This window comes from Bombus impatiens, unplaced genomic scaffold (genome assembly GCF_000188095.3).
Source record: "Bombus impatiens unplaced genomic scaffold, BIMP_2.2 scf_0396, whole genome shotgun sequence".
Classification (NCBI taxonomy): Eukaryota; Metazoa; Arthropoda; class Insecta; order Hymenoptera; family Apidae; genus Bombus; species Bombus impatiens.
Window position 1 is genome coordinate 478,915 of NT_176815.1, and position 72,089 is coordinate 551,003.

Sequence of the window (72,089 nt, forward strand, 5' to 3'; positions counted from 1 at the left end):
TTCATGGTTACATTTGATATAAAACATTAAAATAAGATGATACAAAAAGTAAAACACGTCTCACAACGAAATGTAAGTACGTTACTCTACGAACGGAAAATAACTCATCGCGACAGGATATTTCATACTGGAAAGCAAGAGATACTGGAAATACATCATTTTGTATACACTTCACCTATACTTATACATACTCTGTTGCACGTAAATAGCATATGTACCTACGTGTACAGACGGTTGTACTATTGAACAAACCATCAAGTCTGGACGAAAATAAAAAAGGAACAAGAAATCCTTTCAGTCGTATCGGCGCATAAAATGATAAATTAGATATGCATACGCGACTAATGCATACGCACGCAATATGCAGGCATATCTGGGCGAACCGGCATGGTATCGGCAAGGGCTAATCCCAATTTGCATCCCCGAACTTCGACTTGATCCAGAAACCTGACTGCTCCCCTGATTTTCGGCATTCAGGTGGCATATGTCGCCCCTACCAGAACTTACGGCCGAAACGTATGCCGATACGAGAACCGTGATCCGGCATAACTGCACTGATCTCATGTGGTGATACAGTGATCCTCAATCGAATTAACTGCGTTTTATCTTTCGTCGATATATTTTTTATTAAATGACGGTAACGTCAAGATACTTTCACACAAATTTGAAGAACGGGAGCAACAACAGAATGTCTAACTTTGCACTTTATTTTAATTTCAATTATCGCTTTTAATTATTTATCGAAACATGTTTAAGACGATTCTTCGCGTTTTATAAATTTTTCATCTGCTACGAATGCAATTCCGTCGCGTGTTTCCGTATAAAGTTGTTAGTTTACGAGCGTCTGACATGCACGATTCCACCCAAAGGAGAATAACGCGTAGTCAATCAAAAAGTTTGATACGGCATAAAGAAACTGCTATATTCAATTTACATAAAAAGGCGGTTCTCAGCTAAATCTACGGGATCAGGGGTTATAATTCAGCTACGGTGAACAATGCCAAGCACGAACTGCATCGCTAATGACGGAGGAACGTTCGCAGGAGCGACGATCAGATTTCGTCGTGCAAAAATCATTCCGCCTTGAATGGAGTATCATTAGGCAATCACGTAATGCCAGGATTTAAAAAATCACAGACATTTCTCTAACCGTTAATTGCTTGAAAACCACTGGCCTCGTGCGAACACGCATGTGCAGGCACTCGCCGAGATAAATGGAGGGTTGCGTGGCACCCCTGACGCACGAGCGTGCTAAACAGAGGAGGACAGACGCGGGGAAAGAAAGAAATATGAAGTGGAATAGAGAGAGCGAGAGTGAGAAAGAGAGTGAGTTGGTGGAAAAGGGGAGATAGAGCAAAAGAGTAAGGAGAATGGCGCTGGTGCGAACGCACGGGGTCGAAGACACAAAAGAATAACGTCGCATGCCACGGGGCTGAATCCACCCCTAAAATTCACTCTCCTGCGCTTCTCTCACGTGTGCAAGGTTGCCTTAACATTGCAATGCACGATTCTAGTCAGCGACTGCAAGTAGACATGCAGCGGAAAGAAAAGAAAGGAACTCGTTTACAGACAACTTATTGATTTTTCATATCGGTAAAATTGTTGGTGTGTTAGAAGTTTAAATTCCATTCGTCAAAGATACGTTCAAAATGTATTGCCTTCGAGGTGCATCGATATCATTTGAAATAGATACAATGTTTGTTACATTAGGAAAATGTTATTGAATATTGTTAACTTCATTATCAGCTTGTTAATGATATATAATTCGACTACAAAGCTAGAATTTTTCTACAAAAAGATCTATTGCGCTATGAATTACTGCATCCTAGAAATAGTGCAATTAAGAAAGAAGTGGAATCTATTAAGTTATATATTGTTTACTTTTAATTCCTATATAAATATCGCTATGTCTATCAAGTACTGAAATATTTCTTGATATTCTTCGACAAAAATATATAATACTACTATAAGTATACATTACAAATACGTATAAATGACCGCGAGAATAGTGCAACAGTCTCCAAACATTATAAAAGATTCTAATAAAAAATACCATTTTCTAGCTGGGTTTCGTCATAGCGACACTTAACTTCCATAGAAATACAAAAGTTAACCAAAATGATTGGAATGGTCAACGATATGATAATGTTTATCATCGCATCGCCGGAAATCCACGTAGTATCAGAGATGCGGCAATACCCGAAGATATATATAAAAAGCGAGACTCTACGACTCTACAAGTGGTTGTCAGCGAAGGAGAGAACCACTGTGCACGTGGCTGATGGGTGCACAGGGTGGTTGGATGAGTCTTGGGATATTTTTGGGGTGGGCAACAGGCAAGAGCACTCTACGTAGAGGGTGCCCCGGGCTTTTTCGGATCGGGTCGCTGCGCGTACGATTGAACGAAGGGAGACAGGAGGAGGGAAGCAGAGAAAGAAAGAGCGCGGCAAAGAGAAATAAGAGAGAAGGAAAGGCCAAAATCGAATGTGGCTAGGTTTGGTAGAAGGGGGGGGGGAATGGAAGAGGGCAGAAACCATCTGCCCGCATATGTTATGCTCCATGGATATTGGACGCAAACCATAAGAAAGAACCGTTCATTGGAAACCAGGAACCGACTATCTGTCCGGCTAGCAGAGGAAGTCGGAAGTCGCGAACCTCCCTCTCCCCCCTTCACGGACACTAGGAAACGGGTGTTTTCTTAATTAAGAAACGTGGTTCGAAGAAAAATTGGGGATTTTACACGCCTCCAAGGAAGGCTGGTTCCGTTTAGGTTTCAGTGATTTTTAGTTCACGCTCACTCAGATTTCACATAATACCGGAAAAAGATTATATCATTATATTGATCATAATGTGAAACAGAAGGCGTTTAAACATTAAAATTGAAAGGGAAAAGGATAGTAACTTCTAATTCTTTCTGTATTATATGAAAAAGCCGCGAACTATGTTAATTATTTTGGATTGATTCGATCATGCGCTAATAAATGCATTATATAAATCGTGTGTCAAGTAACAAAATCTGTTACGACAAGAAACGCGATTATTTAATTATTTAATTCTTTTGGCCGATTGCATTTTCGATAGAATGTCGATTCGATTGTTGCTCGGTATTGGTTAATTTCGGTGTATCCAGGTGCAAGTAGCTCTCACCTGCATCGCGCTGAGGTACCTGCAAGTCACCGGCTATGAAAGTGCACATCGCTATCGACGATGCTGCTGAGTAAACCGCCTTCAAATCAGTGCAAAATAAGTCGAACGTTAATGAGTATTGCGTAAGGTGGAACATATTTATAGCTGGCTCTTTCATTGTTTGCGTACGATGCTTTAATGCTTGTTTTTTTTTACAGGATTACATTTTTTAACTCGCACACTAATTTAAAAATGTTGCTTGTAAGTAAATTCTCTTTTGTAATTAATACATTGTTATTAGTTAAAACCCAATAATATAAAATAGAGATTTTAATGTAAGCGTGACGTAATAGTTTATTTGTTTTTCGTTTATTGCATCTAGGTACTTAAGGTAAAGAAATGTATATAAATGTAACCCTAAATTTGAAAAATATCTACAATGTATAAACATCGTTTAGTGAAGGAAAGACATATGTAGTAATATTTCTATATTAGACGTATTTTTTGTCTATGAGATTCGCAGCTATTTTATTTGGTCCAATTCAACTCCGTTCGTACAACCAATCCACATTGAATGCATGGAACTGTTGTATCATGTTCTTTAGTCATGTTCTTTAATCGTACTGCAACTTACATTTATCTCGATTATCAGTCATATCTCCTTAACGAGGGCGCATGTTTCTTCCGTGAGCTGTAACCGCAAAGTTAATTGAAGTGAACGTAATCTGTCGGTACGGTAGCAATTTCGTGAAGCGAGACGTTACACACAGCTTTCTCGCTTAAACAATTCAGAAAACAGCGTATTGTCGATCAGATGTTTCCTGAATGACCAAGACCAGCACCTTGATCTCGACATCTCGTTCCCTTTAAACTCCCGAAGAGGAGGACGATCATCGTATTGTCGTGAAGCAAACGAGATTCCGTTTGGTCGAAACAGCACGCCAAAGGGCAGCTGGTCTCACGTCAGACGTTTCAGGCACACGAACGAAGCGTGTCTGAAACGTCTGTCTCTCTTTCTCCCTTTCCCTTCTCCTTTTCCTCCGACGTCTGGTCGCGTATCCTACTCGAACATACAACACACGGCGGCCGTTCCTTGTTTCACTTTCTTGTTCAAGCGGCACGAAGCATACGCCATTGAAGGAAGAGGGATGATATGCCACGCTTCGGCCACGCGACTCCAATCGATACGGGAGTCTCTCTTTCTTGTACCGTGCGGTTATAAGTCGTCAGTGGACCCTGCGGCACTAGGCGATTCTCGATAACAGTTGACCCAAACCTTCGTGATAATAAACCGGATGAAATACCGTTCCTTTAATATACGTTAAAGTACAAATACGCGTGCGTGTGGTCAGAAGTCTGCGGACTTTATAGGTGACGTACATATTTCAGTTATCCAGTAGTGAAACAAACTTTTTCATGTACATATACTTTTCTCTTCGGGTCGAGTTGCCTTGCAATTTATATTCCGTAATATCTATTTATGCACTGTCTATTTTCATACATATATAAAGGTACAATACGTATAAAAGAAGAAACACGATTGATATGTTATATAGATATATAAGTATGTAGATGAAGTATACACACTTTGAATTTCATTTTGAAATGCGAACGATTAACCATGCACAAACAGACATTTTAAAAGTTTAATTACATTAAATAAACGAGATTTTAACTACAATTTATTTATCATATCACCTACAAAAGTTAAATAAATGGTAGTTAGCACGTAGTAACATCTCTAATTTTTATGTTATAACAGATATGAAAGCATTAATAATTACAACAATTTTCACAGAAGTTTTATATCTAAAGCAAAGAGTAAAATAAAATTTTTATGTACAAAATAACTGATCTTTATTATCATTGCTGTAATTTTTACGTTCATTTTAAACAAAAATTTTGCCTTTGTAAATATCATTTATATGAAAAAAATTGTGTGTAGAATAAATTATTAATTATATAAATTTGTAACATTCCCGCGTATGAAATTGAAAACGATCTACATTAAAAGTAGCTTGAATGATTTCCAGTGGTGCGACTTTAGACTGGAACTCTTGATTATTATCATTAGTCACGTACCCTTGCAGAATTTTGTCGCACATGCGTCATGGCTCTTCGTAGAACTCCAACTTCTGCTTCGCGGTGGTATTTTCGCTGGAGGTGTAAAAAACTCGCGTTAGATCCGTTGGTGCGGATTAAACCGTATAGCTCCGACTGCATCGAGCAAAAACGAAAATTTCTTCTGCTCCTTTTGCGGTCCAACAAATTCTGAGACGGGAAACGCCTCAGATTTTTAACTTCTGCGTGTTCAAATTGTTTGAACCAATTATTTCGTTGAAATAAAGTATCATATACTTGTGCGCGTTAAAGCCGTACCTACACATTTCATCAATTTCTGTAATACAATATTACTAAGTGTAAGGATAAAAAACAAAACTTATAATTCTGTTTTCGTCTTCATAACGTACGTGTTCATAAAAATAACTTCTTGCTGATATCATGTACTATATTGTGATATAATAAGTTCACTTATATTTTCCAAGCTAAAATATTTTAAAATTTTATTGCTTATAAGGAGATAATATATGTAATTTAGAAAGTTTATATCATGAAGAAAGTAGAATTGATTAATAAAAACATAAAAATTATGAAATATATAAATTTAAATATACATTTATTTCAGTAAAGTTTTCATAAAAGAGTTTTTTAAACAAATAATATCGTTATACAATATAGCAGTTGAATTTATTATAGGTATATATTTACTGTCTTTGAGCTACTATTATTTTTTTAATTGTATCATAATTATAATGTAAATTGACGGTGGAAACAATAATTACCTGTTATAATTACCTACAGCTGTAGCGATATGTTATAACAAAATTTAATCAAACTGAATTTCATGTAATTGTTTATAAATTTATTAGTTATATTATTTACTACTTTTACAATATATATGTAATGCATTGTCTGAAACATAGATGTTCTAGATTTTTTGAAATCCATTCTGGTGTCCATTAATCCGTCCCTGATTCGCAACGTACTTACACACAATTGCCTGCAATTCGTCCTACGTACCTACGTAGGTGGGTTCTATTCAACTAGAAAAATGTAATTCTAGTCTCCCCTTTGAACTGCGAACCCTGAATAGCTTTTACACATTGCACAAAATTATACGATCACCCTGCTCAGCTTACGTTCTTCTATCTGCGAAACTAATCCATTCCCTTTGATTTTCAGCTCAGATTTTCTATTGTAAACGATATCGTTCTATTTTTCCTTCCCGAAACAACAAAAAGGATACCTACATAGAATTTGTGAAAGGAAATTAATGGAATACTGGATCGAAAAATTTCATAAATAATTTATCATATATTTCTTTCGAACAAAATTTTGTTTCAAATTATGAAAAACATAAATGATTTATTAAAGCAAAATTGTTTAATGCGGTGGGAAAGATATAACAGAAATTTCAATTAGAAGCTTTTTATTTTATAAGATTTTTCTGACATTTGCTTTGATCTCTTAAACTTGAAGTATAATTTGAATATATTGATTTATCCGTATGTTTTAAAATATACATTCTACATTAGTACAATGAATATTTTACAAGATAAATGAAATATATTATTAATTAAATTGTAAAAATTATAATATAACTTCGAAATAATAACGGCAGATGAATATCTAAATATATTAAGATGTTTAATTGTAAATAATAGGTACTATAAATTCGATTAAATGATAAATATCATCTTCCAATTAAATGAAATTTATGCTATCATAACTAAATGATATGCTATTCGAATCATTCTTGATTAGTTAAGAATTTATTTTTAAAAAAATCGTATAATATTCGTTAATATAAAGTAAGTGTATTAATCGTCGGGTGATTAAAGGTTCTGTGATCGGACGATATCAAATGCCGGATCACGTTTGATCCAATAAAAGATTTCTTTTTCTATGCATCAAAGAATCAATTTTCTCATCAACCTTCTAGTCACGCAAACAATACGGATCAAATAAGATTCAGCTTCGTCGATGAACTGTTATACATAATCTAAAGGAAATCATTTAGTTTTCTATTTTTGGAAAAGATTAATTTTTACCTGCATGTCTTACTACTTCACTAAAATCAGTATTATTTTTTACTTCATTTTCATAGGATAACTTATCATCTTGTTATACCGAATCATTTTTGCGAAAAAGATTTTTATAGACAACCGATATCCGCTTTTCCATCCCGTGAAATACTTGTTGCTCACATACAGAAGCGAAATTTCGCAGCGGTAGCAGCGGCGATTTGGAAAATTTATGGCTTCGAAATCCGCCCCTGCATCATGGCACAGTGCGTAACAGAAGTGCGTAGGCATTGGCCGTGCACACGTGCAAGGGCACGCGTCCTAACAAAGGGCCCGCACCGGCCCACCCCCTTTCTGCCCCACTTTATCCATCCCTTTTTCCCTCTCATACGTGCCTAGGACCCTGTCGACTACTCGCGTCGGCCGCTTGACACGTTGTTAGTTGGAACTACTCGTTGCGTTATTACGGCTTTTTCATCGTTCAGCCTCCCGCGGCGCTTTCCATCGTGACCATTTTCGTAGTAAAGGAGGCGCAAATTACGCTACTGGTAAGTCGCCGTTCAATCCTTAGCAATTACACAAAATGATCTTGAAAATACTTTACCGATATTTACAGAATTATCGTTTGCGTTAAGAGATTGCCGCCTCAATGTTACATCGATAAAATTTATTTCATGCAGGTGATAAAAGACTTCATTAATTCAAAAGATTTCATTAATTTTAAGATAATCAATGATGATTCATTTTAAGTTAATTTTTCTTCTTCCAATATTTCTTAAATTTTTTATTAATTACTAATTAATTATGAAACGAACATTTAAATACTTCTATTCATGTATATTCTTGTTACTGATCTAATAGTTTCAGTAGATAATTATTTCGAAGGACATAAATCACTTTGTATCTCTCATCAATACCTAAAAAAGTTATAGAAACCTTTTGAATGTGTCAATGTTTGGAATTATGACATGAAGTTTGTTCATTTCTATTTTTGTATTGCTGCGTACTTCAGTTGCATATAATTAAGCTGTCGTGTAAAAAAGTTAAAAAAGTTATTTTTATTACAAATTTTGTACTTATCTATTACTTATGATAATTGAAAATTGCATTATAGATACACACAGTTTAAATGATAAAACATTTTTATTCTAAATAAGTTAGTATAACTGTGTGTGTGACATTTTTTTTTAAAAAAGTTCATTATTTCAGGACCATATTGGATTCATTCATGTAAAACGTTTTCCATATGGTATTTGTTAACGGAACACTTTAATGTTCGTAGTGATAGTGATTTATGAATAAACGGTCGCAACAGTCATCTTCCTACTTCCGTTTACTGTTACTTTTCTAAAAACTTTAGTTGATCCCTACATGAAGAATGTTGACTTCATTAATATTAACTAAGGGGCACACCACTCATCTATATACAACCTTGATTATAAGAAATAATCATGATACACGTTGTTCAGACAACTAAACTATTTGTTTTCATATTTTAAATACTAGTTAAATGTTAATATTAGACGGAAACAAAAACTTGTAAAAATAAATGTAATAATTTCTTACAGTTCCAACATTGTCGATTTTTAATTTCTGGTACAGGAAATTGTCTTGAAATTTTCGGTTAATCGATATTTGATAATCTATCATCAACCGATATTTCGAAGATCTACTATAATTACATTCCAGATATTATAATCTCTAATATCTTTGCCGTTATTGTTCAAGTAATTGATGCTTATGTAATCGCCTCAAAGTTTTATGCTCGTTCAATCACATCTTTGATTAGTCTGTCAAACATCCTAAACTACCCAACGATTATGGAAATTTCTTACTTAACGAATCAACAAGGAATTTGCAAATTACATGTGCTGAAGGTCGTAGTATCGCAATACTAATAAAGCTACATAATATGTTGATCCGGCGTTGTAGATCCAACAAACAAACAAACTGAAAAGTTTTTAAAGGAGAAACCGACTAATTCTTGCCACCGTAGATGTCGAACGTCTGGCAATGGAGAAAAGATTCTCAGAAGGCAACAAGCAGTCATGCAAAAAAGGGTCTTTCAATAAATTATTATCATCCGGATTTACGTATCCAAACAAACGAAATCGAGAATCCGATCGGCGTTTCACGGCTAAGATCTCGTTCACACCACGTATATATTACGGAATTTCGGTATTATACACGATACGAGTATCGATACGATTATTTGACCATTTCGAGTTTGATAACTTTATATGTTTATGCCATTCCTGGTGCAACCAAGCTTCCATGAAAGTATACGCGGAGCCCCACGAAGCTGTTGCGGTTCAGCTAACAATGCCAACTAAGGATTTTAAAATTTGTCGGTGTGCATAATCCTTGAACGATGCAACGTCGTTTCTCGTACGCTCGTTTCTCTCGAACGGAGATTAAAGATTTTCTTGTGAGGGTCTATTGGACCCGAGTCTATATATTTTGTATTATATATTCGCCGAGCTCCCCATTTTCGTCGTAGAATCTATTTAGTCTCCCTAGTTTAGATTCACAGGGCATAAGACTAGATACAGAATCTAGATCAAATCTCTGCGGAGACCTCTAAGTGCTTTGGGTGCTTTGAGAAAAGAAACTTGCTGGCTATTTTACAAAATTTGCAGGGGAGATGTATTATTGTGTAACATCCTGCAAAATGCAAAATTAGCATGGTAACATATTCTAAAAGAATGTATTGTAATGGTAGTTATAACAATCATTTGTCATTCTTTCAGATTACTTTACTATGGGAAGTTATATTTTAGAGATTCCTTAATAGAAACATGATTAACAATATGTAATTGTTGTTAATAATTTAGGTTGCAGTAAGAAAATAAATTGTTGTTTAACATTTATTTTATTTTAATAAAACATTTTATTTTACATATATATTTTAATAAAGTTAAGTATGAATGGCAATAACTATTATTTTATTTCGTTTATAAATAGAGTGTTGCATTTATGCTATAAGCGGTAGGCTACTTTGAGATTTAAGAATTAGACAGAAAATAAAGTTTTGCTCCGATTCGCCCAATTTTCTTCCTCTCTATAATATAAAGCTTGCAATTTAAATATACAATTCTAGAAAAATATACAACAGAATGAGTTTAACTGGTTGTCATTTTTCAACACATAAATAATAATTGATGGTAATAAATTCAATTTTGGTTTTAGCTGTTCAATATCTTTGTTTTACAGTATTTTGTTCATTACTCTTCAATTCGAACATTAATGTGGAGATTTTATAAAAACAAAGGAAGTTTCGTTTTTGTCATATAACTTCTTTCCTAAACATGTTTACATTATCAGAAGTGTTCTAGAAATATCCTGTATTGTGTATTATAATTTAAAAGACTCAGTTTCGCATAGGAATAATTATTTCAATTTCATCTATGGGACAAAGGATCTATTTTCAAATACACGAGCTGAATACACATAAATTCTAATGCTTAACCCAGTCGCAAATTATTATTATAATCAGAGATCCGTAAGGGATTGCACGTCGTCCGTATGTTTCACACTATAAATTGAACCGTGCCCCCCATTATACGGGGTTGGCCTGCGTTCTCAGGCCTAGGTATACAGAATATAAACTGGATCTAGGCCAAATCCCTCTGGACCTTTCGTTCCTGCGATACAATCACGAACCCATGGATGAATTGTGAGAAAATTTATTTGGAGTTTCGTTTTTTGTTCATATTACAATTTACGAGCAGGAAATGCCGTTACACTGTACTCTTGTGTAAGAGTCACTTGTGTATAATTGTTTTAATCGTTATGGTGACAGAAATTTATTATTTAACATTTATTTATTATTAATTATTTAATTTGCCTTCTAATTTATCTTCCGTGTGCTTCAACTCAAAATTTTATTAGTGAAATTTAAAACCCAATTTTTATGGTACAAATTATGGTATAATTATGGTACAATTATGGCATATGCTATGGTTATCGTTTTATTTGAACAATATTGACATTATTCTTGAATAATGTTTAAATATTAATACAGTGTTATGTAAATAATCTTGACGACATTAAACTAACAAATAATTTAAAGTGCTTTTGTATATAATTGAATATTATTATCTATTGCATTCACTATTTTACTTGTGCACACTATTTATTTTAAATTTGAAATTTATTAATTACTTAGAGATTTTTTAGATTACATTTAAAAAACTTTAACATTATTGAAATACAACATGGGATTACGATATTAATAAGCGAGTATACTATAAAGAATTATAAAATGTGAATTATAAAAACATATAATATACACATAACATACATGTATAATATTATATGTATGTTATTACATATAATAATACCATAAAATTATATAGTATAAAACTATAAACTAAGATATAACTTCTACACATATACATGTTTCTTATATACACAAAATAAATACATACGCGTAATTTAGTAGCTTTAAATATATCATACGTATGTACTTTATTAAATTCATTTCTTTACTATAACAATATAGGTTATCATTTATCGTTTGTTTAGTTATTACTATGTGTTATGTTAAATTAAAATCAAGATATCACGGAAAATTAGAACTTCCTCGAATATGGTCAAACTTTTAAACATCGTAATGGAAATTCTATTTTAAGCTTGGAACATTACCGGCCTTCGCGAGTGCACCGCCCCGAAACACGAAACTTCCGTGGCAAACCGAATGTCGTTCTTCCTGTTTTGCACCGTGCAACACTTAGCACAGGAAAATGAATTAATTCATTCAGTGGACCTTTAATTACGAAGCTTTAACAATCTGACATAAGATCGTTTGAAATATATCTAAACTCGTTTCAGTGGAAATAAAAGAATTTAATCTGTAAGCGAAGCTACAAAGATATCTTTCGGTTCGTTTTGATTGTGAAACTATCGACCATCTGCAGATGCACTGAAAAATTGTTTTCATTTCGTTATATACAACCGACGTTGATACACAAAGGGATGGAGGAAATCGGATCAGCGAAATAATCCTTTCTCTCGTCTGAAATCTTTTTGAGGACGGAAACTTGATATGTAAACTCGACTAAGTGTAGTCAGCTTCACTACTCGGAAATATAGATCACAAAATCTGCTTCCATAGCTTAAATATATTTTCGGAAGATTTACATAATCCACGATTAACAGAAAAACCAGATTACGTCAAAGCATATTTTTCAATGTGATCAGCCCAAGTGTGTAATTTTATAGATAATGATTTTTGCAAGATAAATCAGTAAATATTAGTAAGACTGCAGTTGCATCGTCTTATAATAATAAATACTATAAAGGAATTTGAAGGTGTTATTTTATACACGGTGATATTACATAGTGTGGAAATAAGGTACTAATACATGCGTATATGCACATTTGAAATGAAATAATACTAATAGGAATACATCTATGTGCATCTAATTAAACAAGCTTTCCACGTAATTGTTAGCATTATCTGTCGTGAAGACTGTTTTAAAGTAAGTACATATATAAAACGTAAGGTCAGCTCTATCTTTAAGGACGTAACTTAAATATTCATTTGTGACTAAATCTAGATATCTACTTGCTTAAAACCAACAACTGAGGAATAATATAGTTTTAATGTTAGCATCCGAATGAAGCATACTTAAAAATGAAGTTAGAATAAATAAGAATATCCCAGGCAAAGTATTTTTTTAATAGACTACTAAATAGACTACTAAAAAAAAACCACGCATGTATACAAACACAATATAAGTAATGGTTTTTATTTTTGCTTCGTAACTGATCCTATTGAAATACATTTAATTGTATGAAGTTATTGCATCATTTCATTCTTTTTCTAAAGCTAAAGTGGTTGAAAATCCTAAAAAGCGGCAATATTCTATGTTATTATTCAAAGAACATTTGATATCGTGTAAATATAGTCCAGTTTTGAATGAAGATTTCTTTTACACCAAGATTAACGTTTCCATTGTTAATCATAACATACTTTCGATATGTCTATAATTTAATGTTATCCAAAGCATAATATTCATTTAAAAGGCTCTACGAGTTCAAGACATACAATTATTTTAATGTATTTACTGTTTTATTATAGAAAATAAATTAATGGTATAATATTTTTACTGTAATCATATCTGTAACAATTTCGTTTAAATAAATTATATCATACAATAATGTCATCGAGTTAATAATATGTACATATTACCGTTAACATTGGGAAAACTCATTTACTCAAAATTCTCACGAACGACTATATAGATGGTATTAAATTCGCTATACTGATTCGTCGAACCACCCTCGCAAATTTCCGGAACATTTCTTTTACAGTAGGTGCCCTCGGATTCACTTTCGCGTAGCTCTCGAAATAACAGGGTCCATAGTAGCTGTAGTCAAGGATCAACGGACATGAATGTATGGCTCGCGCGCTTTCGTTCTCATTGCTCGCCAATAGATTCCTCGAGCGCGACGCCCGTTTACGCACAGTCTCATAGACACAGACCAATACGTGCATAAAGTACGCAACTGGCACACGCGCTCCCCCCGGCATATGGCGCGCACGGTCCCCCTTTTCAGTTCCGGGGGAGAAGAAACGAGGGGGCTGCGGCGCGTGCTCAAAATCCCCACTACCTCTTCCTCTTTGCACAACACGCGTTTCCCTCGCGTGCTTCTTGCTCGCTCTTTCGCCTTCTTTCTGTCCCTCGTAAACCCTAATTCCCCTCGCCCCCTGCACAGCGTCTCCCCAGAAACCAGCCCTCGGTCTCACTCTATGGTGCAGCAAAATGCTGAAACCTAACCCATCTATCGGATGTCCGCGTTCATTCTCAACGCAGACGCCATGCGGTGCGTAGCACGGAGGTCTGATCAGAAACGAGAACTGCCATTCGCCGGGAAGAGCTCTGTGAAAAAGTGACCGCTGACGAATGCCGAGAAATCATCGGCCACAGTGTCAACGAAATCTTGATAACCCGAAGGAATTTCGGACTGAGCTCTCGCGTGACTGTTTCTTTCGATCGGTTCGATGGGATCGAATGGTTCATGATGGGCTCATCGCGAGTGAGTTCGAACGTGAGATCGTGTTGGTAGAAATTCGCCATTCAGTGTGAGTTCAATATTTTTACAAGTTGAAGGTTGAATCGATTGACGAATTTTGTAAGTGTGAAGAAAACGGGAACGTTTGTAAAATCCTGTCGTAATTGTCGTTCGAGATTGTTAAGTTGGTTTCTTTGATTAGACCGGCATTGGCTACGGCGCGTGCTTACAAAACCCCCCACCACCTGGTCCCTTTGCTACCCCTTTTTCTCCCATGCGCGCTACCGTACATAAGTACGTCCGTGTCATTCCGTGGCGTAGTAAAATATTAGACGGGATCTAACCTCTTGTCGAAGAGGTTTCCACGCTCATTTTGTAGTTAAACGCTATGCAGTCCGCGACGCGGTTTTGTTTAAAACGATGCTACTCTGATCGGTAGCGAACGCTCGGTGACAGTTTTATCGCCTGAATGGAGTTATATTTGTGTAACGTATGTGAATTTCGACCACTTTCAAGGAAGCAGAATTGCGACTGTAACGTTCGTCTTGAAAACCGTAATCGACCAAAAGAATTGTTAATGTTGAAATTACGCCAAAGAAGAAAATTTGTATGGTGCTCGAAAAGTATTAACGACCTATATCAAAATATTGATCTCAGGATTCTTGACCATTTGAATTACTTAATGGATTTGTGCCTTAAATTTTTAGTAGCAAGTGACCTTAGTCCTACAGATAGAGGAACGAAAATTGGTTACAAGTGCCTTAATAGCCGAAATAGATAAATCGATTCGTAATAAGTGTTGAAACACGAACAATGGTTATTTGTACCGTTATAAATCATTAAGATCGTTTCAATGCTCTATTTGAAGTTATTAAAGTGCTTTCCTTTTAAATAAGAGCATTTAACTGGTGCTATACAATTCCTTCAGTCATATTGTGATAATACAATTCAAAGATCTCGATTCTAATTGAGACGTCACGCGACGTTTGAATGATATTCTACAATTTCAAAAGTTACTGTTTCGTAGCAAGAGATACGCGAATGAAGAGTTGAACGTTGACAATTGTTTTTGATATTATTAATGTTTTTAAAATGTAACGAATTCAGATTCCGAAGAATAATTTCCGAGGAGTCGACGACCGTCGTGGAGAAGAATAGACGGTGACCTCATGCTTTACTTAAGCCGTTGTGACCGACAACGAGACAATTGGATCTTGGTTCGGGTCATCAGCTTCATCATTTGGTAGAAAAAAGGCCTATCGAAAACTTTGGCAAAATCGCTCGTTTAGCAGAGATCGTAACAATAACAGCGTTTTATTAAATATCTGTTTATGCTTACCAATTTTTCAACAAGAAAGTATACGCTCTCGTACCTGTTATGTTATAAGAATCATAAATAATTTCAATCATTTTTTTGTATAAAAAGGATATATAATCTGTCGTTACTCATTGATACATAAAACGAAAGAAATGTCTTAGAAATAAATGGTACTGTTATTCTTGTAAAATAAAAAGTGCAAATTAGAAACTCTTAAAACAAAACCGAATGATACATAGGAGTATACCTTTATGCTGGAGTGATATTTTTTAGTATTAAAGAAGATATAATTCTAAAAAGAATCATTGTCAGGCAACTCAAGATTTTAGTCGTTAAAAGATATTCTGATCCAAATTTAAGTATCAAATCGAATAGTCGTCTAACCGTCTGTATCGATAAACATCTTTGTCTTCGAAGGGAGAGCGTGGTTTATTTATAAGTCTATCAATTAGACTCGTCCTCGAAAGGCATTAGAGTCGATAAGTTACTCGTTCTCTTCGCTATTCTCACAATATAAGCTCGTTCTGCAATCGCCACGATTCGAGCTTGTTATTTTTAAGAAAGAGCACTTTGTATAAAAATTACATTGAACGATTTTGCGTTCATGCACTTGAAAAAGACTGATGATAACAGACTTTACCAACGATCGTTTCGACCACGTTGTAACGTTGTATGTATTCGCCCAGTGAATGAAACTTTTTGGCTTGGCTATTAAAGCAGAAAGGTGATCAAAATGACGACTATGGGAGTTACTGTATTTTGTAATAGGGTACAAATAAATGGAAATGATCAAGAGCAACTAATGTTGCTAAGAACGTTGCAAGATAACGAAAGCAACATAATCGGCAATCAAACTCATCTGATAGTCCCCAAAAATAATAATAATACTAATGCAACCGCTTCTGCAACCGTGTTGCCGCCCTACGATCCCTCTAGATTGAAGAAACACGGAAAAAACGGACAGCCGCCGCCTGTTGCGGTTGCAAGAAGAAATGCACGCGAGAGGAATCGGGTTAAACAGGTGAACAATGGATTCGCAACTTTGAGACAACACATTCCGAGTCACATCGCTGCAGGTTATGGCGATAGAGGCAAGAAATTGTCGAAAGTAGAAACCCTGCGAATGGCCGTGGAGTACATTAGGGGACTTCAAAGGTTGCTCGCCGAAGCTGATGGGGTTGAATACGATTCGAATGTTGGTGCTACGCAGTGTATGCCTTCGCCCACCAGCAGCGTTGTTTCATCGAGTCACAACGGTTCTGGGGAGAGACTCGTCTTGGAAGACGATGTCCTTGCTGCCGAAGACGATGATGGCGAACAGCTAGATGAAGACGAAGAAATTGGAAAACAGAAAACTACATCCAAGTAATTCTTTTGTTTTATATTTTATATTCTTATGTTGATCAATATAGCAATTTATTTAAAATGGTTCAACTTAAAATTTAAAGTAAAAGTAAAGTATTTCCAGTAAAACGGATTGAAGTAATAACAATGTTTATATTAATGATTTTCAGATTGTCACCAAATCGAACTGCAGTTACATCGCCCCGTGATTACTACTCATCTTCGATAGGGGATGAAGAGAATCTCGAACCAAGGACTCTATCAAACACGCAGAATTTTTCCCGACTCTCGCCTAATTCGGTAGCATCTCCACCTTCGGAATATTATGGACAAAATGAAGAGAACCTCGAGCCTCAAATTCTATCGCCGTATAGTGGCGCCGGGGATAGCGAAGAGGGTGCAGCCACCGTTTATGCGGCAAGTCCGGAAACCTTTTCTGGAGCCCTGTATTATAAACAGGAGATCACCGAATCCGGTGAATTCATGGACGTCGTAAGCTGGTGGGAACAAGAGCAGGGTAGGCTAGTACATCAGCAACATAATCAACGCCTCACACACGTGTAGTAGGAAGGTTCGTACTTTACGTTTTTTTTATAAAATCTTTCCCATTTGCTTTACCTCCCATTTCTAATAGAGAGTTTATGAATTTCATAACTGATTATAATTATTAGATTGCGGATACTTATGTAAATTCGTATTTTTATGGACGTAATTGAAGAAATGGAATCTCAACAGAGATTTATTTTACTTCGTAAATATTATAAATACTATATTTTGTATATATTTATATATTTATATATTTTTTCAGTTTTGCAAATTGTTCTACCTTTCAATTTCCCATACATAAAAATCCGTAGTCTACTGATTACACGATTACGTATTTACTAAAGTAAAGAAATCCAAAATACATATTTTGCATTCCTTATTTGCAATGTGGAATGATTACAAATTATCGATCTTTAAATGTATATAATTATATGTTCAACAGAATATATGTACTAATAAGTGTTTGATACCTATACTATTTTAAACAAAAGATATACAAAACAAACAAACATAAACCAAGATTTAATTTTATATAAATCATTTATAAATAAAATCATATTTGGTTAAAAGAGTTACAATTATACATAACGAGGCACGACAAAATTATATTTGAAACATGTTTCTTCTTGAATCTTATGTCAAAAATTATTCAGGAGTTTAATAGACATCTTATTAGGATATAAATAATTACATCCTTGAATATCTATATTGAGCTATAACATATGTTAAAAATATCATTTCATCGTGAGAAGTATTGATGAATAACGCGCGTGAAATAAAGCTGCATCATTATCAAAATTCAGAAAAGTTACACGTGCGTTATGGTCGTGCATCAACGAACCGGATGAGCGACAATAGAGAGCCGCGTAATATTGTTTTACGTTCGTAAAACTCGCATGGTTCGAGTAGAAGAGTGCTCATTGAAGTACTTTAAGTGGCTTGAACCGACAGGGCTGTTGATCGGCGCCGCGCACGTGACAATTACTCCGAGGAAGCGTCGCCAAGTGGAAACTCGTGTACGGCGTTTCCTTTCGAACACGTGCTCGAGCGTCGACGCTCCCAAAAATAAACTTTACACGTTATAACCACTTTGCGAAGTATGTGACGACGTGACATTCGAGTATACCCTATATGCACTCCAATTTCGAAACAATAAAAAAGGAATGTTGAGTAAAAATTTATTTGCAAACGACGATATGATATTCTGTTTTAAAGTTTATTATATTTATATAGTGGGCTCTTTAAATGGCTTATATTGAACGTAATCATGCATATTGTGGAAAAATGGAAAATAGTAGATACAGAATCAGGATAACTATTGATTTGAATCAAAGTCTCATAGCTTGGATTAAGATTAGATAAAACTACATAATTATTTCCTTCAGAAAAAAGTAGAAAAAGAACATACATTTAAATGAATTGATATTTTATGAAATGTTGATACATTGAGCATTCTTATATGCTTTAGTTGGTGTATAATGTTCTACTATACACGATTAATGTTCTACTATATTATATTAATGTTCTATTAAATTATACATATCAATGTTGTATTAAATTATACATATATAATTTTGCATTATACACATATAATTATACATATTAATGTTCTACTAAATTATACATATATAATTTTTCTTCTTGAAATTATGATTTCCTTTGAAACAGCACTTGCAAAAAATTAGTATTTAAAGAGTGATAGATTTTTAATATATATATATTACAATACATACACGTTACATAAAATATTAGATTATAACACTCCAAAAATTACTTTCTTCAGTTGAAGTAAATACAAAATAATCTGAATAAACATCACAAGCTAATTTTTCAGACACCACTGCATGGAACCAATTTATTTCGTTTGAATTATATTTCCAAGGGAATTTTTAAATTTATTTTAAACGGAAAGCAATTAATTTCTCTTTTTTAATATTATTATAGAATCAGATAACATTTAGATGAAGCTTGTTCTTTTATTCTGTGTAGTTCAATAGTTGTGACGGAAACTAAAGTACTTTTGAAAAATTTAAAAAAAATTTTTAAAGAAATTTTTATTCTATATTTTCGACTTCGTTTTTCGCGTAGAATCACTCCCTTTCCACTTGTACCACCAGTTACCAACCACCCTGTATATTTAGGTTATTGCTAGAACAAGATAAATCAAGAAATTCTTTTGTGTTTACATTATTCTATTTTTCTTCGTATTTATCAACAATTTGACCTGTTTGCTTATAATGTAACGTATCGCATATCTTTAAGAACTTATTAAGTTATTTAATTATTATTAATTTATTATTAATCGATGAATGTATTTGCTTTCGATAATAACGGCGTTAAATTTTAATGCATTGTGTCTCTTCTCTAAAACTACCAGAAAAAACATGTTCCTATTATTAGTATTCTATTATTAATAATTGGTAAAGAAAATATTTTTTCTACAGCACAAAGTAATTTAATCTTAAAAGGATTAAAACATGCCAAAGTTTTCCTACTCTTTAGTGTACAATATTTTGTAATTTTTTGTTCATAATTGTTACACACCTTCCACTTTTCTCATATTTTTGCCACGTTAACACATATTTTATTTTTTGTTCTTTCCTGTTTTTAGGAGAACGGTAGAAAATTGCATGCTTTAATGATTTTAGTTGGTTCAACAAAGTGAAGTAAATAACATTCATTTGTATTCTATTTCGTTTCTTCGTTTCGTTCATTTCATAAATGCACAGTACTACATAGTAACTTATATCTCGTGATAAGATTACGCTAAAGTGTACTTACGCCAATACCATGAAGGCAGCTCTTTTGCTGTATAGACGTATCAGGTATACGAACAAACGCGCGTCAAGGAAATTTCAAGTTCATATCAGCTTATTCTACTAGTCTTCTCGTACGTTTCGAAACCCTGCTGCCACTGTGGCATGTAACATCAAAAGTGCGCTCCCATAAACGGAAGTAGTTTACCATTTTACCATATGTTAGCTATCCTCCTCGAAAATATCTCTCGACCAGACCTTTCTCAATCTTCGTGGTTTCCAATTGCTCGACATTGATCCTTCTCTTCGTGTCGCTCACGCATATGCTCGCCTCCCTAAGTTAAATCGTATTTTATGTTTTTAGGTTGTTTCAAAGATATAAAACTTTTGTCGTGTAATGAATTTGTTAATAGAATTTTACAGTTAATGTATACGTGCATTACATAAGCAAATATTTAACTAAGAAAAGTATTATTTTTTATCAGGTGTTGCTAATTTCTGTAGGTATTGATTAGTTGTATTAAATAAGTTGTTCTTTGTCACACTCTATAACACAATTTGTTACGGAATTACATTTAATGTTATTACTGTAGAATATCCCGTACAATAATTCCGATTTTTCAGATAATTACTAATGATTAACATTAGTTTTAATTTCAAATATGCAAAGATTGATTACAAAATTTAAGTTACATGAATTATTTATCTTTCCTTAGTAATTAGATGAATGATTATCGATTTTATGTGTTAATAAATGACATTTAAATAAGATAATTATTATTAGCTAAGATAAGATATTAAAACGTTGACTGTTTTATTAAAATGTGTTACTTAATATAACGTAAAATCCTAGAACAAACAATAGAAATATTTTTGTATAAACAGATGTTTCCAGGCAATCTAACTTTCTAACACGAAAATTAAATTTTATAATATTAATTTTATAATATTATAGGATAAAAATTAAAAAGGAATTGATGCAGTTATATAACATATTAAAAAGGGGGTTAATTATCATGGAAATAAATTAAAAACATTTTTCAATTTTTTCGCATCTCGGTATTAATGAAATAAACGTCGACGGAGATGCAATGCAGAAATCGAGTTATAGAGAAAAGAAATCAGCTTACTGTGCAGTCGAGTTATAAATAGAAATCATGATTTCCTTAAAAACATTCGTAACCCACGTGCCATATACTAAGTCTGATATAATGTTTGATACATGTGCACATATCGGTACTCAAGGCGGCCATAAGGCGACAGAAGCTCTTCGTATTTTTAACATATGGGTGGCAAGAGGACAGTCGTTAAGTAAGGAATACGGGAGATAATTTGGAAACTAAAATTCGAGTTTAAAAACCGGAACAAGTATTTATTTGTTTCTTCGATTCCTTTTTTTGGATAAAAATACCATATTTCTAAATTTGTTTTTTAAATTTTGCACAATTAATATGTATAAAATAATTTTAATTGAAATAATCTTAAAATATTATAATAATTTTATTAATCGACTGGTGGAAAATTATATAATAATTATGATATAAGTAAATTTTTTTATTTCAACTCTTAAGTTTCATAGACAACTATGTTAGTTTCTATATATTATTATAGTTGTTTTTTACTTTCTCTCGATAGGAATATGCTTCAGTACCTTCGAAAAATATATAAGGCTTTTTATACCTAAAATATAATTTTATTACAAAATAGTATTAGAAACTGATATGATTCTTAGTTCACCAATCGTAAATGGAATATTTAAACATAAGATTTGTAGTGTAGATGGGATTTTATACAATAATATAAATATTGTAGATGTTAAATGTATTGTAACTATTGTAGGTATTCTTGAGGGTGCAAAACAAACAAATATTTTTCTTATAATTAACAATTTCTCAAAACAAGTAACAAAACAAGTAAAACAGTAACAGTAACAGAAATATACACACACGTATGTACACATATGTATCTGCATTTACTTGCAGTTATCTGTATATAATTATTGCACATATAAGGATTGTTCTAATAATTAAAATTTGTAGTTGAATAGTAGAAATATACTAACCTTTTAAAACAAAATTTAATATGTGTCTATGTTAGCAGTTAACAAGTATGAATAACGTTGTAAGATATTTATAAAAAAATATAACATTCATGTTTTATAATGTCATTATTACTTATAAGATTGATCTGTTATTTTTGACTTACTTAAAAAGTGCCTATTTGAAACTGCTCAGATCATATCTAAATACATTTTTTTGAAGATTATTTTTCTTAATAACGTAAAATGATGGAATCTATTTTGGAAATGTAAATGAAGAAATCTTTCATATAATATACTAATTTCAAAACGTATCATATATTTACTGATACAGAAGAACAACTAAAAGGTTTCCCTTAATCCTTTGTATTGTGACATTATTATCTACTATGAGAAAATACATTAAATGTTTATAAATATGAATTCTCTTATACTTAGCTTAAACACTGGAACCCTCAAGTTTCAGTGCCATATGGGTAATAGCACTGCGATTAAGAAGCTTTAGCGAAACGACTACCATATGTCAAGTAATATATTTGTGCATATCCGCCTTCTTTCCAACTTCTCATTTTGAGATTGCCAGTATTGAATCAACCTCTAAAACGTATCATTATTGAAAGAACATATCGATTCTGTAAGAATTGTAACCTTGCTACGTGCAAGGTACAATGTCGAAATTTTTTGATAATTATTAGCGACTTTAGCGAAATGACCGATATTAACTTTCACGTTATACGCAATTTAATTTCCACTCGTCCTACTGGCCAAAACTTTTTTCACAAGGTTCACCTTTAAAAGAAATCATTAACGTGTTTGCGTTCTTACGGTCCTTATAAAGTCTCTTTTTCGTTCCTTACGTCGTTCAATTACCTTGGCCTTAAAACGAATTCCCCGCGTCAATCATACAAATTAAAATGATCCGCTTCTGGCAATAAGCAGTCCACCAGTTTCGATTTTTCTTTTTTCTTTCCGGTTTTTACGATACTCGACGCGGAGGCCTGGTTCACGAGAAATTTCTGAATACCGGAGGCGTAGTTCTCGATGAAAGTAGCAATAAAATGTGTATCCTAGGGAGTAAGAAGTTCCACGCGAGAGTCGGGCCGAACGAGTGGACAACCAAGCAAGTAATTCTCGACAATTATAAAGTGAGGTCATCTACGAAATTTACGAGATGCGTCGCCGCGGCAAATTAATTTAATAAATTCCTTCCTTGGCTCCCGGTCACGTTGATATCGTCCCGTTGCGCGCGAGCCCATCGGCCTTCTTTCGGCTTCTCCATCTTACTCTGCTCCGCACTACTCTCTTTTGACCTCTCCTTTCTTCTCTTTTATTCTTTTCTTTTGTTTTGTTTCGTTCTCCTCTGTCTGCACTGTTGTGCTCGTAACGAGCACGCCGAAACTTTAACCTTGCTATAATCGCGACTATTTTTCTCCGGCGACCGTACGAAAAGCCGGAAGCTGTTCGATGAAATTTCTTCTTTAACTAATGATTATGCATCCTCATACGCCGACCGAAATTTCTTATGGCGGGTAAAGATACGCCGACATCGGTAGCGTTTTAATCCCGCTGTTAATCGAGAGAATTTTTCTTCGGGGCGCGTGACATACAACGTGCGATTACGTTTAGTCGTAAGTGATAGGTACAAATGTTATTCTTGCGAACGTAAAGGATGTTATTGCTGGAGAGTGTAGTGGAATAGCGACAGTCTGTTAATCTTTGTCCATCGTGATCACAAGAAAAATATGTTCGATTAAATTTCACGATTGGACAATAATCAAGCTAATTTATATTTCGGAGTTTCATGTTGCTGAATACATTGTCGTTGTAAAAATATATTAATTTATATTTATAATTGGGAGAATATATGACTTATGTGCAGAATTAATATATTTACGTAATAGGATATTTTAAAAAATAAATAGTTAGGAAGAATTACCTATAAGATATTAATTATAGAAGAAGTTACAGGAAGGGCAAGCAGATGATTTCTTTGAATTATTTAGTATTTGCTGAAGCCAACTTAATAGTATACGTATCCAGTATTTCCATTTAAAAAACAAACGTAGTAAGACGTGCAACTGCGTCATAAAATAAAATGGTAGTAACATTTATGTAAGCCTGCTGTTGTTCTTCTCCTTCGACTTGGTGCGCCAAGAACAAAAGAATTTAAAGGTTTGCCATGCTGGTAACCCGCATGTTGCCTATCTTATCAATAAACATTACCAGCATGACAATGTGACGGCGTCCGTATCGGAGACGGTTTGCAGCCGATTATGCTGTTTAGAAATTAAACCTTTTCCGCGAACGAGATCCGTGTTTTTAAAAATTGGAATTGTTTTATTTATCTTTTAGAAACATTTTAATATATGTGTCTAGTATTACACATATATACCATTAATTACAAGTCACATTGGAACATCAAAATAATTTTTATTTCTGATTTTTGCGGCTGTGATATTTTCACATATAATAAAACACTAATATTACTAATTTATCATGTACATTATATATTTATAGTGTATCAAAACAATGAAAAAATAATTTTCAAAATTATTTTTTATTTTGTTACCGAATGTCCGCAACAGACATACATTATATATAATTAATTCCCAGATTAATTATTGTAACTAGACTGTTTCCTTATTATTGTGAAAATATTAATTACGTACCTTATTCACTGTGTACTTTAATTATCTACAGAAGTTTAGAGTAAGTTAAATATAAAAAAAGACAATAGAGTTACAATTAAAACATACATTTGGGATATAGAGATATATAATAAGATAATAGAATAAAAGATAGATTATTTTTCGCCTTATTATATCTATTTTTTACACATTAAATGATTTTTATTTAGAATTAGTAATACGAATATTCGAAGTTTAAAAGTTTAAACAGATCATATTGTCTACTTAGTACATACATACACTTATCTGCATACTAACTGTATATTAAGAAATATATTATTAAAATTATGTATTTAAGAACTAGAGAGAACTTAAACAAATATAGAATAAATTAATGCGATTATTGTTATCTGAATAGTTGCAGTAGGAAAATAAGTATTACTCTAACAAAGAAGATATATTATTTATTATACTATATTGAATTCCATAATACTGTTAAATTCCTGATTATGAATATGCCAATAAATTTGGATAAATTTGATACGAAAAAATTAAGTCAGTAAAATAGGTAATTTGATAATACAATTGATATAAATCTGATAATACAAATAATAATACGATAATACGATGATATAAATTTGATAATACAAATAATAATAGTACATGAAATTTATGCATCGAGTGTTAAAAAATTACTTATCATGGCTTTGACAGGTGATTCTACACCTTCGGATCGGCACGGTGAAGATTTATTTAAAAAAGTATCCGCAAAATTAACTCCGATATTGGATTTTAAAATTAAATTATTTTTCATTACATTCTGTGGAATTTGTTATCAGATATAAAAGTCGCAAAGGGACCGTGGGTCCCTCAACTCAATCGTTCTCTTGGAAAGAAAGTGTTAAATTTTCATTAACTGTATATACTAGCTAAACCTAATTTTCTTTATAACATATTTGTTTAAAAATAATATATTTGCCTTGCAGTCAGATGTAGGGTAAGCCTCATCTATTGTCGCACGTGGATACTCGGATACATTATTCGATATTCCATGTTTTCCTTTTTGTCCTGTCGTATCTGTGTAATGTTCATGTCTACGTGGCAACTTCTACATGGTCACTACTGTCGTTTAAGCAACGTCGGACACGCATTTTCATATTCCGCCTAAGTCTCCCCAAGGTATTATGTGAAATGATTTTACATGATGGAAGGTATATTTAATCTGATGTTCAAATTGTTCAACGGATGTAATCCATCCAACCGAACTGAAATCCATTGAATGGTCCAATCGTTGAAAATCACAACGATCTGAAATTTTTCCTGAACCGCAGCGGTCTTCCATTGTTGTTTGCCGATTGTCGATATATTTCACGTACCAAAGAATAAGTGCTACTAGCTTCATCAATAGCACGCTATGTAAATTCTACCTGACTGCGAGATTTAACGTATTATAACCAAACTCAGTTCTATGTGTTCTACGTCCCTTGTGACATGACTTACACGATGTAATAAAAAAATTTGAAATTTAAGATCAAGATCAATTTCGCCGTTGTTTCTTTAGCTCTCTACTACGCCTACGTTTTCCACTAATGCGATAAAATATGATGTGCGATAAAATGAAAATGTTCCAGACGCTTTTCGGTTAAAGAACCACTTTCTGTGGTTCTTTAACATTTCAGAGTGTTCCTCTTAAAAGCAATTTCAAGTCGCGCCCTGCTACTGATAAGCAAATGTCCTTGCAGTGTCTTTCTCGTTTTTTTTTTTTTTTTTTGGTTTTATCTGGAAGTGATACTCTTCAAGGATCGCAACTTTATATATAATTAACATTTATTTGTTAGTGGTAATATAGCATGTGACATTTTCCAGTAGAAGTGCTATTGATGCTTTTATTCTAACTTCACTGCATTTATGCCATTTACATGAATAATATAGCGATATGTTCCCTAAATATTCTTTTTTACTATGAGTTTCCGTGAAATGTAGCACATTAGGAAATTATTAATACTCATAAAACTATTATAAAAATAATATTTTTTTGAACATATAAAATTTATAGTATCAGGTGATTAGTTGAAATCAATAATGTTATTCCTGTAAATAAATTGTTTAACCATAATAGTCGAAATTGTCATAAGATAAAGAGTACTATAATACATATTATATAGTCTTAGATTATTTACGGAGAGACTGTACATCTTGTCTAATATTGCATAGTTTTTGTAAAAGATCATATAGAATGATTTATTAAATAAAAAACATATTGTATTCTCTAAGAAGCACTTTCATTAGTTAATCATGTTTTAATTAGTATTTGGCCATTTTTATGGAGATTCAAGTAAATTATAAATGATTATGAATGAAGTTAGCGAAACAATTGCTAATTGGTACTATGTAAATATTGATTTGTAAAATTAACTTAATTCTGTCCATGAATCATACAATACAAATTTTGGTGAGGAAAAGTATATGTTCCTGTTGTCATCAAGTGATGGGTACTTCCGTGAATTCTCTCCCAAATGCGTATACTTTTCCCACGATCTCTGGAGTTGCAACAGGGTGTCTCTAAGATTCGTCTGTTCGTTTCCGTACTTAATTCTCGTTGATCCAGGTAAATAAGGATCTTCACGATCGAGCTGAAAGAAATACAATGGCCAGGTGGGATAGTATCCCGAGGTTATATAGGAGTCTTCTTCCTCTTCCCGTAGAAACTTTTAAACCATTTGGGGAAAATATAAAAACTGATTTCTGAAATAAATCACTCAGGAAGAATTTGAGGGGTTCCGTTAAAATAACGGTTTCTCATGAGAAAAAATTATCTTAATAATATGGCTATAGCTAATCATTGTCGTATTGTTTTTTTCCATGTCCACGATGGCACATAATAAGTAATTATGTAGTTCATGGTAAATGATAATGAAGGGAAACGTTTCCATGTAGACCTGTATACCGGAAGGAAATTAAATTACAAGTCAAATATATATCATATTAAAAATCACATTGATTTCATGACTATAACATAGTAAGTAGCATAATAAAATATTGTAAATAATAGAGTTTCAATCTAATTTAATTATTTGTTTTTTAGAAAATATCATTTCCTATCCCTTCTATGCTATGTTAAACATTAAAAAGTATCAATAGTTCCTTGTTATACTGGAATAAAATGATTATACATCTCTTAAATTATTTTATGTATAATATATTTTCTACTGCTATAAATAAATACTTCTTCCTTAATTCTTAATCCTTTTGTAATATTTTCCAGTATATAATTTATTTTAATTCAATTTAACATTATGAAAAGTACTTAATTAAAGTAATTGATCTTGTTGGATTTGAAGCTGATAAAAATTTGCTACATTCCATTATTGCTGTTCCATCATAATTCGTATTAGTAATTTTTTTATTTCTTGTATGTTACAGGTCTCATAGAAAGTCTTAGACACACAACTCGTTTGAGTGATCTCACGAAGAGTTGCTTCGGAACCAAATTCCAATCGATTTTAACGTGGCAGTAAGAATAACGACAAAACCTGTACTTACCGCACAAAGTACTTCCACAAAGACACCACTGCCTATGATGTCTTTCCGCCTCGGTTTTATCTTTTTTATTTGATAACACATATAGAATATGCGTGATCCAATTCGATAGCAAAACGTTTCTCGCTCGAGTGCCTTAATACAACTATTTCAACTATAAGCAAAGTGATTTCTGCATTAATTAGAGTAATTCCTTAAAATCGTAATATGTGTGTTTGAATTACGAGGAAAGATTGACAAATTTATTAAATTTTTATAAATTCAAGTATAAGTAAATAAGTTTTTTAACGACCATAGTGAATATTTAAATTCTTTAAAAAATTCAGTATATCTAAGTACATACCTAAATACTGTGCAGAGGTAAGAAATTGACTAGCAAAAGAAATTTTTGTTATTACCATATTTCTAAACTGCGGATGTTTATGCAAATTTGGAATTCTTCTTCATTTTTTTGGTATTTTGCATTCGTAGATTCCTCGTAAATACATAATCATCACGATTCTACATACTTCAAATCAAATAATGTATGACATCGCGTGACGAAGAGGACAAGTAGGACTTTTTGAGATCGAATAAGATACAAACTTCAGAGTATTCTGTGGATCCAAAGTAATTACCGTTAATACAAGGTAAAGAACAAATCAACAAGATGGAACGTAATTATTCCTATCTATCTCTGTGCTGTTGAAAATAAAATAATGAGATTTTCGAATGTACTTTATTTTGCTTGTGTGCCATTTCACTAACTATCTTCTCACTTCTGCATAGTACTTGCATTTATACATTTTGTTGTCTTTCAACGTGATTCAGATATAAAAATACAGCTGATGAAAATTTATATCTTATTTATAAAACAACTGTACGTATATTACATTTCAAATTTTTAAAATATTGCATAAGTACACGTTCTATGGTTTACATAAGACATAATAGTTATATACATATGATATTTTAACGAATTTTTAATTATGCTTTTCTCGTCACTCCATACCAATAAATATACGATACCATTTAAGATCTCGCAAGCAAAAAATTTAAGTATTTGTAAACCATAAGCAAGAAATAACAAAGAAATTTCTGTTTTTTCTTTCTTTTTTTGCCATTTAATAAGATTTTAAGATATCTACGAACAAGAAATTTTGTAGATATCGTGAAATATAAATGGTAATGAATTAGTTTTAACACATACTGTTGTTCATGTTATTTATACAGGCTAATTGTGAAATCGTGGTACAATGGAAATGAAGATGACTTCTCACGCAAAACGGTGTCATAAATATAAATTAAAATTTTTTCATATAAAGTTTCATTTTCGAGAAAATCAAATTTGAATTTCGTTAAATACGGTTCCACTTTACTGCTAGATGCAATCTGCTTCCTTTACTCAATCGGACTAGTCGTCACCAATCATGTTTGCGCTAACAAACAATATCAGACATTCAAAAATTAATAAACAGCAATATCTTTTTTACTTCATTTACATTTTCCATCCTGATAGTCAATTTTGGCTATAAATAAAAATCCTCGTTGTTCATTATTCTCTACGGTCCTATTAACTTCTGATTGATTCGATATTATTCTGTAAACGGAATATAGTGATAACAAGCAAAATTGAGCGAACGAAACAAGATGGAGCAGGTGTAGGTACTTGGCGAACGTTTGAATTGGGAAAATGAAAAATATGAAATTTTATTTTACTTTCAAGTTAATTCTGCGTGAGAAACCAACTTCCGGTTATGATTATACTACGATTTTACGAACATTCTGTATATGCGAAACATATTCTTGTTAAATAAACATATTTTTAGAGAAATACTGAAACTTCAACAACAGGATATTATAGTAAATTAGAAATATGATTTACAAACGAGAGGCGGTACTCTTATTACTCATAAAATAAAAATTCTTATTAAAGTTGATTTATTACTACCAAACTTTGACGCAATGTTAGGCAAAGCAATAAATTTTCTGAAAAGGTGATGTAGTTTCACGTCCAGGATGTTATGTTTGACCTCGTACTAGTATTATGCGAATTATCATTAGATTAAAGACAATATAAGAATGAAAAGCGGTACAGTAAAATCGAAGAATGTGTATATACGGAAGTGCCTTAAATGAAATTGAGGGGAATTGTATTTTTTCTACTTTAACTTTTTAACGAGTATTTAAGAAACGTTTTAATATTTATATTTATAACGTTGTCCACTCATTAGGAATTAATTATAATACATAAGGCAATACGCTTCGAAAAAGGAAAAAAAAAGTAATTTCGCGTGCCAAAAATGGAAAATGTTACTCCCACGATATTATTTAATTACTATTAAGTCTTGGTCAGTATCTGTTATGTTAAGAAAAAGGAAAATTTAAACGAATTATTATACAAATTATACTGGTTCTTGATCGTTCGGTATTAGGAGTACATAATATTAATCAATTAAATCAAAATTGCATATCTTTATAAAACCTGACTGCGAGTTTACGATCGGATCCATTGTAATTAGTTTATTCTTATACAAGAATGTTACGTGAGTTACAAAATCATTGGAATAATTACAGTAAAAGTCTTGAATATATGAAAAATTAATCTGAAATTTTTATAGTTACATATATTCAGATAATAAAGATTATATTTAAATAAAATTTGGAAATATCTATTATATAAATATAAATATAAATATAAATATACAATGTTTATGTAACATTTACCATAGAAATTTATTCAATTGATAAATTGTTAATATATTAATTATTATTAATTGAAATTTCGTTGATATAAAATTCACATTTGATACCAAATATATTACTTTTTCATGATTATCGTAGCTAGATACATAAAATCATATATCAAAGCTCATGAGAGTACTTTTCTAGGTACTTTTCGTACAAAAAATTTTGAAATTTCATCAAAATTTTACTATTATAATCACGGTAGTCGTATTTTATTAGAGTGCTAACTAAATTTCAAAAAGTACGTAATATATTCATAAAAGAATTCTATAATAGGTGTTCAAATATTTCCGTGAGCTGCTGTAAAGCAGTAAAAGATTTACCAATGAAATTTTAGGATCCTACCAGACCCATTAACATATTTTATTACAGGACAATGAGATAATTCAATCTTTTATTAAAGGCTAGAACCGTATTATATTCGAACATATATTCGAATGTCTTTGTAATTCACTGTGTATCATAAACTTTTTTTTTGTATACTATATGTATGTATTTCATTGGCACATTTTTCACTATGATGAAAAATATCGATTTGTTGTAAATTCTGCATTAGCCTAAAGTACTTGTTTATTTCTATTAATTTAATTAAATGCGAACTTAAGTTACTAACGATGTAGCAATTTCTCCTAACTTAATTATAAAACGCACAGTACGTACGTCCAATTATATAGAAGGGAGGAAGTTTGCACAGAAGTCTTAAATTATTTTGCGTTCGTACGATACGATAAAAAAATCTTTGTAAATACAAGTGCCTTAAATATAACTACAGTGGTAGGAATTTTACTGGTAAGCTGTCTTCGATATGACGAAAAGCTGGGATTTTCGGTTGAGTTAGTTCCACGCATAAATTCATATAAAAATGTAAAGATATTATAATAGAATAATTCTTATACAATAAGATGTGACAATACAAAAAGATTTTTGCTCTCAATTCCAGTCAACGACTGTCCTGCGTGTAATTTTTTCTTATTATTATGAGCGAAATATTCTGTACTGAGTGGCGTATTTTCATTTTATTGCGTGTATTAGAAAAATTATAATGTAAAGTGTATGTATCCTTCTGATGTTGGACCTGTAGGACAGTGGAGAAAGGAAAGAATTTTTAAAACAGAAAAATTCCATATTTTCCACACAATATATACTGAAACTTGCACTTTTTCTATTTTACTACCACTGTCACTCAGTCCGATCTATTGTAAATATTCCCAGAACACATTTGATCACATTCACGATCTTGGGTGATTGATCATCTGACCATACATGTTTCTTTCGTAGTCTAATTTCAAGTAATCGGTATCTTCCTCGCATTTTTATCGTTCGAAACTCAGCTACTCGCTATAAACATTTATATTAAATTCCCAGTCCTGTACCGTAAGGATTTTTTAATTTGTATCTCCTGTAACAGTTTTTATGAAATATTTAAAATACATTTTATTATTTATACAATTCGATTGTTATTTATTTATTATACCTTCATAAGTGATCGTGGAAGACTCGTTAAAGTGCGTACGATTATAATAATATTGTTTGTTTAATTAATCTTCAACGTAATGAAGGAATTTATTTACACTCTCTTTCCTTAGAATTTATAAATCAGATTTTATAGTAAATAGAATCTTGTACATTTTATTATTAAACAATAATTTCCAATCTTATTATTACCTGTTAGGCAGATAAGAACTATAATTCTAAAATTTTGAGAATAATTACCGATATTGATTGGTGTTTAATATCTATACATGTGGATATATGTGTAAGCATCATAAATATTTTCAATTCTCTCTATTCTTAATCCATTCACATATCATATAGTATAGAAACACTTTGTTATTTCTCTTTTTTAATTTATTTCATTTTTCATTCGCGTTACAATGGAAATTCAAGTACAAAATTCTGCAAATATCATTTTCAAGATTATAAGATGATAATTTCTAGAAGATACACTAACCAAATAGTACTTTTATTCACGACATTTGTAAAGTATCGTTTTTTCATAAGAAAACTAACTAAAATAACCAAACATTAACCGGAACATTTTATAACACATACATATGTATGTATACCGCAAAAGAGGAAAAGAAATTATTTTTCATTCGAAATGGTATACATATATGATAGAAACATGGCGTCTGGTATTCATTATTGTTTCAATATGTTTACATTCAAACTGAAATTCAAATACAGTATTTGCCGATCATGTCCGCGTTGAATAATAAATATTGTTTACCTGCAATTAAAATAAATGACTCACGTTTATATATTTATACATATACATAAAATTTTATTTTTATTTACATTACTAACATTTTCCTTTAAATGATTTCTTTATGTCTTTCGTATCTTTTATTTATTATATTTTTTAAATATAGATTTTAGTAAAAATATAATTTGTGTAACTTTCCTAAAAGTATCGGTTATGATATCGAATATTAATCGAAAGGGGTTTAGATATAATGACAGAATAAGATTAAAAATGTTTGAATTTCATGTTACTATAAACATATCTCTAATCATCAAATATTTTTAATTTCCGTATGTATATATAGAAGTATTTAATGATATTCTGTATTTAATAATAATAATTTTACAAATTTACATAAATGTATAATAATAAAAAAATGCGATTATTTTCCATAGATACATACATATGCATAGTCGACTATTATGACGCAATAAAATTAATTTTTACAAATGAATACACATGTAATAAAAAAATTACCATCCGCTGATAATTAATCTTATGAGATTGTTTACATGTTTCAAAAGTTCTTTATTTTATTTAATTTTCATACATACTATTAACAAGCTTTTTTGATACATAATTTAAATCCGTAATAATCCGTGATAATCGATTATATCATTGGTATGTCATTATTCCATATATTCTAACTCCATTGGTGTGTTATTGTTACAATTCAACCAAAGTATCTAAATATTTGTAAACAATACTATTTAATTAATCTAACAAATATCGTATGACTAGATTATACGAGTATGAATACAATACAATAATTCTATAATTTTTATTTCTAATCGGTATCGTTTATTTGCAACCCACATCGTATTTATTTTTATTTTGAAAAAATAATTTCAAAGAATGTATTGTGCATTTGATGGGTTACAAACGTATTTTCATCGAGGCGTGTCAGTCGCCTGTTTGTGAACAATTCGGTTGGTCAGGAAGTAGCGCCGGTAGTAGTAATAAAGGGTGGTTGATTTGGCGTCCATCGATAATTTTGTAATTTCGTGAAATTGGTCCCGCTTAACCGAACTCGACGAGGGAAAGTTCCTTTTTCTCGCCCCCCTATTTCGTACCTTTTCTATCTATACAACCCTCCTCGTTGTTTTTTTATTATCTTACAGGGTCGATTTCCGGACACGTACCATGTAGGGGGTGATCGGCAAATTGCTACGTCATTTCCGGAAGTACTTGTTTCCACATCAACGATCTAGCGGTTATTGTTATAATCGTCTTTTCATCTTAAGGTACGTGTATACGTGTATGTATAGCATATTACTTACTTACACGTAATGTAATAGTTAAAAATGACTATACCTTTCACGATTAGCATTTTTTAATTTTTCACCTTTTAAAATATAACAAACTATAGCTCAATTTGTTGAAATTAATCTTTGTTTCGCACATCTGTATTCACGTCTTATTTAAGCATTAAAAGTAAACAAACGAAATAAAAAGAAATAAACATGTTGCAGAAGGATGGCGCAAATGTAAATGAAAAGTATAAAAATCTTCCAAAAATGCATTATGTTAGAGATGATTTAGACGATATCGATGAAAATGGTATTGGTGAAAAGAAAAGATTTGCTCTCCTGGATCTTTTATTGGAGCTTTCAAGAAATGGTGCGAAACTGACCGATCAAGAAATTCGAAAAGAAATAGATACTATAATGTTTGAGGTAATAGAAGTAATCATACATTCCTTCCAAAAGTTCTTAAAATAAAGTATATATATTTAAATAAACTACGGTTTAACGAAAGTTTCATATGTAAAGCAGTTCAATTAATAATTATTTATTTATAATATATATAGAAAACCTTGTCGCTTAATTTTATGATAAACTAAGCTAAGTGAATTCGAAACATGCTTTCGATTGTATGTTACTCTCAATTGTCTGGAAAATCATATGAATAATTAATCTTTCATTCTTCGTATGTAATATGTCATAAGAAAATGTTTAAACTAAATTTATTCTATAAATTTTATGCAAAAGAAACATTTTAAACTGAAAATGACACTATTTTACAGTGTTTAGTACAAAGTTATAGCTTTTTGTTTTAAAAATAAAAGCTTATAAATTTTTAGATGTTACATAATCTCCTTTTATCAAAAAATTTCTTTCGAATAAAACAGAAAATAAATATAAAAATGCTTTTTTCGTATAATGAAAGGACGTTACATACATTTTAGGGTCATGACACTACCGCTGCAGGTTCTAGCTTCGTTCTTTGCGTGCTTGGAATTCATCAAGACATCCAGGTGAGTAGAGTAATAGTGCATTAAAATATGGGCAACAAATCTAACGAGTCATTTTTCTCTAATTTTGTTAATTTATTATTTATTTTATTTGTTTATTTTCATCGAACTAACGCTAAGAATACCTTATTTTGGTCACTGTACAAAATATTTCACATAAGTAGATGCAATTTTTCGAATTTTCATTTCAACGTTGCTAAGAAAGCGATTATATCTCTACGATCTTCCGCTTTTTTAATACCATTGAACATCATTTTCGTGCCAGGGATAAATTGCTTCGGAAATTGTAAATATTCGTTTAAAGTGTTCTCGTCCCATACAACACCTTTTTTTCTCATCGCATCGGTAGATTTAAATCCAGGTACAGCTAAATTTATAATTTTTTATAAATGATTTTACATGAACTTTTAACAAATATGATACTTATAAAGCGATAAATTAAATAAAAGGAGGTTTTTTGCTCTCTTAGGTATTTTTTTACATTTAGTTAAACAAACATTTTATTATTCACGTCATATGTATTATTAAATGTACCTATCGCCTCTATGAATGTGTGTGTCGATATAATTTGGGTATACGAAGATAACGAAAAACCAAATAGGAAAGAATATTTTCATAATGAGAAAGATGGAAGATACTCCTATTTTCTTAATTAATTGGAAACTAAGAGAAACATATATGTGTAGCATAGTAACATTTGTATATTTATAATCCACATATGGTTATATTGGGTTAAATGTATATTTTAGAAATAAAAGTTAATAAAAATGGGATAGTGTATTGTGCGAATGGAATTTGAATAAACGATATTTATAAGTAAAATTATCATATGAAATTAAATATTACGTCGGTATATTTGGAATATAGATTGAAGACATAGTTTTTTATATTGTACTTATATATAATGTTAAATACGAAACGAAAATAGTATTTAGTTACCATTCATATATAATATATGATTGTTTTGTATATGTCCCTACATAAATCATATGTATATTTACTCGTATCCTATATGTACGTAATATACATGTAACATACGCAAAACATATTTTTCCGTATTTCAGTGTAAAAATTAATTAATATACAAAGATAATATACACATACTGCCACATGTTTTGCCAAATATTCCAAAAAGGTTAGGACCTATTTTATGTCGCTCGTCTTTATTACACGTATGACACATGCCACACATTCTGAGAAATAAAGTTTTCCCATGTACTGGATCTCCCATTCTCGCACAAAAATTTCCTCTCGGTGAAAAAGGTTACATCGATTGTCTGTGTAATAATTGAAGGTTAATGTTTTACCATTCCTCTAAGTCCTAAGTTGATGTTGATCGATTACAATATAACTTGAAGTTTTCAAGTAAGGGATATCTTGATGAATTTAGTTTTTTATGGACATGAATCTATTTGTCTTTCTCAGATCATCTATAGTTTTATTTTAAACCTACCATTAGTCTATCGTACAGATCGTAAAAAAAATTGCAGTTGAGTTAATCAGTCCATGAAACTAATCGATAATTACAGATACTGGTAATTAACTTGACGTTGATTAAAAACATTAATTATCAATTACAATTTAATTAAAACTTTATTTGTTGCTAAAGAACTAAATTACTAATTTAATTTTTTATTTCATTGATGATTACTTAATAAACTATTCCAGTTGTAATTAAAAATTGCTAAACGTATTAAATATTATTCAATCGTGTAAAACATATATTATTAATTGTTAATATATATTTTCGCTTATTTTAATAAGAATGTATTGCTTTCTACAAGTTCTTCTTTTTTTTCTTCTAACAATCATCGTTACTAATTTCAAATAATTTCTTTTATATGAAAATAGGTTATAAGAACAAACTATTAATCTTTCATTTATTATATTTCATTTAATTATCTATCTTGTGAAGCTTAATACTTTCTGTATTTTTATTATCTGTAAAATACAATAATTATTACAGGAACGAGTATTCGAAGAACTAAACGAGATTTTCGGGGAATCAAATAGGCCTTGCACTTTCCAAGATACTCTAGAAATGAAATATCTCGAAAGAATAATTTACGAAACATTAAGACTTTTTCCACCAGTTCCCGCCATTGCAAGACATCTCAACAACGACGTCAAAATAGGTCAGTTTTGTATTTTATCTAACAAACGAATATTATTTGTTATTTATTTTTCCATAATACATAATACATACAACTAGAAGTTAAAATCTTGCTGCCACATTTCCAGAATTAATGAACATTAAATAATAATTATTTTACTATACTCTTCATTATTGCAAAATAGATATTATTATAAACTGGCATATTTCTATTATCACTTAAAATAATTTTTCGAAATGTCCCCATTGGTTTCAAATCAGATTAAAAATATTAAAGCGTACAGATTAATTATATCTACTTGCAATTTTAATTTATATAAATGATATTAATGTAAATAATATAATCGACTACATTTTTAATATGAAAGACACCACTTGGATATTGGTTGCTGATAGTTTGCTGAAATTTGTACAGAAATTAGTTTTTTGGAAAATATTACGCCTTCTTCTATCAAAAATCATTCATAATTAAATCCGTTACAAATGAACAGGTTTTGTCCCACGAATAGTTCTGGTGATGAATTTTATCATTGCCTGAAAATGTATAATATTTATTCAGTTTATTCGAATGTCTTTATAAAAATTAATTCTATCAAAATCCTCAGTATCAATGATTGCTAGTTAAAATATCGTTTAAAGTTCGACTCTGTATTATCGACAGTTTATTGATTAAAACCGTATTAAATAGAATACATTTGATGTATCTTACGATTCTTTTACAGTGACGGAATTATTTATTACCAAAAGGTTGTACGATTTTGATTATAGAGTTCACCGATTGAAAAAATTCTATCCAAACCCTGATGTGTTTGATCCTGATAACTTTGTGCCGGAAGAAATGCAGAACAGACACTATTACTCGTTCATTCCTTTTAGCGCAGGACCAAGGTATTTCTTTTCTTCATTTTCGCACCAATTCATTAATCTTATCGTTATGTTTATCATTATTCTTATCCTTATATTTTACATAATGTGAATTAAGTAATTAAAGTATGTATACAAAGTCGCCTTTGCCCATACAATGTCAGCATTACGTACCATTGCCTGACAAAGTCCGACGAAATAGTTGAATAGTGAACATGGGAGGTTTATAGTGGATACATTGTAGATAATGATAAATTCATGCGGTCACCGTCGTGCTAAGTTATTCGTGTTTCATTCGTTTCAGTTATACCGTTCCTTTTATAACGAAGTATCGGTATTGGATTATGCATATAAATATTTCTTCTAAAATTTATACCAAGTAATGTTATTTAATAATAAACATCAGTCCCTAGAAGTGGATAAAATAGGAACAACCTGTCTCTCACTGACCGCACATTTTTATATACGTATCGAAACTCGCATGACTCTAATCTGATCTATTTCTGCGCTTAATGACAATATTATTTGCCGGTGATTTTCTAAATTTTCATCTAGTATTGCCAACCTTAAAAGCTGCAAAAGTTTCATAAAATTCAAAACAACGATGTTTTCCGAAAACATATAATGATAAACACAACAGGAATAATAAAAAAATAATAAAAGTAAAAGATGTACAGATACTAACTTCCATTAATAAATTTACTTTGACGGAAAGCGATAACGTATTTATGTTAACAATTTACCGACCGATAGTCTATTAATCGGCTTTTTTCGTCGCCGACGTTCACCAACCGATAGCCTATTAATCGGCTTTTTGTCACTGACAATCTTTCTCATTATTTGAGCAATAATTTGTTATTTAGTACTAAGGTACCTTACTCAGTTGCGTCAGTTGCGTTGCTTTGTACGCTCCCACAGTTTTATATCAATTTGAAAAATTTACCATTCGCGATGAACGAAAAGAATGGTATTGGAGAGTCTAAACCGAAACAAAGCCGGCGCCAGTGAGAATCTGCGCCTGAGATGCCGGTCGGACGTGCGTATGCTTTGAATCGCTAGCGGTCGGTAAAGTGTTAATTAAAGAAAACGTTTCATATGTCAGAAGTAGACTGTGAATATTTATGCATTTATGGAAAATTTAAAGCTATGAAAATGTACAGAATGCATGTAATACACAAAGGTATATAAAATACTCAAAATATGACACTTGTTATGATACTTAATGAGTAAAACAAACCTCTGCGAGGATTCATTGCCGCTTTTTATAAATGTGATTGTGTCTTATGTTATTATATTGCGTTTTTTTTAGGTGATGCGTGAGAAGGAAGTACGCGATATTGAAGTTAAAGGTTTTATTGTCGACGATCCTGCGGAACTACAAGATCCTGCCGGATCTCACAGAAAAGGACTTCCGGCTGAAGGTTGACATTATTCTCAAAAGAGTAGGCGGCTTCTGAATAAAAATCGAGCCACGAAACAAAAGCGATCAGGAGGTTCTCGTTTAAATGAAGTTCTCATAGATGATTCGTACTACATTATTAACGTTAATAGTAATAACATGTTCAAAATATCTGCACATATTTTTGTGAGTAATGTAAAATTGATTATGATATAAGTAAACATTATATTAGATATATATAGATATGTATAGGTATATTATAAGAAAAACATTCAAGGCTCCTTATATGTGTGAATAAATTATGTTTATATACAATGATTGCATATAAATGGCACAAGTGTTAAAATTATATCTAGGTTTAGTAATAAAACTTTGCATAACATTTTTTGTTTTTTGAACTCTTGAAAAGACGTAGAATACTTAAAAAGGACCTATCTATAGCATGTTGCATAGAAATACAATTCCGAGATAATAAAATATTAAAGTAATAAAAATTCATTTCGAGGAACTATCAGTTCACGGTTATTTTAATCTTAGACTGGCAATCATCATCTACTGACCATGTTGTCAAATTACTGTTGTCCCTGTAGACGTAAACAATATTATACAAAATTGTATAAAAATATGTGTAATATTAAATGAAGAAGTAACTATCATTAAATATCACATTCCAAATTCATCTTTCGTTTTTCATAGTGACTATCGCTATATATATATACTTACATATATGCTATATAAGATATATTATTGTATATATATATCATATATTATCCTCCAATTTTTCTTATTATTTTTCATGAATCACATTTAATCGAATTTAACAAATTATGAATTAATTTATAATTAAAAAAGTTAAAAACAAATCGTTTTTAAAAGTCATACACAAAGATTATTATACAATGTTCTCTTCATTTATTTCTTATTTTTACATTTAATAATAATTGCCACGATATGTGCAACAACTTGAATATAAAATATTCGTTTCAGTGTCATTCGCGACAGACTTAGAATTGGATACAAGATTTGTCTATATACACCCGATATAATATTATGGCTTATACTTAACAAATTTAAATTAATTGAAATTTGTGGTTTTCCCGATTGTTCGTAAAGCATTTTACGATAGAATATGTAAAAAGTTTAACTGATATGTATGATCTGAAAAATATAAATGACTACATATCGTTGTAAAGATCTGTACATTGTATCTCACACTGCAATAATTAGCGCTATGGGTAGTAACCCCCAATTCACAACAATTTCCATTTTACGAACAAATACATTTTGTAAAAAAATATTTTTAATTGCCGTAAAAAAATATCTAAATTTATTTTTGTACAAAAGAGTTTCTACTATCAAATAGTAAAGACGTGTATTACACACAAGGTCTTTCTCCCTCTCTCTCTCCTTTTGCATCAATCTGTAGAAAAGGAACCGGAAGTTTGGGCAGCAATTTTATCCATCCGTTCCTTCCTCCTCTTTGGTAAATCTACAGAAAGGAACTGTACTGCCCATGGAATAACGAACAGGACGTTCATTAATATAAGGGCAAGCTGGCAGACTACGAAACTGTTGGTCCAGTCTTTCAGGAATCCTGAAAGAGATCATTTATATTTTAAAATTCGCTTTCATCTCCTTATAGTAAATACATATGCTTTTTACATTTCGTTCGTCATTAACATTTGAGTAAAACATTGATTTTGAGTAAAAGTGATTAATAGTGATAAAACATTTGTATTTACAATATTTTTATTTTTACGGTCGAATCGTATTTTTCTATTACTAGACAATTTTTTAAGTTTGAGGGAAATAGAAAAGAAACGTTATCGCGTGTTTCAATTTTACGTTAAAGATCTGTTTAAAACATTAAAAGTCTTCCTCTCGACTGAAGCGGAAACGAAACTGAGACGTAAGAACGTCGGAAATCACATCAAAGTAGTGTAACTAAAATTACCATTAATTTTTAAGATATTGTTTTCAGCAGATTATGGTAATTTTACTTACCAACAATTGGACCAAATAATATAGAGATCACTCCGTTAATAGCGCCAGCAATTCCGTATGCTGAAGCAAATTTATCAATACTGATATCTTCTATAATGGCCAATGGCTGAGGAACCAATAACCATGATCTAACCATTCCTATAACTGTTATCATCACAAATGTACCGATCAAGGTATCATTGTACAGCAAGTATCCTGAAAAATAAATTCAGACTTTTAGAAGTATACATGTTTTTATGCAACGCGATAGTAGCTTGAACCGAAACAAAAAATTGTTTATAATTTTGAGAATATGTAGTAAATTTCCAATCTATGTTTACTAAGATTTAGCAAATATGATTTACTTTCAAAATTTCGAAACACTTTCTTGCGGCAACTTTATAATTTGTGCTTTTGTGATTTACAATATTGTGAAACGTAATTATTGTATTATATTAAAATTTAATGCATATAATTTACTGACCAACTTTTGCGAACGCCATGCAGATCATAGCGACGAAGAACATGTACTTCGCTTTGACTTTTACCAACAAGATGAAAATTGTGAGTAAAATCTTGGATACCAATTCCGCGGTTGCGGAGATAGTAATCGCTTGGGCTGCTTGGCTCTTCGTGTAACCATTGTTAGTTATCATCAGTGGCAAAAGATAAGTAAACGTGAAATCGCTCGACATAACGAAACTAGTGCCCAGACAAATGTTTAGGAAACCACAATTTTTTAAAAGTGAGATTTCCAAAAGTTCACCCAATATTTCTCTACAATGTTAAAAATTTTCTTATTGATCTTCGATATTTTTGAAATAAATTAGATATTATAAGAAATTTAATAAAATACGAAAAGTCATATTCAGTAATTGAGTTATTATAAAGAAATTAGAAAGGAATAGAGAGCTGAGAATGATAATGGTGTAAGTCAGTTCATTGCTCGTTTCTATAAAGTAATATTCTGTATATGTTACTGCAAAAAATTCATGATATTTTCTTAAATCATGGGATCATTGCGACTGAGAACATAGTTACTTAATTATAAAACTTAATTCTAAACGAAATGTATAGTAGTTTCGAAAATTGAAATGTATGAATAAATTCAAATTTCTAAAAACTTAACTTACACCATTATGATTTTCAATTTAACAAATGCAAGAGATGTTGCAGAGTGTTTAAAGGTTAATAATAAAGAAAATTATGTAAGAATAATTCACGTACTCTAATTGACCTTTACCGATATCCTTTTCTTCCTGCATAGAAACTTGAATTCCTTTCTCTGTTCGTTTTTCTTTAGTTTTCTCAGGATGATGTTGCCTAGTATCTCCTAAACTGCCAATACTTGTCACCAAATTCACTAAACTTGATGATGACAAGGTCGATAGTCGTCGTGTTAGCAACTCGCGCATTGATCCAGATCTTATTCGGTTGCATATTCTGCCCTCTAACTCCGATATCGAAGCTACCCTTTTTGCGGGTGACTGTATTTAACAGAACATGTAAATTTAATAAATAAAGTACGAAATTGAGACCTTTATTAAAGATAATTGTTCTAATGTACTTAAATAGTTGAAAAACTTGTAATAGAAATGACTCGTTTCCATATCTGCATTTTTCCAGGACAACAAAAGAATACTTTGCGAACTTTAATTTTCGTTCAATACATTTCAATTTTTTAAACATAATATTCACGATATTACACAGGGTGTCCCAGCAGAATACAATCGTTTAAATATCTGCCTTCTCCATAGTTGTATGAAAAAACTTTTCAAGACAACTGCTTTCTCTCATATGTCTTTCTTAATACGTATTTCTTCCTTCAAAGTAACAATATCAGAACAACGTATAAAATTTACTTTCAATGTTTCAATTAAAAGCGGAACCTGTTTTCCGCTTTCGCCCTTGAGACTCGTTAAGCTGCTCCATCTGGTTTTTGCAGGAGTTCGTATAACTTCGCTGTAACGACGATTTGAGAATACTATACCGCGCAACTTCCGTTCTTCTCTCTCGCGCATCTTTTCCACGCGAACTTCTTCCGGTTTCTTCGCATGCCATTCGACAGGGTGCATCATTGTCATACCGACGATGCAGTTCAAACTCATGGCACCCGTCATCAATGCTGTTCCTATAACACAGTAAAAGTTAGCGATCAAATACTGAAAATCTCAATATGTCGAAACTTTCTGTTATAGCTGCGATCAAGAATTCTCAAAACCCAAATAATGCTTGATGTAGCGGCATATGAAAATCTACTGGTCAATTAAGTGGCGAATTTTCTATTTGCAAATGTTGTAGATTTATAAACTGGTCGAATGGTTGAAGAATTGTAGACTGAGGAGAGGAAAGTGTGGCTGAAGTTACAATGTGTCATTCGATTACATTGTAAGTGCGACAAATCGTTTTTGTTGTTGAAATGTGAAACATTCTGAATCTTGATATGTACCAGCTTCGGGGATACATATGGCTCATTGATCAATTCGTTTATACAGATTAAAGCAATTTAAAATTCATTATGCTCATTTTCAGACTCCAAGGACGAATTAATAGAGTACCATAGTATTAGTTAACTATTATATTATTTAGAAAATAAAGTATTTAAATATCGATAGCAAATAAATTCTGACATTTTCGAATGAATGTTTCTTGAAAATGAAACCTCCAATGCAATTGTGTTGTTCTTGATTTTTGTCTTATTTTGAATGGCAGAATCTCCCTCAATTAATTTATACCACGATTAAACCTAAAAACCAAAAATGTTTAATGAGCGAAATAAGACAGATTTAGACAGCCGTGTTTGTTGCAGTGAGCGCAACATTTTTAATAGTGATGCTTCATATTTTGCATGATTGTTATGATCGAGCAAATGGAGCTTGACTATATAAACTATATAATTATATAGTTTAATATTAATATTTATTAATATTATAAACATATGTTATCATAGAAAGAAATTTACCTCGAAACCCATACATCCTCATCATTTTTTCAATACATATAGGATAGGCGATTCCTCCTAAGCCGACGATAACTTGGGCCGCGCTCATTACCTAAATAGCAAGAATTTCTCTAAAAAACTAAGAATATAAGTATGTTAACAATTATATCGGCCAGCGGCCCTGCATTTACGTACTGGTGCCCTTTTCTTTACGAAGTAAGCATTGAAGTTCGTGTTGCAAATGGTAACAATGAGACCAAGACCCATTCCTTGGAGAAAATTTAAGAAGGCCATTTCGTAGACATTTGTAACGAAAGCCAAACAGACATTTGGTAACGAGAAGAGCACCGCACCAAATACCCCCACTGGCCTCATAGAATATCTCTTTATTAGCGAGTTGGTCATTAAACCTGAAATTTAAGTTACAATTATTATATTTTATCTTCTAACTGTTGAAATCCGTGATATAGTCCTTACATAATTGTGAGATACTTTTGTTTAAAATAATTTTATATTTTTCAATCAAATTTGAAGTAGGTGTTGCAATAAGGAAATAGCTCTATTTTCTAGTAATTTCAATAAATCAGCAAGAACCAACCAGGAATCAAGTACTTTCTCAAACATATGAATATTAATAGTTAAATAATATTCATATTAATAACGTTTTGCAACTCTGTATATAAAACTTCTAAATATTGAAAACTATACCCCTTTTCCTCTGCAATAAATACAATTCAAATATTAGGAGTCTCTTTATTGCTGCAAATCCTTTATCTCCCAGAGTCTAAGTGTCGTAGTTTACTTAATTTTTCACTTTCAAGTGATCGCAGCACATTCACCAATTAAAAAGTATGTACACTAATAACAAATATAACAATCACACCACCGTAAGCACTATACCTATATTCATAAATCTTTAAATCACTTTTATGTGATTTACAGATTTACAGATAAGCATCGTAGCGTATAATAAAGAACGTTCAAATAAAATGTAAATTACATTAAAGTTGTCAACCGGTTTAATTATTCTACAGATAATCAAATGGTTAAGTGGATGCAATAATTAGAATCTGCTGATTCATCTCTCAAGTATTGAAATCCCAGTTCTGCATATAGTCTATAGCTTCGACACGAATTCTTTATCAACATTGTTCTTTGATAACAATGAATGAAATAAAAATTTGTTTTAAATGTAGAAGTTATCAATACGAGAAATTAGATCCATAGTGCAATCAAAACAGTTCATAGCATTCTGAGCTCTGGTTGAGGAATCAATTCCACTTCAGACTAGAATCATTGTAAGAGCTATATTAGAAAACAAAATACGTTTTCCTGAACTCCTTTACACTTTTTAGCTTTATCGTATTTTTCGGTTCCTTTCTTATTATTCAATGCAAATATTATTTAGTATAATTCAAAATACGGAGAGTTTGAAGGAACATTTTATTTTAAACTTTAACATTTTAATAAGTCTTTCATAGGAAGGCAAAGGACTACTAAATTAATAAAATTGATATAATATATTCAAACTTCAATTTTCTATTTTGTGCAAACATTAAATAATTAATTACTTGTCTATTGTTTTGACTGCTTAACTTATTACTTGGAAGTACCCAAAATTATTGTGTTATGTATGTAAATAAATTATATTAATAAATTATATGACATATCCAATGCAAATATTAGCAATAGAAAAAAAATGTAGTATACTTATTATTAAATTATATTGTTATTTTGCCATAAAATCGTTAACTATAATTGTTTCGCAATTTCGCTCTTATCTAATAGCTGTAAAGCTATAAAAGATTTACATAACAATTCGTGAGCCGCCGTCATACGCTTATCGGTAATGTTTTCAGTATTTAATAGTATTTAGTAGGAAACACACGATAGTCTTTGTGATAATCTAATTGCACTTATAATTATATTAAGTAACTCTAAACACTACATAACATCTTAGTACTGAAATACACAGAAAGATATATAATTTGTAATGTAATACAGATTTATTTTCTAATATAAACAATCAGGTTTTATTAAACAAATTTCGTTTTAAAACAATTTGATAATATATAGTGAATAATGAAACTATTGAAAATTATATATCCTAATTTAATTTTGATGAGAATATTATTTTTATTCACAAGGGCGATGACACCATCGATTATGAATAAATCAATGTTAAATATAATTTATATATTCGAAGGAAGAAAGAATAGTAACCATACAAAGTACAACTTATAACATCATGGGAATAAATATTGTATGAAGTGTACCTATTTTATGTTTCTTTAATTAATTATTCGATCAACTATTATCGTTATATAAACTATTATTATCATGAGATGGTATTATCAATTCAATTACCAACAACGAGAATTACACGTGAGTCTAAAAATATATTGTATCAACACGTTAGGATTTCCAAGCATAAAGTCTAAAATTATTCAATGACGTTTATCACTTTTATGTTCTTTTGTAACAAAGCATATCAAAAAGTAAATATATCTAACTATAAAATGTAATTGTAAAGTAGATATGATTAGCTTCGCAATAGTTATTTTCCATTAGTATTTCCAATTTCGTCTGTTTTAATATTTCAAAATCAATTATTGAAAGATACATTGTTTAATATATTTCTTTTCCTGTTAAATTTCAAATCCTTATTTTTATGTTTTTATTTTAATATCTTACAGTAACTGAAAAACTTTTAATTATACTTTAATCATAATTTAATTATCTCTTTATGTTCCTTTATTTTATTGAAGTATTATATTAAAAAATAATTTTTTTTATAGAAAATTTGTCTCTGTAATCATGAATGTTATGGATATCTATTATTGATATTATGGATAAATAAAAAAGAAATATGACATTGAATGCGTGTATTAAAGCTGTAAATTAAGGCAAGGCACATTATTTGTACGGACAGACACGATTTTCACTTCCTGGTGTCTAGACATATTCATTCCACGTAGATAAACGTAAAATACATGTGATCAAATTGGACGAGTAATAATGTTACATCTTTTACTGTTTGAAAAGAATTCATGCATACATGTACATGTATACAAAGCGAATCATAAATATATGTCCTGTTCATGTCCATATTTCAGGGAGTGAATCTACACAAAAAAGATAAGTAAGAAGGGTTTTGAGAACATATGTCCTACATATTTTAGTTTTCAAGTTATGGATAATTAAAGAAAATGTTCGAAGTGTCTGCTTCGTACCTAGGCATACAGTATTACACGACATTGAGTATTCTTTTTGAGTATTCACGGAGTCTCAAATCCATTTTTCATCTGTTCTGTTAAGTTGCTGTTAAGAAATATTTTTACTGTAAAAGGAAAGGAGGCAAAATTTTAAAGATTTTTTGTAATCACCCATAACTCGAAAACTAAAGATACGTGGGATATATAGTCATGCTTTTTACTTATTTTAATGCATAGATTCACCGCTTGAAGTATGGAGACATGGATATATTCATGACTCGCTCTGTATATTGCATCTACCGATTCCATTGCAATGATAGAAAGAATAAAAAGTGGGACAGGCTGCTTACCAGCAATTGAAAATGTAATCATAAAAACAGAATTGAAAAGTGTCATTGTTGTGCCAGCTTGACCAGTTGCTTCAAGAAAGTCTCCAAATATTATTGCAAATGATGTAGTTGGTCCAAATGTTGTAATCTAAAAAAGAAAAAATTAATTGCATATTATAAAAGTAATCATAGAAAAAAAGATGACTCTTATACAATATTCTATCATTTGATAATTTTCAAATGTTATAAGAAATACTTATATCACGATAAAATTTCTGACGAATGAAATAATTATTGTTCTGCATTATTTTTACTATACTATCTTAATATATGAATTACAATTACATCTTTAATGCCTTACTGTCCCAAAGTACTAAACGCCATTTTATTCGTAAGTTAAAATTCACACACTTAATGACATTGCAAAAATAAAATTTAAAGAATTGTTAATAACTGAAGAACGATATAATCGGCTATTAATAAAAAGATACTTTTTAAATATATCTACCATTCTTTTGACTAATAAAAAATATATGTACACATTAAGTATAAAATGCGAAATATTTGCAAAAGTAATGACTTTACTGAATGGCATATTGATATATTTTATTTTTATACATACGAAATGATACCGATATTGTCTCTTAATTGTTATAAGAAATGTGAATGAATAAATGAAATTAAACGATGAAAAAAGAACCAAAGGAGAAAAATTGCAAAATTTATATTTAATACTAATTGAACATAAATACTAACAAATACTACTATCATAGCAAAAGCTACCATCCATCCCCAGCCACCATCTGGAGCCAAGTCTTCTAATGTAATTTCATCATCGTCATCGTCATCTTCTCCTCCCTTGTAGGGTAACAAAGCGTTACTTTGAAGTTTCTTTTCATTCTCGGTAAAGACGGTCGTAGTTGGATCCATTGTGGTTGTTCCATTACTCGTAACTACCGTCATATTCTTATCAAATCTATATATAATAGAAAATATTTGTTAATTAACTGCTTTGATTATTCACTATCATATTAAGAGTTGTGTTTAATATCTCTCAATCTTTCTCTAACACAAACCAACAAATTTCTTTAAAACTTAAAAAGAATTTTTTTAGAATTTTACATTTTAATCCTCATCAGTTTTATATGCAAACACAATTTTAATTAACAAGTAAATAACTAAGTTGAAAACAATAAGTTAAAAATTACTGTTTTAGTATCAGTATTAAGTATTTTTAATGATTATAAATGGAATCTAACAATATAAGGCGTCCCTGGAAAAGATATTCTTTTTAAATGAAACGAGGGAAAAACTATCTTATACACATATGCATAACGGCATAATTAAATGAATATTATAATATATTTTCGGTATAGTTACTATCTTCGTTGTTACAGAACTGAAATCATCATAAAAGCGATCTAAATGTCTGTTGGGATACATCTAACACTTTTACTTATCATTGAATTTTACGATCTCTCTTAATATTTTCGAATGCGTTTGTTTAACCTCTCCACAATTCTATTTAATAATTCGTTAAACACTATTTATTTAATCGGATTTACATTTTTGATATTACTTTGATAAGACAGCTTTTATTTTATTTTCCATTTTTCCATCTTTCTCAAGGACGACCTGTATATGCCTACATATATTTAAGCATGATACTGCAATAGTACTATATTCATAAATTCTGTATCACTCAAAACTTTCTAAAATTTGCACATACATATAAATTAAAAAATAAGAGGAAAGACAAAATTTCTTGAATCTACTAATACCTAAAACTTGTTTACAAAAACAGTATCCATATTTTGTGCACTAATAACAATCGCAGGAGATATTTTTGAATGAATGAAAGATAATTATTTTATATATTGATACAATCGAGTGGAAAAGTATGGTATAAGACAAAGTTGAATACATAAACAAGGATCTTACCAGCTGAAAGTCTTCAATTTCTTCCAATTGATAGATAGAGGAACTGTGGTTATAATTAATAAATTTTATACAGTATATGACAGTCGGCTGGATGGTTTTTGACTGAACGAAACAGGGTACAAACGATTTCGAAGACTTTCTTATCTATGTACACAATGTCACCGTACTAAATACCTATCCTTAATAAGAATGAAATATTGCTACCGCAGCATCTGGAATTAGGAAATCATTTGAGGAAAAAATCAGATTGTAAATGAAATTTTGCAATACTACGTGCAAAACTGATTAAATCGCGAGATAATAATAAGGAAATAATAACAATACAGTAATATGTTTTCATACACATATACGGTGCTCTGTTTTTGTATTCCGCTTCTCTTATGCTTTTACTTTAGCTTATAATAAATAATTATTTCATAGTACAAGGCATAATATAAAGAAGTATTTAGGATACAAATATGTATTTACAATGATATAGCAAAAAAGGAGAAAATATAATGTCTCTATTAAATATATCTGTGATTTGACAATATGTATTTTAATTCTTTTAAAAGATATGTAATCATAAAAATGAAAATAACCGATGATATATATTTTTTTTAGTAATCTTTTGTACATTTTAATAACATGCAACATGTGTACATTATAAACTGTAATTTTAATTAATGATTCTAATAAATTAATTTATAATTGTGGTAGAAGATACATAAAATTTTATAATTATCATGTATTATTTATGATCAAATTATTTAAACAAGAATTCTATTAAAATCAAAAATATAACACATTCTCTGAAATATAAAAGTGAAATACAGATAACAAAACATCTAAATTCGAAGCATACTACGCGTTTCAACTTCATATCTGTACCTAAATGTGTAGAAACATTTTGAAAATTTCGTTAAAGGTTTGAAATGCTAAATTGTAGATAGTAGTAAATTTTGTTCGCTCGGAATTTTTTAAAAATTACTTATTTTATTCATACATACACACTACTTTTAGACATAATTTCATTATGTACCTGCATGTTTCGACTATTTACACGTTTATTTGATCACCGGTTTTTCTGATATTCACAGTTTATCCCTGTTAAAAATATTTCATCTTTCACATCGTTAGAAATATTTCAAAAATTTTACTTTACATTTGAACGATTTTACTCCATAAATAACAACCATTATTTTTTCATGATACTTTCCCTAATAAGTTTAAAAACTTTATTTCACTAAACGAAATCATTAACCAAAAATTCATTTCCATGTAATTTAAAATGTAATACAATACGTTAAACTTTAAACGATATTTCTTTTTGATCCTAACATATGCACTACAGTTTCCACTGTATAGATATGGTTGCAGGAGATAAGGCGTACGCAGACTGTAAGCTCTATGCATTGGAAGATTTGTAAAATACCAAAGAAAATCGATGATACATCACTACAATATTTACGTATTATAAGTGTTCCACCATATATCATGTGTCTTATCGCCCACATATGATACGAATATCCCCTCCAGGATAGATATAGTATATCTATCTATTTTAGAGATTTATATTCCGAAAGGAAACAATTTTGTAAGTTTATGGAAATATTATAACTAGACTACAGATATTTATATAGATCCATATTTATATAAATAGATATTTATATAGATCCAACCATAACTAAAGAAACGGAATCCAAATAATTTGTTCCGCCTAGCAAATGTAATTTTTCATTTTATTTATATCTTTGTTTAAATTTTGTTATGTTTAAAAAAATGAAGAAAAAAGAATGAACACATAGCAATAAAAGCTATTGAATGATTTAAAAGACAAAAAGCAAAAATAGCTGCATGGACTTAAACAATCCTATATGCAGGCAATGTTATTAAAAATTAGGTGATAGACGGAGTTATATTTCTTGCACATTGTGTATCTATGTATTACTGCATCTTCAAATTTTCTATAAATACATAAGCATATACAATCTTTTTATAGTAATCAATTGCTGCATTATCGTTTGTTTATTTTCTTATCTTACTTCCTTAAAGTTTCGTATTTTTAATCTTCAAATACTTCATAGAATTATATTTGATGTCAATAAGGATGATATAAGTAATTGAATAACGATGTATCATACTCTACTTTCTTATCGCAACATTTCAAAGCTGTTGTAGCAGTTGCAATACATTATGGATATTTAAATAGAAATGAAAGTCTAAAATATAAGTTAAATTAAAATATAAATTAAATTAAATATTATTAGAATGTTAACTCTGTACGCTAATACACAGTTATTGTTTATACGTGTCTATCTTTATTCTTTTATAATTTAGTGCTCCAAATATATCGATGTATTAAAAATCATATTTTTAGTCAATAACTTCATATGCTAGATATGATAGCAGTAAAATTGCGTTTCTTGGCGCTTTAAGTAACATAATTAACGCGTTCCGAATACGTTTATCACGTTTCAACGTGATAAAATACAATACATACAGTCTTCGCACGTGATAGATCGTTTGTATGAGAAATATTATGTACACGTTGACATTATTAATATAATTCATGTATATGTACATGCCTTTCTATATTTAATCGTATGGATAATATACCTACTGATATTTTTACTAACCAATAAATAATTTTTTGTAGCCTTTCGTAAATTTATTATTTATTTGAATTGACAACAAAAAATGAATTTCGATAAATCTCCCCTCATCATTTAGTTTAATTAATCTTTAAGTTCAGGGTGAATAATATTATAAATGTTGAAACATTGATTGCGATCAAAGTATATTTGCGGTGCAAAAATAAATTTGCTTTTAAACCGCAGCTAGTTCATACCGCAAGTAATTTAAACCGTTGGTAAAAAATATTCTTAGTGGTCATGTTAATTAATCCATGTAACGTACAGTTACTACTGAAGCTAATAATGAATAATTTAACTGATTTATATAACTCTTTAATGATTAATCACATTGACATTGTTGTCTATAAAATTCTGTTTATATTATTATATTTTTATAACTTTTGTATAAAAATAAATTTGTTGTTATTCAGTTTCTCCTTGCGATATATTTTATTTTTAATTTGTTGTATACATTAGAGGAATAAATTTAGCTTACACATTAATTAAACTTAACATGAATAATCGTAACAATGAAGTCATGAAAAATGCGTGACTTCTCAATATAAAGCACCTCACATTTTAAAAGTGGAGAAATTTTTTAATGTACAAACGGGGTGTTATTCGCTTGTGCTATCAATCTTATTGTAACATGTACATATGGACTTCGCGAGACATAATATGATAAGAATAATAAATAATAAGAAGATAATTGAGAAATTCTTGAAATTAGATCAGAATACAATTTTTCTTTCGTGTAACATGACAGAATAAAATAATTTTTACCATTAAAAATTCAACTAGCAAATGTAAGTTTTATCAGTACGTATGCATCCATAGTAGTTTATGTATTGAATATTCATGTTAGTTGTGTTAGCTATGTTCCTCTTTTAAAGATTGCAACCAGACCATAAAAATAATGCTAGATTTGTAATGCGAATTATCGAAAATGTTTTATATGTAACTGTATCTACGGTTTACTCTTTGAATAAAACAAAGGCGTAAAATTCACATACTTGAATTGTTTTGAATTGTGCAATCAAAGTGTAATGGCAGTAACAAATAAAGAAATTAGAGTAGTATTGATAATAGCAATAATGTCAACTGTGAAAGTGATAAAGCTATCTATTTCTGAAATATTCCATTTTGAACCATTATATCAACATGTATTTCATTTTATTTGAGCATACCTGTTGAAAGATATAGCAATGTAAATATATTCGATATAAAATAGGCATTATCACACACATCCACACATCCACAAATAAACAACCGGCGAATTTATAAAAAAAAAAAAGGAGAATATGAAAAACGACGTCCGTTTCTTCACTTTACTCGTTCTCGTTCGAGAGAACGAAAAAAGTTAGAAAGGAGCAGGAAGAAAGAAATGATTCATGATTATGAAGAAGAAGGATCATTAGTAATCAATCCATCATTGTTATCACCGTTCCAAACAATATGTGTGTATCTTCATTTTAGCCTAAATCGATTCAGTTTTTGATTTAAATTCCTTCTGTAAATGACCGCTACGAGAAGCGTGTTTCTATTAAATGCAAAATGAAACAATATCGCGCGACGATATTGACGCGGATGTTCGAACGTAAAGCTTTGTCAACGTCAATGCACATTCCGCCGGTAATGCTGCGAAAATCGATCTCACCACGCGCGTACAGTGTCGCACTCGGACGAAGTTCACGTAATAGAACGAGGTGTGCACGATGCAACGAGACAGTCAGTTCCGAGACCGAGTATAATAAAAATCGGCTGCGATTCGGGAAACGGAGAACAACGAAGAAATGACACTCGGGAAAACCAAGGTTGGATCGACTGATCGCCTGCACACTAGCCGCGAAACGCGACGAAACGAACGCGAGGCAGCAGTGATCGTGGTCAAACGAGAATAACGAGATATCGGTAATCTCTTGTGTCTGCTCCGCTTCGGGCTTTCGTTCCTTCTCGTTGTCGAACGATCTTCCTCCAGTGTATTCACTTAACACGAACTACGATAAACATAGCAGTGGAAAAGGACGTGTGTGACGTTACGAAGACTTTTCAGCACGCGACATTCGATGTTCACCATCCTGGATGGCATCTGTTCATGATCATTCATAGCGAACGCGATCCGTAAAACGAGAAGACGAAATTTGTGTGCGAAAAATATACAATTCTGTGGTGAAATATGGACAATAGGACGAACTGCTTCTTTCGTCCGACTCTGATTATATTTTTAATGGAAACACGAGTTTTTGAGACCGAATACGATTATCGATATATATCTGTTCTATATTCTGAACTGTCCTTGTAAGTACGCGTTTTCTTTTAGCTTAATTTATGTTTTTTGGACAATTGACTTCATATTACGTTATAATAGTGAAAATGTTATGATAAAATTGCGGATATGTGTTTAATACGGTGTACAATTTGCACATTTTCTTGGATTATTATTTTACGTAATATTTGGCCCTCAGAGATTCACTGAATTAATTCATTGAATCAACGTTAATTCTATATGACGTAAACTGGCATACTTTATACAGTACATTAAGAGAAATATGGTCCTTTTAAAACGATCTTGAATTTTGTAAGATAATAAGAATAGATTAAGTTTAAATAAGAGACATAAAGAAATAAATTTCTAATTTTAAGATCATATTATAAAGTAAATTAAGAGAAGGGGAAACGTCATATTTTTGTACTATCTACATTGACATTCGTTTGATATTAATTTTACTTATAGGAGATATTATTGCCAAAAGGTAACAAAAATTATATTTAAGTTCTTGGCGCATGATTATATTAAGAATTGAAAAGTTTTAATATTTTTAAAGATTGAAAAATTCCAGAGAATCTATTTAACATTTTCGTACATCCGATCTCGACTGTTATTGTACGAAAGGTACATTGAATATTGAAAGAAAGATAATTCATCATATTCAAAATACCTTTTTTTAACTTGCATATTTTTCATAGGAAATAATTAAAAACCTTTTAATATTATTTAAAAAATGTTTGATAAACATTTATGAAGTAAATCTTTCATTAATTACAAAAATTACAATAGTAATTATCTTATTGAATCTATTTTATTCTTCCAATATTTTTTAATATCATTCAACATTTATCATAGTAAACATAATGATCATGTTGGAACTGTCTATTTTATTCGACATCATTTGTTTGCTTATATTTAAGTGCAAAAGGATCGTTACTAAGAGATTGACGTTTCTTATTTTATATTAATCAAACACAAAGATTAACGAAAATATTGGATTTAGAAATGTTAATTAACAAAATGGATACATTATGTGATTACTTTTATTTTTGTTTCATTTTTTTTTTAACATACTGCCTGGTTGTATTGTTTAATTAACATACTGGAAGCCTAATTGTGTGGATGGTAAAAGATCAAAAAGTTGTATATTTAAAGCTATAGGATAAAGCTATAATTTTAAAATACATAAGTAAGTTAATTCATAACGTATATTAATATTATATATAAGTACTAATTTTTGTAATAAATGAATGATATTAATACGACAAATTTTATAGTAAGCGCATTTTATGTTTCGAAACATTCGATCATTCTTCAATTAAAATTTTGGATAAAGATATATTGTGGTAATTTTGAAATATCAGTATATTTATAAAGCTATCAGAACTAGATAGGATAATTATCAGTATTATATTGGTACAATTTAAAATTAACGTTTATAAAATGTTAACCTTAAAGATACATCAAAATTATCACTAATGAATGCACATTATATATTGTCAATTTGCATATGCATTAAAGATGGTGTAATTAAATAACGTAATATGCGTATTATGAGTATATTTGTAATTGCTACTCTTAGCTAATTCATGTTTATAACAAATAATTTGTACTATGTACAATAATTGTGTTATTGCTGTAGATAATATTACATTTTCTTCAAATTCTGATAACATCAGTTTGATTGCTAATTCTTTAAACTTATTGTTAGAAATTGTATATAAATTAAAAATTTAATTTTTTACTTTACACATTCAAATATATTTATGTTTCGGGCGGAACTTTGATATTCACCAAAAATTCTTTCTACTAATAGTATAACCATTCTATACTTGAAATCCTCTGGATATCCGTTTTATATTTCGCGATCGATTTCCTGCGGTTACGTGTCATTGGAGGAATACTGTGTCTCTTTCAAAATACTTCAAAGTTACTTAAAAAACCTTTATCATTCTTGTTTTCGCTTAATTGTTTATGATATTAAAGATCATTCGTTGTTTTTCTTCTTCTTCTGTCACCTTGAACTGTGAAAATGATGAGAAACGAATATGAAAATATAAAATCTAAATAAAACGGAAATTGAGATAGAGAACTCTGCGCATTTACATATTAACAATCAACGTCATGTGCCCATGTTCGTACGCATCAACGTTTCAATGAATCTATGAGTTTTTATAAAGACGTTCGTTTCTCTCGTGCTGTTTAGAAATTATGCTGATGTATGTAACTTAGTTATAATTGTACATAGTATATTTCAGATATTTAAGCAGCCAATCACTATAGGTAAGAGATCTAACCTTTTTACTTGTCGTGTTCCCAATTCACTTCCAAGTTTCATTTTTGGAACACCTGTGATCTATGGAATTTTATAAGAGATATAAAACCTGAACTGTTACGCAAGAGCCAAACGTAAATTCAAAATATGATATGTCAAATTTTATGTCTATAAAAAATATATATAAATTCAGTTCAACTCGTCTAAGAAGAAATAAAGGTGTTATTTTCTGTCTGCTGTCTAGTACTTTCCCGCGAAGGAGCAAAATGTCCAACTTAAGTAACACGTAATTATATTTATTAGACTGAAATTTCCATGATTGTTTTGATAGCAATTATAGTGTAAAATGTAAGTATCACGAGTTATAATTATCTTATAATAACTTGCTGTGTAACAAGAGTGTCTTATTTGCATTTCTACACGTGTGTACAGTATAAAATGTGACTTGAAAGGTGAAATAAATGAAAGTTACAAACAAATGAACGAGTACACGAAGGAGTATAATTGTAGTAATGGACTTTACAATTGTACGGATCATTACCGATCATAAGATAACTATTATATATGTATATTCTCATGGAGCGAATATGTGATTATTTGTATAGCTGCTCAAATGAACGATTAATTAATCATTTTGCTAGGAACGATATAGTCATAACGAAAGAAATAGAAGGTGTTATTTGATATTTTAAGTATGCATAACACGTTATCGAACATTTCTATTTATTATATTTTACATATGTATCGTGCATTTTTGTATTTTCAAATTTCCTGTAAATGCATAAAAATCCACAGTCTGGTTATTACGTCTATTAATATTTCGTTATATTTATTTATGAATGGAAAAAAAAGAGAACATGCTTAATGGTTCTTGCAAATTCTGAAAATAATGGTTGCAGTTGAGAAATATTTTCTTAAATTAAATATAGTAATTAACACGAAAGATAATATTGTATTTCTAACAAACTATGTGCTACGCTTTTACAAATAATTTACTCTCACCTCTGCTTTGTATTTACTTTAATTCTATACATCACTTCACACTTCTTTTACATACATTTACATAATATAATAAAATAATAATGAAATAAAAAATAAATAAGAATAAAATGAAATAATAAAAATTTACGTAGATTAAGCAATTGAAGAAATAGCATTAGTAGCATTAGTATTGCAGTACATTCTTGAAGAATGTACCTGTAAAAAACTCCTCTCCACATAAGTAATGTTAGCTGCAATATTTTTCATTCCTTGAATCGCATGAGACACCAATCCATATTAATACCGTTTCGTGTGAAATTATTTTCTTGTTATGAGTCCTACAAAAGGATGTAACTCGTATTTTTCCATGGGCTGATAGAACAAAGAGGGGCAAACGTGAAACGAATCGGTTCGAGATGGCATTGCAGTAACTTGCCAGTACTTAATCGAAGCAAGAAGTGATAGAAACATCGAGCCTGCCTACCAGACTACGTATCGGATCATTGAGCAGTGAATAAAGAGGCGGTGACTAAACTATTCTGGGATATGGAATAATCAGCGTATGATCGCGACAAGTTCATTTTACTACACGTATTGCACGATATCGGTTAGATTCCTGACAATTCTTGCATGTAACTCGTTCATATGTGGAAAAATAGTTGGAAGCAAACAAGATGAATTCTGGTGACAAGAAGAAGAAAGGGCTTGATGGCGGTTGGGGATGGCTCGTTTGCCTTGGCAGTAGTCTCATCACGGTAATAATATTTATTTATAATTGTTCTTTGGGTTTCAGTATCAAAGATTTCTATGGGTATATTATGCGTGTTCTACAAAACTTTTTGAGATTTTACCTGTATTGTACTGAAACACGACTATCGTAATTATATCGATAAAATATAAAAATATAAAACAAATCTGAAAATGTATGTGGAAATTAAATGTGTGTTTGTTGCAAATGTATATTTCCATTTAGTGAAAAATTAGTATGTAACATAAACGATGGCCTTAAACATATAATTGATGCTAAAGATATTCTCAGTACATATTATGGGTTACTAATATGATTAATTGTTCAAACACTTTGACGATCTTTACGAAATGTATGTTTGTATAAGTCGTTGTATGCATATATGTTATATACATTCTCAGATTCGTTTCTACCAATATGTATAGTTATAAATGTCGTGTCTCATTACACCGCGAATGAAATTTCAAAATATGTTATATTACATAATATATTCTTATCATAAGGCATTACATAATATATTTGTAAGCCGCTATGCATGAACTTTCCGTTTTAATTGTATATAAATGTATATATATATATATATTACCTATTTTTTCTAGATTCTGATATCTACTAATTCTGATATCATTATATCTTTGTTATCAAATCGATTTGCTTATTCAGCCGGCACCTCTGCCTCTGCGAATCAATTTATTCGTAGTTATATGTGTTTATTTCAGCGCGACCTCTGGTGGTTCGGGACCCACCTAAACTGTAAATCTCACATGTCTTGCGATTGTATCAAAATTCATTATTGCTCTGCGAGTACGCATAAAAACGTTAGACTAGTAGTGTCGAAAAACAGATATTCATGTGCCCCAGAGTACTAGAGCTTTTGTACGCGAATACCACAATGTATAACTCACACAACAACTGTGTGCTATATAAATCAAAATAGTCGCTAATGAGCTCACAGTTTATGCGATTAAAATAAGTAACGCAAACAAATCGACTTACCGCCTTTGTGCTTTTAGTTTCATAAATCTCATTGATAGGTAACTTCAGGGCCGGCGCAAGGTAGGTTCAACGCGTTCGCCGGAATCCGGCCCCGTGTTTTGAGAGACCCCGCGGTCTACAAAAATTACCCAATTAAAAAACATCGATTTCGATTAACTTTTTACAGAATGATGATACCATTAACAGATGCAACACATTTTTTTTAGTAGCGTTGATTCAGTTTAAAGGAGTGAGAAAAATCATAAAGGTTCAGTGTAACTCCATAAAGTATATCATATCCTGGTAACTACTTTAGATAAAAAAAATCCAGGCGCTATCAGAGCAATGTACTTTTTAGAGAAATTAAACTACATCAATAGTTTGTTGCAAAAATCATACGTGATTACAGATTTTCTACTTTCATTGAATTTGTTGCCCCTTGAAAACGAATTATGCATGCGAAAAAATATTACTTGGATTTGTTTAAAAAACTGCTTATAAAAAATATATAATATGTAACAGAAATTGTAAATAAATAATTTCTCGTTGTAAAATTTAAGTGTAAGATTTGAATGTGTATTCAGGCTGCGCAAAATTTTTGAACCCGGCCCCGCAAAATGTCACGCCAGCCCTGGGTTACTTCGTGCAATTTTGTTGCATTAATGTTACATGGTATTGACTTTAGTGTTATATGAAGATACATTTAGTAGCTATTATATACTATGTTGTTTAATATACATATATTATGTATGTACTAAATATTTAATTATTAATTACTATGTACTAATTATTTAAAACTATGTACGGAATATTCGAACATTTTTAAAAGCTATTTATGTATACATACATATGTTAGACAAAAAATCTTGAAATGACATTAAAACTATAACGAGACACGACTGTTCTGATTATATTGGAAAAATTTGAAATGGACCTGATAATACATATATAGAAAATATGTAAAAGTTGCAAAATATTTAATTAGAAGCATATACTTCACAAAGATGACCGAAGTACTCGTATAGCCAGTTATTCAGTATATTAGTAAACTACAACATGTAGTAAGATCATTTGTAGCACTAATTGTATACTTAAAATTACTATTTATGCAGCGCATCAATCTTCCACTAAATGTACATATATATATTTGTCATAAATGTATTGTAATTTCTATATACATTTGCGAATTGGTTTCAAATTTTACTATTCTAATCACGATAGTGGTATCTCATTATAATGCCAATAAAGTATCAACGAGTTTCGTATAACGCTCATAATAATGTATTCACAAAAAAATTTGGTAGTAAATGTTCGAATATCTTTGAGAGCTGTTGTATATTTAGCTATCTTGTTTATTTTAAAAACATCTGTATCAACAATATGATCGACTTTTCATTTGCAAATATGATTTGGATATTATACGATTGTGTATCCTTCCAACTTTCTAGTTAAGGATGAGTACATCTTAATAATGGCGTAAAAGTTATTGCACAAATTTGAATAAATAAATTAGTCAGGAATATCAATATTTCGGAGTATAAGTATAAATAATAATAGTAAAAAAAATTATTCTTTTTATTTTGAATATTTATTTTTCTCCATTAAAATATATTTATGTTACATAATATAATCGCGCCAAATCACTTTAAAAATATTAATAAAAGTGCGCATGCACTAGTAGTACTGAAAATGTATAAAAAACTCCCAATATGCATAGGAGACTGATAATTATTCAACGTGATGAATATTTACATGTACATTTTTATTCAAATCTACAAAACTAAAGTGACGCTTTTATGATAATTACCTTAACACAGAAAATATGTAATACATAATTTTACAAATTTGGTTTTCAGCTTTCTTTAAGATCTTTGGATCCCTCGTTTGGACTCCTTTTCCACGACCTCTTTATAGAACTTGAAATTGACTCCACAGGAGCGTCATTCATAATGAGCATTCTTGATGCTATTGTTAATTTCTCAGGTATTAAGGAAATACGCAAATAGATCTAAATACAATATAATTTGTTTACATATAACGCCAATTATTGTTTTATAATTACGAGTAATTATAAAATATATATAGTGTTATTTTCTACATTAGAAAACATAAATTTTTTCATTAATAATTCATAAATAATTGTCATTAGAGTGATTTCTGATATTTAATTATACCGTATGTTGATCTATAAAATAATTATATTTTATGTATTTTTTATTTAAATCAAGTTTACCATAATTTACCATAAATTTAATTTATTTTATTGTAATTCTTTTTTGTTTGATTATAATTTAGGTCTCTTAATAGGACCGTTATTGAAAAAGTATTCTTATCGACAAGTGGCATTCTTTGGATCTCTTTTAAGCTGTACTGGACTGATATTGACGTCGAGAGCTAATAGCATGTTCCATATTGTTTGCACTTATAGTATTTTAGGAGGTATGAAAACAAGATAAGCCTTTGGATTCTAATTTGCTAATTACATGTTTTTGCACGTAAATTTTATATTTACATTATATATATTTTTCTGGATTGGTCTCTCGTGTATATACATATGTATAACCATTTACATAAGGTTAATGCATATGAAATACCGTTGTTTTTCAGATAAAATATCATAACAACATAAAAATTATACGTAGTTTTTACACATCACATTTTAAACATCATATATTTCATCAAAATGATTTTTATTTTATTATTTGCAGACTTTTTAACAATCAATTAATTTCATTATCCCGACTTTATAAAAATTATAGTTCTAAAATCCAAAAATTTTTCTATTGCTACTTCTACAATTCCTTTACTTGAAAATAATGTAAGTTTAAGCAAGATTTCAAGATTTTAGTTGATTTCTATTTGTTTATTAAATAAAAGTTGTTTTATTAATAATTCTACATGTACTTCATCGATTTATTTCTAATATGTTTCTGCCGTAATTGTAGTTTTAGATTACAGAGAATGATAATAAATAAAGAATAATATATGACTATCTACAAAGAAAGCGACAGTTTTGGCATACATTTTGCTTCTTCATCTTTGTCAAGATCTTATCTTAAATGTTTTCAATCCTGACACATGGCAATTTGTTTTAAAACTCGATGCTATTTATTTCTTTCAAATTTGGTGATTACATCCATTCTGTTCAGTTTCTGTACATTAATTAACACATCTGTCTACCTTCTCTACTTTATCCTTAGTTTTTCTTATTTGAACCATATGAGGAATATCAATGGAATGACCTACTTTCATTTTATACACTTATAATACCTTGCTGTTTCATGAACTATTTCCTTGTAATATGTAATTAATAATAATAATAATATGTAATATAATATTATATTATATTACCATTGCCTGTATAAATAATATTTCCGTAATATGCCTTATTTTCAAACGAAAAATTACTCTTTTCCAATTTCAAGAATCATTGTACTAACATTATTATTATATAACAATTGTATTATTGTATAACAATTATATAACAAATGTACTAACATTTATATCCATTTGGAAATCAAAAATTCTCATTTTTTACAAATTCTACGATTGTTTTCCCAATTTTAATTTCATATAAATTTAATCGTTTCTTAAAGATCGCTTATAATTACATTTTGGCATTTCTTCTAGATATTTTATTCGTATTTGGTTTATGTATAATATGAAAAATTTTTCCCTTAATGTAGTTAATAACTTCTTAAACGTTTTAAACATTTTAATTTTTTAAACTCAATATATCTAACATTTTAATGCGGTTATTTATAAGAAATGATAATCAATGTTTTTATTCATAATAAATAATGAACAAATATACCTCGTTATGTTCATTTGTTGTTAAGTATTACTATATTTACTTAATTTATTTTGATATACTTATGACAGGCTTAGGAACTGGACTGGCCATTGCATCAGCGTTCGTGGCGTTGAATACATTTTTTGAGAAAAAAAGAGGACAAGCTGTTGGCTTTTCTATGGCTGGAACAACTTTGGCCATGATGATAGTACCTCAGGTACGAGATATTTTTGTTTTTAATTGTTACATTTTTAATTATATAACATTTTTAATATATTTTCTTTATACCATATTTTATATCACATAATAGTTTCAACCAGATTTGAAATACGATATATCCCTACAAACTTTTCTGTAATCTTTCTAAATACATAATACGATAAGTTATCTTCTATAAGAATGATTTCAATAGATGTATGATTCAGATAATTGTAAAAATTATATTCATCGATGGTTTCTCTCTCCTCTTATAGTTAATTCATCTTCTTTTGAATTCATATGGATTTCGTGGAGCGATGTTAGTGATTGGAGGATGGGCGTTGCATTCCACTATTGGCGCTTGTTTATTACGTCCATTTGAATCTGAAATTGAAAGTACAAATGCCGATACAAAGGTAAGATTATATTACTATTGAAATTTAATATTATGTTAGATCTCATTGAAAATTCAACGTAATTTGTGATGCAAATATGTACATATAAAAACAGGAAGTTTTGCACTATAAAATAAATTAGAATTGCAAAATTCCGATTCTTTTTGTTTAAAGTATGAAAGTTTTTTTTCTTTCGATAATACCTTAAAGGTTTGGAGACTTAGAAATTTACTAAGCTAAATTAGATTTGATCAAAAAGATTTAGAGATATCAATCTGTTTGATTACTATAATAACACCCGAATTCACGAAATAGATTCACTTGAAATTGTTTAACTGAAATAGAATTCCCGTGTCATTTTTATTTTTTGATCCTATTATATCTTTCAATTCACCGTTTTGCATTTCGAGTAATTCTACTATACGAAGATTGAATGAAAGAAAAGAACAGATTAGTTGACAATGGCTTGAAAGGAGTTTTAGTGCTGAATAAATAATTCATCAAAGTCACCTTTGTACTCTTTATAACATTTCCATGGAACTATTACCGATGAATCTTTCTGCAAACAGAAATAAGTTCAAATATGATTTCGTTTAAATATTATAGTATTTTGTTTTACGCCAATTTGAATTACTATTTCTTCATTCTTTTAATAATATTTGGTTTATAAAATAATTCTTGAGAAAATTTTTATAATTGTTAAATTACATGTTAACGATAATTAATTATTAAATCATTTTAAAGTAGTGTTGTATTTTTCCATTTCATCTCAAAATGTTGGAAAGTGAAATATATCATATTTATTAATAAGTAGTAATATAATATCATTTGTTTAGTAATTGTTTAATTTTTCTCATGGGAGTTTGTTACAGTTTTGACAATTGGTCAGTTATTGTTTTTTTACTGTGTTAAATTTTTTTACACTTTATATCATCTTATGCCAATCAAAATGAATAAAAATTTGTCGAGGCTGTTTAATAAATAAAGTGACTGATGTAATAGCTTCTAATAATACTCTTTTATTGTCACAAATATTTTTTTATTCTGTGTAATATTTTCAACGTGTGCGACCAAATATTATCATAAATTGAAACATGAATGTCCAGTTTATTAATATGAATTACTTCCTTGCTGATGCTATTTGTCACTTCCTTAATTTCTGTTTCTAAATTGCAGCGATTACCATTCAAAGTACAAAATAAGAAACGATATAAATTATCGAATAATTGGATGATTGAACAAAATTGTATTTAAATTTCTTTTTATCAGAGAAATTTTAGGAATTCAACAACATTAGCTTCATAGATTTAGAAACAAATATAAAACTTCAAATTTCTATTATCCAATGATAATTGAATATTGAATTAATATTTCACTGTCATCGACTAGTTATTCGAATATGAAATATAATTTGTCGTTGTTCGTGTTAATTCATACAGTAAAGATATGGTGGGTTGACTACACGTTAAGCGGAAATAAATATATATTTAATCATTTATCTAGAATCCATCGTCAGGCATTTACTCTTACCATTTTACACAGTTAATTCATCAAAGTGAAGGATCCGTGTCATCTAAGATTGACTCATACCATGATGATTCAATTATTAATGAATTCTAACTCCACGTTTGTTCTAACTCATTTCTATTCTAATTCAATTCTATTCTAACTTCTGTTCAAATCCCTTTTTTCAAAAAAAAATCAATCCACGTATATTTCATTGGTATAAAGGGTACAAATTTATGAAAATATGAACCATGAAAATTCTATTTAGAAATTAACAAATATTCAACTCTAACTCCAGGCAATAATATTAAACTTCATAAACTTTGAACTCAGTATTCCCAGTTTACAAGCTAATGGAGATAGAAAACAATTAAGAACTAGAGTGACGGCATATGCACATATTTCATCTTATTGTTAGAAAAACTTTGTTAATTGAATTATTGATTTTTTTACAATGAAAACGATATAATTATATTTAAATGATATTGGAAAAATAAAGAGCACCTTATGTATCGTCGATCTGCTGAAAGCGTGACACGTAAATTATTATTATTGTATATTATCTTTATTCGTATTGTTTATTGCATTCTCACTTCCCCACAATAGATAGTTCGAAATATAAAATTGTTAACATTTTAATGTCATGCTTCATATCATTACATATCATACACATATACTACATATCATTATGTTTGGTCAAAATTACATACGTAAAATTACGTAAAGCACTTCTTTTTCACACATTTCTCTAAAAATCAATGAGCCCTAAAGGAGCAATATATGAGATTAATATATTATCTAATATTAATATTGGGAATTTAGCAATGAAAAAATTTGTTAACTTTTAGAATTCAGATACTAATCTTTGAATCGTAAAGGTCTGCAGTTATATTGTTCCTGTATTATATATATTGTTATATATATTGTAAGTATCTTAAGATTGACAATTTTTGAAATGTGCCATTCTCCTAGCAAAGTGACGATACCTTTCATTCAGTGTTCATTGAAATAAACAAATGGGGCAAAAAACTTCCTATTTTAGTGGAAATTTGTTGCAACGAATTACGTTTAGTTTCTAATAATATCTAGTCTTATCATTCGTAAATTTGTATTATGATCTTGAATAATATTCTCATTTGATAAATATCGATGACCTAGGCAAAAAAAGAAAAAGGAAATTAATGGACAATTATTACTTATAACAGCATAGAAATAATTCAACTAGAAGTGACATGTTATTACAAGTAGAAAACAATGGAATGGTGAAGGACGTTAAATGTGATACAAGTGATTCCGAGAATAATATGCTGGAGTATAATAAAACGGAGAAGATAAAAAAGAAATCTCAAAATGAATATCTTAGGAAGATAAAGGAAACCTTTGATTTGGACTTACTTAAAGATGGCATCTATCTAAACATAGTTATTGGCTTGAGTTTATATTATGTTGCTGAATCGAACTTCAAACTAATGACACCATTTTTTTTAACTAGCATACGTAAGTAATTCTTTAAAGATGAACTTAAGTATGATTGGTACTGTAGCAGAGGATGTTGTTAAAAACTATTGAAATTTATATAAAATGTTTTAATATCGCATTCGTTTAAATATTTAATCTTTGTACAAATAAGTTAATAAAGTAATAGATATATTAAATATTTAATATAAGGACTAGAAATATTGTATTGATAAAAATAGTAACAATAATATTGCAATATATAACATAGTAGGAAAACGTTTATGCTTTATGTAACATCCTAGCTACGGTACACAGTGGAGCGAACCCCGAAAAAACGTGACAAATGGTCAAAAACTTGATTATAGAATTTCTAATAAAATATTATTAATCTAACGGCATCATGTGTTGCGAGTATAACATACTACATATCTAATATATGTATGTTATAGTTTAAGGACTATAAAGTGATATACCATAAATACATAAATAAATAAAAGAAAATGATATTATGAATAGAAAAGTTTCATAAAACGACTTTCATCAAAATATTATAATGAATATACCTAATCTTAGCAGTAAATGAATTAAATAATAGTTTAATAATAGAGTGGGTTTAAAAAAAACTGTGAAACGCCGAAATCAATTTTTCGATCGTTTATCGCGTTTTTCGGGTTTCGTTCCACTGTGCTCCATTTTTTAGGATATCGGTAGACTTTTCGAAGGAACTTGGTCGACAGGAATGAGCAAAGCGGAAGTTGCCTCTTGTTTGTCGATATCTGCATTCACCGACATTCTTGCCCGCCTTTTACTACCAACCATTTTCGATAGATTGGGATTGAAGAACAGAACCATCTTCTGGATTTTCTGTATTCTAGTTGGAATTGGACGATCTAGTATGTACTTTGCATTTATATCTACCATGTTCTTTTCACATACAAATACTCCATACGCATATAAAGTTTGTACGTTGCCATTAATGATACTTTGTATACCAAAGAAACTCAATGTCAATATCGAGAAGCATGAGAACAATAATTAGTAATGCAATAGTAGCAAATATAATTAAATCGATATATTTTCAATAGTCAGAAAGAATAGCAACATGCCTTTTGATAAATTACATTTGTAGGTAAAATTATGTAGTAGGTATTGGTAATGATTAGCATACTTCTTTATATATATTTTGCACATTTAAATTTTCCATAAATGCATAGAAATCATCAATCTAATAATAATCTATCGTTAACTTTGATGCGAATTCCCAACTAAATAGCGATCGGTCAGATTCAACCGATCGGTTGATATCGCGAATTTCGAATCAGTTAACACTCAAGGTAGAAGTAAATTGAATATATCGAGTGTTAGTATGATTTGGTACTTTATTTGCACTTTTAGTATACACGAGGAGTTTGACGTTCTGATCACGACGGTTGTACGATCTTGTTGAAACTGAATACGATGTAGTATCACACGAACGGTACGACACTCTGATGAAGAGTGTTCTTGTTGTTGCTCTCTCCACCAGAAGCTTCGTCTCGTTAAGGTTTTGCAGCTTGGGGAAGTAAACAATTCGGACTTTCTTAAAAAAGGGATATGTATCGTCCGAGTCATAAACTGACGGCCATTCCAAATCCCAAACAAACTTAAAGCAATAAATAACATATCGCTGGTTCTGTGAAACCCAATATTCTAATTAAAGGATACATATCAAAAGTGGCTCCTTCAAATTTTTAAACTTTTCAGATAGTAACACATACCGTTTTTATTAGAAGCTATATAAGCTCACAGCATGGTGGAATTGATATTACAAAAAAGAAAAATGATCTATATCTTGATTCCTTGTCATATTAAAATTATGCGATTCTAGAAAAAGCTTTGGCGTGAGGTCGACATGATTTAATTAGACATAATTCTTTTGTGGTACAATTTCAGAGTTGTGGTACACTCATAAGAGTTATGTAATATAATGAATAAAATTAAAATTCATTAACAATAGGTAAAAATTAAAGATACTAGAGTATCCCTTGGCTCTTTTATAGAAAAATAAACATGAACAAACACCTTTTTTTGTTATAAGTCTTTAAATTTTCTTATAGTTCTTCCAGTATTTAGATAATTTTCTTATAGTAGAATCTTTCTTTTTATATTTTTCTTTTTATGCAACTTCTTGTTACTGGAACTACATGCATATTTTGAATAGATATTTACCATCAAAAATATTAATATTGTTCCTTCATTTTTTCTAATTTCTGTTTATCATACTTTTCAGTTATGGCAGCGCAATCTAAAGGAGTACTTTTGATAATAACATTCGTGATAATAGGGTTTTTACGTGGCGCCACTTTGGTAAATTTAAACCTTACCGTTTCCGAATATTGTCCTTTAAACAAGCTGCCAAATGCCTTTGGGATGTTTATGGTATTTAAAGGTTTATTCGTTGTAATGCTGAGTCCTTTAATTGGTAGGTCTTTAATAATTTAATTTAATTAAATCCTAATATATATAGAAGTCGAAATATAGAATAAAAATTTTTCGTTTGAGGCTTTATTTTTGAGAAAATCGACTTTAAATTTTCGCTCGGTACGCGTGCGGTACGTTATAACGGATCTCACTGTAGATCGTTGTCTCAATGGAAAAATTAAAAAAAAATTTTTTTTCTATATTTTTGACTTCTTTTTTCGCGTAGAATCATCCCCTTTCCGCTTGTATCACCAGTTACCAACCACCCTGTATATATATATATATGATAAGTTAGTAAAAGAATATAAGTCGAATTTTGGATAAAATATTGTAGGATATGTACACTAATATACTAATCATTCCCTTCATAATTGAAATCAATTATAACATCTTATATGAAATCAGGGGTTTTAATACTTATAGAGGGGCATGCATAAAATCATATATTCACGAGGGAATAGAGCAAAATGTAGAGACGTAAAATTAGTTTATGACATTATTTAATATTATAAAAAAGATATATTATACGATAATATATTATACTATTAAATATGATGGAAACTTTTTATGTTAATCAATTTTTATTTTTATCTTAGGATACATCAGAGATGTCAGCGAAAGTTATGCACTTTGTATACATGTTATGACACTAATGATAAGCATCACGTTCATTACATGGAGTATCGAGTGTATGTATAGGACATTTAAAAACAGGAAATCTGTTTTAGCTAAACAAGCACAAGACATCGTGATAGAATAAGTATCACTTAGGATTTAATATTTAGCATTTTCATAAGAACTGGTAGAACACAATTTTAAATTCAGACAAAACTTCATCTAAATAGGTAATGGATATTTATTATGATTTGACTAGCAAATGAACACTGCTTCATCAAAATATTCTATTATTTATATATTTGAGTATAATAATATTTTATCGAGCGATGAATATTTGATTATTGGCGCATTATTTATTATGAAAATTTATATTAATATGTTAATTAACTTATACAAAATATTTCACAATACTGTCTGCAGCTTATAACTGTTTGCAATATTTGCAAGCATGAATATTGTATTCAATAATTCCGTCTCTTATATTTTGTTTACTTTTAGCAGTTTAGATTGCAAGCCTTGAAATACTTTTGTAAGTAATTTTACAAAAGTAAACATTAAATACTAGATAATGTTTTAGTGGAGATAGATGAATTTTTCGTTTACGTTATATAATCACTAATATACATCACATAGTTTCGATCTAATGCAATATTATTTTTTTAATAAGAAGCTATTTTTAATAAACGTAACTCCTTCTTTTTTATTTTTATCTTTTTTTTTCTTTTTCTTTAAGATCGCATTCACTTGTAAGTGTTATTATTATTATTAGTGTACCATAATATCATTAGTACCATAGTACCTACATAGTTGCATTATATAGGCTTGCATTATACTATATTAAGTTCGTACGTCCTTAGATTATCGTAGATATGTACAATATTTACATTGTTATAAAGAACATTTATGTATAATAGATGCCAATTAGGGGTGAGTAGCGTAATACCGATCGTTCTAAGTTCTTTTTGTTACATCTTGGGCTAGAGTCGGTAAAAAACAACATTTTTCAAATGAGTTTACGATACAAGTGGTATTTAACGAAGGGAAAGAAAAATTAATTTTATGGAATTCAATAATAAGAATAAATAATTTGCAAGAGTAAAAATGTTATGATTTGTAAAAAACGAAAAATTGTCGTCCAGTACCGAACAATTATTTAATCAGTAGATTTTTCGGTCTAAATGATTAATAATATTAAAAGAAAACATTTATATGTTAGAATACATTTTTTTATTCAAATATTATCTTTACATATATAAAAAGTAAAATAATCAATATTTTTTTGGTCTGTGCATTCGACATGTGCCCAGCCTTCATATTCGTTGCTTTTTGAAACATTGAAAGCCTCAGCGTCCTGTTTCTGGATCATTTTATTTTTGACACTTCAAAA

At 30.2% G+C, this 72,089-nt stretch overlaps 4 protein-coding genes and 1 pseudogene across 9 annotated transcripts; 3 read left to right on the top strand and 2 right to left on the bottom strand.

Moving 5' to 3' along the window:
* The first annotated feature begins 13,841 nt into the window (after positions 1–13,841).
* Positions 13,842–34,587, top strand: LOC100742869. 2 transcript variants are annotated; one of them, XM_033321171.1, is made up of 3 exons: positions 13,842–16,914; positions 17,064–17,464; positions 34,494–34,587. In XM_033321171.1, exons 1-2 carry the CDS (start codon positions 16,283–16,285, stop codon positions 17,455–17,457), a joined length of 1,026 nt encoding a protein of 341 aa, XP_033177062.1. In that variant the 5' UTR covers positions 13,842–16,282; the 3' UTR covers positions 17,458–17,464; positions 34,494–34,587. The 2 variants fall into 2 exon arrangements, with proteins under 2 accessions (XP_033177062.1, XP_003490169.1); XM_003490121.4 differs by lacking the exon at positions 34,494–34,587 and adding an exon at positions 28,284–31,044 and having other exon boundaries at positions 13,846–16,914.
* A 107-nt stretch (positions 34,588–34,694) lies between these two features.
* On the top strand, positions 34,695–40,248 carry LOC100743107 (annotated as a pseudogene).
* LOC100740053 (cytochrome c iso-1/iso-2-like) lies at positions 35,152–36,990 on the bottom strand. Its single transcript, XM_003490099.3, has 2 exons — positions 36,731–36,990; positions 35,152–35,993 (listed from the first exon to the last, which is right to left on the bottom strand). The coding sequence occupies exons 1-2, from the start codon at positions 36,855–36,857 to the stop codon at positions 35,809–35,811; spliced, it is 312 nt and encodes a 103-aa protein (XP_003490147.1). The 5' UTR covers positions 36,858–36,990; the 3' UTR covers positions 35,152–35,808.
* Positions 40,249–41,310: 1,062 nt separating the features above from the next.
* On the bottom strand, positions 41,311–50,686 carry LOC100740177. 2 transcript variants are annotated; one of them, XM_024368175.2, is made up of 10 exons: positions 50,412–50,686; positions 49,254–49,446; positions 48,492–48,618; positions 45,122–45,336; positions 44,948–45,038; positions 43,848–44,116; positions 43,213–43,472; positions 42,470–42,762; positions 42,007–42,201; positions 41,311–41,596 (listed from the first exon to the last, which is right to left on the bottom strand). In XM_024368175.2, the coding sequence occupies exons 2-10, from the start codon at positions 49,431–49,433 to the stop codon at positions 41,418–41,420; spliced, it is 1,809 nt and encodes a 602-aa protein (XP_024223943.1). In that variant the 5' UTR covers positions 49,434–49,446; positions 50,412–50,686; the 3' UTR covers positions 41,311–41,417. The 2 variants fall into 2 exon arrangements, with proteins under 2 accessions (XP_024223943.1, XP_003490148.1); XM_003490100.4 differs by having other exon boundaries at positions 49,227–49,446; positions 50,412–50,679.
* Positions 50,687–54,688: 4,002 nt separating this feature from the next.
* On the top strand, positions 54,689–70,884 carry LOC100743224 (monocarboxylate transporter 2). 4 transcript variants are annotated; one of them, XM_012386589.3, is made up of 10 exons: positions 54,691–55,324; positions 58,931–59,306; positions 62,131–62,257; positions 62,570–62,713; positions 64,157–64,284; positions 64,541–64,681; positions 67,372–67,663; positions 68,362–68,517; positions 69,894–70,085; positions 70,681–70,884. In XM_012386589.3, the coding sequence occupies exons 2-10, from the start codon at positions 59,226–59,228 to the stop codon at positions 70,842–70,844; spliced, it is 1,425 nt and encodes a 474-aa protein (XP_012242012.1). In that variant the 5' UTR covers positions 54,691–55,324; positions 58,931–59,225; the 3' UTR covers positions 70,845–70,884. The 4 variants fall into 4 exon arrangements, with proteins under 4 accessions (XP_012242014.1, XP_033177059.1, XP_033177060.1 ...); XM_012386591.3 differs by lacking the exon at positions 67,372–67,663 and having other exon boundaries at positions 54,689–55,324; positions 68,325–68,517; XM_033321168.1 differs by lacking the exon at positions 62,570–62,713 and having other exon boundaries at positions 54,689–55,324.
* The last annotated feature ends 1,205 nt before the right edge of the window (positions 70,885–72,089 follow it).

Bases quoted from the DNA above. Each gene is read 5' to 3' on its own strand.
- LOC100742869 (XM_033321171.1), top strand. From the start codon at position 16,283: ATGACGACTATGGGAGTTACTGTATTTTGTAATAGGGTACAAATAAAT. The intron at 16,915-17,063 runs GTAATTCTTTTG...AATGATTTTCAG, and splicing joins AAACAGAAAACTACATCCAA to ATTGTCACCAAATCGAACTG.
- LOC100740053 (XM_003490099.3), bottom strand. From the start codon at position 36,857: ATGGGAGATCCAGTACATGGGAAAACTTTATTTCTCAGAATGTGTGGC. The intron at 35,994-36,730 runs GTATGTGTATAT...TTATAAATTTAG, and splicing joins ATTTGGCAAAACATGTGGCA to CTGTACCTGGATTTAAATCT.
- LOC100740177 (XM_003490100.4), bottom strand. From the start codon at position 49,433: ATGACGGTAGTTACGAGTAATGGAACAACCACAATGGATCCAACTACG. The intron at 48,619-49,226 runs GTTAGTATTTAT...TTTCTTTTTTAG, and splicing joins TTGCTATGATAGTAGTATTT to ATTACAACATTTGGACCAAC. The intron at 42,202-42,469 runs GTCAGTAAATTA...TTTATTTTTCAG, and splicing joins CATGGCGTTCGCAAAAGTTG to GATACTTGCTGTACAATGAT.
- LOC100743224 (XM_012386589.3), top strand. From the start codon at position 59,226: ATGAATTCTGGTGACAAGAAGAAGAAAGGGCTTGATGGCGGTTGGGGA. The intron at 59,307-62,130 runs GTAATAATATTT...TTTGGTTTTCAG, and splicing joins TTGGCAGTAGTCTCATCACG to CTTTCTTTAAGATCTTTGGA. The intron at 64,682-67,371 runs GTAAGATTATAT...TACTTATAACAG, and splicing joins GTACAAATGCCGATACAAAG to CATAGAAATAATTCAACTAG.